The 71,641-nt window shown below is 45.3% G+C and overlaps 1 protein-coding gene across 1 annotated transcript; it reads right to left on the bottom strand.

Moving 5' to 3' along the window:
* Positions 1-10,924: 10,924 nt before the first annotated feature.
* Positions 10,925-38,389, bottom strand: TMEM233 (transmembrane protein 233; the record flags this gene model as incomplete). Its single annotated transcript, XM_080717903.1, has 2 exons — positions 10,925-11,065; positions 38,204-38,389. The coding sequence occupies 2 exons, from the start codon at positions 38,387-38,389 to the stop codon at positions 10,925-10,927; spliced, it is 327 nt and encodes a 108-aa protein (XP_080574029.1).
* Between the last annotated feature and the right edge of the window lie 33,252 nt (positions 38,390-71,641).

Raw genomic sequence — 71,641 nt, 5'->3', positions numbered from 1 at the left:
AACTGTGCAGTAAGTAGGCAGGCATTCTTATCTCCTTTTTCCAGATGAAGAAATTTGGGGCACAGGGAGGCAAGAAACTTAGCTAAACTTAGCTTGCATAGCTAGTTAGTGGGGGAAAAAGAAAAAGAAAAGAGAAAAGAAAAGAAATATTGAAACAGGTGTTTTGACTCTCAGCCTCTATCCATTCAGTTAGGGTAAGCTGCCTTTTTCTTATGAACACACACACTGTATTTGTAACATTCGTCTTTGAATGATCTCTGCCATATATTTATGTATCGCTTGTTATGTTAATTACCTGATAACAGTCTTCAAGCCCACTTACTTTTCTTAATTTATTTGAACAGAAACGATAACAGCACGTCCTTCTGTGCAAAGGCGCATGCAGAAGGTAATAAATAAAACAAATACCACGAAAACGGAACAAGGTCATGGAATTCTAATTAGACAAAAGACTGAACCTGAGACCGAGAGCAGCTGGGCGCGGTGGTGCACGCCGGTAACCCCAGTACTTAGGAGGCTGAGACAGGAGGATTGCAAGGTTCGAACACAGCCTCAGCAAGTCGTGAGGCTCTCAGCCACCTAGCAAGACCCTGTTTCCAAACAAGTAAAATAAGAAATAAAAAAGGGCTGGGGGTGCAGCTTGGAGGTAGAATGCTCCTGAGTTCAATTCTCAGCACCACAAAAGGAAAAAAAAAAAAAAAAAGAAAAAAAGACAGAGACATTGGGTCAGGAAAGTTTTAAAGGATCCAGTAACACAAAAAATGGAGACGTTTTCCTTGCTGTCATCAGAACTGAAAAATCATCGACTAGGGGAAGCTGTGTGTGATCCAGGGTTACTTAAGAGCGTGTCCATCGACTCGTAGACACTACTCTGCGTGCTCACGCCTGGCCTCTGGTGGACCCCGTGCAAGCTTGTTCTGGCAGACAGAAGAGCGGCCTCAGGAAAGCAGGTCCGTCCACGCCAAAGGGTTTGCATTTGACAGAAAAGAAACAGAAGGGGGTGCATTTGCAGGTGGCATCCAGGAAAATCAAAGGCGATGCCCAAGTCTTGCTTACAAAAAGGAGATGGAGAAAAAAGCACATTCCGGTTTATCCCCACATTTGGGGCGAAAAGGATGCTCACATGCCTAGAATTGCCCAGAATCCTCCGTGTCTTAATGCAGACAGCAGTGGAGGGCAGGTTGACCAGGGCAGGGGCCAGAGCGGGGGCTGCCGGGATACGTAAGCGCCAAGACAAAAGACCAGGACGTCGTCACATCTCTGATGAACGCATGGGTAGATCTGTGGGTACTGAAGGTTGAACTGAACCTACACCGTAAAGACCATGCGCGCCAAAAAGAGCAAACCCCCAAATTCGACTGTATTGGACAATTTCGAACATGCGGCAAAGGTTTGGACTTGACATTGTAAACACCAGCATCCGCTGCTCTTCCGGGAAACCTCTTACTCCCCCAAACCCAGACCCCACCCCACCCCAACGAGAAGCCATGAGGTTTCTGGAGAGCATCTCTAGAGAAGAGGAATGGACACAGAACGCCTCGCCCGGCTCAGATCGCGACTCCGCTTTTTCTTATTTTTCTAGATCAGTGACTTGGGCTGGTGCGGCCAGCTGCTTGGGTGTCCTAGGTTTTGGACTTTTGTTCATTTGCCAGGGACCTGCCTCTGGAGAGTCCTGGAGGGAATGGCTCACAGTCTAAAGGCCAGGATGCGTTCCTCAAAACTTCTTTGGGGTGATTGTGGGTGAGGTTCATCGCCCCTGCTCACGGCGACCGCGGACTCCTCAGGACCTGGGGACAGAGACAGCGCGTGGCAGTGGGTGAATCTCTGTGCAGGCTTCCCTGGTCTATTATTATTATCATTATTATTATTATTATTATTATTATTATTATTATTATTATTCTAGGGATTGGACTCAGGGATATTCTACCACTGAGCTACATTCCCAGACCTTTTTATTTTTATTTTTTTAACCCTTTTTTGCGGGTCTGGGGATGGAACCTAGGGGCATTTGACCTCTGAGTTACACCCCCTGCCTTATTATTATTATTATTATTATTATTATTATTATTATTATTATTTGGTGGTACTGGGGTTCCTGGAAGCCCGTCTACCTCCGGGCTACACTCCCAGACCTATTTTGTTTTTATTTGGAAACAGGGTCCCTAAGCCAGCGCGGCTGGCTTCGAACCTGCGCGATCCTCCTGTCTCCGCCTCCCAAGTGCAGGGATTACAAGTGTGCACCACCACGCCCGGCTTCCTGCTTTATTTTTTATTCTTTATTTTGATACAGGGTCTCACTAAGTTGCGGAGAGGCCTCACTAAGTAGTTGAGGCTGTCCGCGAACCGTGATTCTCTGGTCTTAGCCTTCCGAATGCTGGGATTACAAGCGTGTGCCACCACGCCCGACTTTTTATTTTTATTATTTTTATTTTTTTTTGCATTACTGGGGTTAGAACCCAGGGGCATTCTACCCTGAGCTACACCCCCAGCCCTATTCTTTATTCTTTATTTTGAAACGGGGTCCCAGCAAACTGTGATCCTCCAGTCTCAGCCTCCCGAATGCTGAGATTACAAGTGAGCGCCACCACACCTGGTAAGCCCTTTTTATTGTTATTTTGAAACAGGGTCCTGCTAAGGTGCTAAGCTGGCCTCAAACCTACGATTCTCCTGTCAAGGTCCGGGTCATAGGAGTGTGCCACCTGCCTTGTTTAATGCGATCACTCTGGGTAAACAAATGCTGAAGTGATTAGCAGGCCTGCAGGCTTTGGTGTTAAACTCAGGATTCCTCCTGAGAAATGTTTAGCATTTGGAAGGCATATTTTTTATTTGCGAGGTGGCACCTGGAGAACAGAGAATGGCAGCCATGCAGCCCCCTGCCTGGAGCATTTCTCATGGTTCCATCTTCTCTCCAGTAGCTGGTGCGCTTAGAAGTTTAGAGCTCACCACCCTCCAGGCATGTTTTCTGCATTTCAACCCATAAATACAGCCAGGTGTGGTGGCACACACCTGTAATCCCCATACTTGGGAGGCTGAGATAGGAAGATTGTAGGTTCGAGGCCAGCTTCAGCAACTTAGTGAGAACTTTTTTTCAAAATAAAACAAAATAAAGCTGGGGGTATAGCTCAGAGGTAGAACTCCCATGGGTTCAATTCCCAGTAACTAACACACACACACACTTCATAAATATGCACCTAGAAATTATTTACTCATTGTGTGTGTGTGTTACTTAATGGGATAATACGTACATAGTTGTCCCTAGGTATCCATTGGGCCTGTGGGTGGTTCCAGAACTTTTGATGCAATATCTGTAGATGCTCACACCCTTTATTTAAAATAAAGGCACAGCCGGGCGTGGTGGCGCACGCTTGTGATCCCCGCGCTTGGGAGGCTGAGACAGGAGGATCGCACAGGTTCGAAGCCAGCCTCAGCTACTGAGTGAGGCTCTCAGCAACTTAGTGAGACCCTGTTTCCAAATAAAATACAAAATAGGTCTTGGAGTGTAGCTCATAGGTAGCCTCTGGGTTCCATTCCCAGCACACACACACACACACACACACACACACACACACACACACACACACACTACAGGTACTAATGTACACTTTACGTTATCTCTAGGTGATCGCTAATACCTAATACAATATAAATGTAAGTAGTTATTATATACTGTATTGTTTAGCAAATAATAACAGTACAGATATAATTTGAAAAGAATTCACTCTGCAGTTGGTTGACTGCAGATCCTGTTTTTTGGGGTGGCTGATTCTCTACTGTTCTGCAATCTTCTCTTTTTTCTTTTATAATTTATGCATTCATTTATTCAGTAAATATTTACATGTTGGGCACTTTTTAGGTGCTGGTAACACTTGCAATATCCCAACAATGTGCCTGCCACTGTGGTTTATACAATTTGATATCCCCAGCTCAAGGAGATGGGTCCGTTATTCTCACCATTTTATTTTTTCTTTTTCTTTTCTTTTTTTCTTTTTTTATTTTTGTGGGTCTGGGGATGGAACCCAGAGGCATTCGACCTCCGAGCTACACCCCCTACCCAATTTTTTATTCTTTATTTTGAAACAGGGTCTCACTGAGTTGTGGAGGGCCTCACTAAGTAGCTGAGGCTGTCTGTGAACCGCGATCCTTCAGTCTCAGCCTCCCAAATGCTGGGATTACAAGCGTGCGCCACCACGCCTGGCTCTATTTTTTATTTTTTGGTACTGAGGATTGAATCCAGGGGCATTCTATCTCCCAGCTCCATCTCCAATCCCCCTTTTTTGTTTGTTTTGAAATAGTGTCTCTCTAGGTTTCTGAGAGTCTCACTACCTTGCTGAGGCTGGCCTTGAACCTGTGATCCTCCTGTCTCAGCCTCCTAAGTACTGTACAGGCATGTGCCATCATGCCTGGCTCCTCCTCAGTGTCTGTAGGAGAAAACTGAGGCGCAGATTGGTTAAAAGATGTGCCAAGGGCACACAGCTATTTAGAAACCGGATCCAGATTGAAACTCCAGCAGCCTAGCTTCAAAGCAGGCACCCTTAAGTGCTATACTCAATTATTATGGCCAACAGCAGTCATGGAAATGCTCCTGAAGTTTTTATCCCAGCAGGAGGAAACTGACCATAAATACATAATTTGTCAGGGAGTGGTAAGTGCCAGGAAGAAAGTAAAGTTGGATAAAGGGATAGCTTCTTTGCGAAGGTCATAGATGATCAAGCATCGGAGGGAGGGATGGAAGTAACTTGTGGTTTTGGAGGGAGAGAGCGCCAGCCCGGGGAGAGCAGGGGCAAAGGCCCGGTGCGGGGGAAGGAGCCTGCGGGCCTTGCTCAGGCCGGGAATGAGGCATGATGGGAGGCAGTGGAAGTGAAGCATGATGGGAGGCAGTGGAAGTGAGGCATGATGGGAGGCAGTGGAAGTGAGGCATGATGGGAGGCAGTGGAAGTGAGGCATGATGGGAGGCAGTGGAAGTGAGGCATGATGGGGGGGCGTGGCAGGAGACAGGGTCCAGAGGCAGTGACCCCGGCATGCAGGGCCTTGCAAATGGATAGTGGGAAGGATGTTTCCATGTTCAACTGCAGTATAGTATCCATCCCATCCTATGAAGAAACCACTGCGCACTTCATCTGCCTACGGATGGGCATTTAGTTGTTTTAAGGTTCCCTTTACCTCAAACAGAGCTGCCATGATATCATGGTCCACCGGAGGCTCAGAACGCTGGCCGCACACTAGAATCGCTTGGCGACCCCTGAACCTGCCAACGCCTGTCACCGGAGCGTCTAATGGAATGGGTCCGGGGTGGGCCGTGGCCATCGCTTTTTTATTCTTATTTTTTGGTACTGGGTATTGAACCCAGGGACATTCATTCTATCTCTGAGCTACATCCCCAGCCATTTTTTTTTTTTAAATTTCGAAACACAATCTCACTGAGTTGCTGAGGGCCTTGATAAATTGCTGAGGCTGCCCTCAAACCTGCAATCCTCCTGTCTCAGCCTTCCAAGTCCTGGAATTACAGGCTTTGTGCCATCATGCCTGGTTCATTCGTATTTTCTAAAGCTTCTAACAAGTGATTCTAATGTGTAGCTAGGGTGGAGAATTACTGTTTGACAGGCATTTTTGTGCATTTGTGTTCAGGATGGATGGATTTTAAACTTCCATGAATATGGTAATCTCTCAGTATCCAAGGGGTATTTTTTCTAGGTCCCCCCCTATACCAAAATCTGCAGAAGCTCAAGTCCCTTCTATAAAGCGGTATAGTATTTATATATAAACCTTGAGCATCCTCCTGTATACTTCAAATCATTTTTAGATTAGTTATAACAATTAATATAATACAATGTAAGCCGGGCATGGTGGCACATGCTTGTAATCCCTGCGCTTGGGAGGCTGAGACAGGTAGATCACACAGGTTCGAAGCCAGCCTCAGCTACTTAGTGAGGCTCTCAGCAACTTAGTGAGACCCTGTTTCCAAATAAAAATATAAAATAGGGTGGGAGTGTAGCCCAGAGGTAGAAGGCCTCTGGGTTCCACCCCCAGTACCACACACACACACACACTATATATATATATATTGCAATGCAAATAGTTGTATTGTTTAGGAACGAGGACAGAAAAGTCTGTACATGTTCAATACAGATGCATTTTCCTGAATATTTTTGGTTTGCGGTTGATCAAACCCACAGGTGCTGCACCTACAGATACAGAGGTCTGGCTGCAAGTGCGACCCGACGTTGCAGAAGATGGTCCCAATTTACTCCTCTACTGTCCAATTTCTTGCGCCCTGCCAGCCCCGCTATTATCCATCTTTTTAATTGCTTCAATCTGGCAGACAAAATAATAACAGTATTTCATTGTTGCTTTTAATTCAAGCTTCCCTGCTTAAGCCACAAGGTGGAACATCCTTTTCATGTCTATTATGATTTCTTTTTCTTTTCTTTTTCTTTCTGGGGCACTAAAGAGAGAACCCAGGGGCATTCTATCTCTGAGCTACACCTCCAGCCCTGTATTATTTTTTTTTTTTGAAACAGGGTCTTGCTAAGTTGCTGAGAGTGTCGCTACGTTTGCTGAGGCTGTCCTCAACCTGCGATCCTCCTGTCTCCGCCTCCCAGGTACTGGGATTGCAGGCATGCACCGCCATGCCCAGGTTTACTCTTTTCTTGATAAAGGTAAAGACTGTTTTAAAAGGTTTACTTTAGACAGTATTTTTAAAAAGGGAACTCACATATTCACGGCTTCTTGTCTTATCTCCAGCTTGGCCTTTTGATTTTGAGACAGGGTCTCACTAATTTGCCCAGGCTGGCCTCAGACTTGCGATCCTCCTGCCTCAGACCCCCAGGGCTGGGATTACAGGTGTGTGTACTATGCCCAGCACTCAGTCCAGGAGTCGGGCTTTCCCAGCCCATTCCATGGCAGTCCTTGGTGCTTTCCAGACGGGTACAACAGAGCCTCCTGCGGGCCCCCGCTGGGCGGTAACCTTATTCCCCCTTGGCGTTGGCTTAGACGCGACAAATTAGGGGATGAGTTTGCTGATGTAGATGAAAACTGACCCCCTGTGAAGAGCGACCTCAGTATGTTCTTCCTTTTAGATGGGGAGGGAGGAACTTTGCCAGGATTTGGCCAAGAGGATTCTGTTCACTGCCATAAAACGCAGACTCCTGGGACTCACGTCTGATTCAGGGAACTGAGCTGAAATATTTTTTATTTTTCCCCTTTTGGTACTGGGGATTGAACCCAGAGACTTTCTACCTCTGAGCTCCCCCCACCCAGCCCCATCCCTTTTTGAAAATTTTGAAACAGGGTTTCACTAAGTTGCTGAGGCTGGCCTCGAACATGAGATCCTCCTGTCTCAGTGTACTGGTATCGTAGGTGAGCCCCACCACGTCCATCTAACTGGACTCTTTTGAGGTGGGGCTTGGATGATAACTTCTTTTCAAACCTACCCGGGTAATTCTTCTGCAGCCCCGTGGAGGCCATTCCAGCACCTCCAGTAAGCAGGGCCGGGACGTTTTATTCACACTTGGCGAGAAATTGGCTATGTTATTTGTCTTAATGGAAGATAGAATTGATTTCATTCTCTGAGGGCTAGACTCTCCCTCCCTCTCTTCCTCTCTATCTGACTTTCTCTCTCTCCTTCCCTTCTGTCCTCTCTCTCTCTCTCTCTCTCTCTCTCTCTCTCTCTCCCTCCCTCCCTCCCTCCCTGCACTGTCTTCATTTCTCCTTCTTCAGTCTCTCTCGCTCTCTCTTGCACACACCTGACAAAGCCTTTATTCATTTATTTTTGGTAGTGGGGGTTATTTTCAGATTGGGTCTTGCTAAATTGCCGAGGCTGACTTTGAATCTGCAATCGCCCATCTCAGCCGCCCAACTACTGAACCACCATAGAGCCTTGACATTTGAGTCTCCACATGGGATTCTAATTCTGAATAATTCTTTTGCTTTCTTTGATAACGCGAAGGAAAAGTGCTTAATGTAATCTGATCTTAGAGATAAGGAGTTAATTAATTAATTATTTGCTGTACTGAAGATTGAACCCAGGGGTATACCCCCAGCCCTATTTTTTTTCTCTGAGCTATACCCCCAGCCCTAGTTTTTTCTTTACTTTGAAACAGGGTCCCACTAAGTTGTGGAGGGACTCATTAAATTGCTGAGGCTGGCTGCAAACCTGTGATCCTCCTGCCTCAGCCTCCCAAGTACTGGGATTACAAGCATGAGCCACCACGCCCGGCTTTCTATCTTTACTTTATAGAGAGGGTAATGGAGCCAGAGAGAATAACTAGCCCACGTGGCCTCTGTGTTAGAAGTAGGATTTGAATCCTGGGAAAACTGATGTGACAGTCCAGGCTCTAACCACTGTGAAGCACTGCCGCTTAGGGAGAAGGGAAGGACAGGTGACCCCTCTCGAACCTTTTATTCCTTCTAAGGGAGATGCAGTCACAAGCGTATATACATCAGTCCTTCCTCTCCAGACAGAAATATTTATATTAAGAATGGAGAAGTTGGGTGTGGTGGTGCACACCTGTAATCCCAGTACTTGGGAGGCTAAGACAGGAGGATTGCAGGTTTGAGGCAAGCCTTAGCAACTCAGAGGCCCTGTTTCAAAATAAAAAATAAAATCAGGCTGGGGGTGTATCTTGGAGGTAGAATGCTCTTGGATTTTATCCCCAGTACTATGAAAAAAAAAAATGTAGAAGCTGGGGGTGTTGGTACACACCTGTAATTCTACTACTTGGGAGGTTGAGACAGGAGGATGGCAGCTTTGAGGACAGCCTTAGCAATGTAGTGAGACTCTCAGTAACTTAGAGATACCCTGTTTAAAAAATGAAAAAAAAATGCTTGTAATCCCAGCATTTGGGAGGCTGAGACTGGAGGATCGCGGTTTGTGGACAGCCTTAGATACTTAGCGAGGCCCTCTGCAACTTAGTGAGACCCTGTTTCATGATAAAGAATAAAAATAAGGCTGCCGGGCGTGGTGGCGCACGCTCGTAATCCCCGTGCTTGGGAGACAGAGACAGGATCGCACAGTTTCGAAGCCAGCCTTGCTGGTTTAAGAGACCCTGTTTCCAAATTAAAAAATAAAAATATATATATATATATATATATGGTCTGGGAGTGTAGCCCATAAGGGCTGGGGGTGTAGCTCAGAGGTAGAAGACCCCTGGGTTTCATCCCAATATTGCAAAAAAATAAAAAAAAAATAAGAGAAGATAAAGTTTCAGTTTGGTGGCATCAGCATCCATATGATCAAAGCGAGAGGGCCTGTGCTTCCTTCCAGGGCTCCGGGTCCTCTGCCCGTCTCTGCGCGAAGCTGCTGCCTTCACCCTGTGTGGCTCCAGGGTGGCACCACGTCCTCCTCCTGCGGCCACTGAGTGCGGCTCGTCCCGGCTCGTGCCGTCCGTAGGAAGCCGGTCTACTGTGGCATCCACTGCCCTGCTTGGAGCTGGCTGGCTCGGCCAAATGCGCCTCTGCGGTCACCCAGAGCTCGCTCATGGGCGAGCACTTCGGTCCAGGGCTAGGAGTCCTGCTGCTCTGGAGGGAATCGAGAGAGTCCTCGGCATTTGCTTCTGTCAGAGACGGATTTAAACTGTTGTTTCCATGTCTGGCTGTCCATCACGTCTCCTGTTCTCTGTTCCACCTCCCATTGGAAATGTCATTATTATTTTTGTTTTTCTGGTACTGTGGGTTGAACCCAGGGGCATTCTATCTCCAAGATACATGCCCAGCTCTATTTATTTATTTATTTATTTATTTATTTATTTATTTATTTTTCATTCTGAAATAGGGTCTCGTTAAGTTGTGGAGGGTCTTGCTAAATTGCTGAGACTGGCATCTAATCTGCAATCCTCCTGTCTCAGCCTCCCAAGTACTGGGAGTACCACCACGCCCGGTGGCAGTGAGGCCTGCAGGATTCCTGTGATTGGGGTCAGAAAGAGGGTGTGTTTACGGATTAGGACAAAAGTGACTTCCTCTGGCTGGAATGTCCCTGGTCTGCCTGAAGATACTATCGAGGCATCAGCCCATCCCTGGAGCCAGGATCTGCTTGTCGAGCTCCATGTACCACTTGAGTGGTTCTGTCTATGTGTAGTTTGCTGGGAAACCATACTGGAAAAAACCCAGGGATTACTCTGAGGCAGTCATGGAGGCAAGGACTCAAGACGCCTGTGGTCTGTTAGGCTAAGTCTGTGCACCTCCTGTTCTAGACAGAACAGCAAGGCCTGGGACCCCAGATGACCATGTGGAGGAGAGGCCTCTTCACCTATGTGGCCCACATAATGTCAAGAAAACATAATTGTGTGTGTGTGTGTGTGTGTGTGTGTGTGTGTGTGTGTGACACTAGGGGTGGAAACCAGGGGTGTCCTAACTCTGGGTTATATCCCTAGCCCTATTTTATTCTCTTATTTTTATTTTTATTTATTTATCTATTTTTTGTGGTACTGGGGATGGAGCCCAGGGGCATTTTACCTCTGAACTACACCCCCCAGCCCTATTTTTGTGTGTGTGTGGTCCTAGGGATGGAACCCAGAGGCTTTATACCTCTGGGCTACACTCCCACCCTATTTTATATTTTATTTGGAAACAGGATCTCACTAAGTTGCTGAGAGCCTCACTAAGTAGCCGAGGCTGGCTTCGAACCCGTGCGATCCTCCTTTCTCAGCCTCCCAAGTGCGGGGATTACAAGCGTGCGCCACCACGCACGGCTTCTATTTTTTTATTTTTTATTTTGAAACAGGGTCTCACTGAGTTGCAATGGGCCTCACTAAGTGGTCGAGCCTGGCTTCAAATCTATGATTTTCCTGTCTCAGCCTCCCAAGTACTAGAATTATGAGTGTGTTCCACCACGCCCTGCAAAAACTTTTGAGTTGCTACTGGAGTGTATCAGAAGGATCAAACAAACAAACAAACAAACAAACAAAAACAGATAAAGGGCCAGGGCTACTTACTTCCTCGTGAAGTGCACCACGCAGGAGATGCCGATGATGACCAGGCCAATGATGATGGAGGCGACGGCCACCCACTTGGCGTTCCTCCCCAGCCGCCTGGCTCCCTCGATGTCGCCGTCGTTGTAGCTGTTCAGAGACTGGGGACACGGGAAGCAGGAGGGTTCTCAGGCCATCCTGATGGATGTCCCTGAGTGACCGCGACCTCACTGCCGGGCTGCTGGCGGGCTCCTCCGGGAGACTTTGCCCCACTGACCGCACTCAGCCTCACATCCCCACAGCTTATTAAAAGGATCGACTCGGTCCCTCCCGCGTGGGCAATGGGCACTGCTCACTCACTAGTACAGGGTGCTACGTCCAGTGCAGTACTTGTCCTGCAGGGTCTGCGTGGCACAAGGCCAGGCCGAGTGGGCAGCACGTCCGGTAACTGGTCAACTAGGCACACTCTGCACCGCGGGGTCGATGCAGCCCCTGCCTGGTTTGTAAGGTTTGGAACCTAGCCACACACATTTATTTACTCTTGTCTGTGTCTGCTCTTATATATTTTTGTGGTATTGGGAATCAAACCCAGGGGTGTTCTATCTCTAAGCTATACTCTCAGCCCTATTTTATTTTATTTTTTTGTTTTGAAGCAGGGTCTCGCTAGATTGCCGAGGGGCTCACTAAGTTGCTGAGGCTGGGCTCAAACCTGTGATCTTCCTATCTTGGGATTACAGGCTTTTGCCACCACACCCGGCTTACAGAATATTATTAAAGCTAACAAGAGTTAAATAGTTGGGACGGAGACTTTAATAGTTATAGGGCCTAAAATATTTGCTAGTTGGTCATTTACAGAAAAGTTCTCCCATTCCTGTGCTAGAAGGTCAGTGCATGAGGTCAGGGACTTTGCTAAATTGTTCATGTCTATGCCCAAGCTGATGCCATTTGATTGGTGCTTGCAGATTCGGCTTTCCCAGCTGTTAAAACGTTGCACTCTTTGGGTGTGGTGGCACGTGTCTGCGATCTTAGTACTTGGGATACTGAGACAAGAGGTCACAGCTTCTCAGCCAGCCTCAGCAACTTAGCAAGAGCCTCCACAATTCAGTGAGACCTTGTTTCAAATAAAAAATAAAATAGGGCTGGGGGTGTAGCCACCCATGCATTGCTGCGAGTGCAGGGGGCTGGCGGGCCCTGGACAGCAGCTGTCTGGTGCAGGGCAGGGGCCATGCTTGCCACCGGCGTGCGGCTGTGGATGCATCTGCCCTGCCCTTGTCTCTTGCTGCTGGCCTGGCCTCTCCTACGTGACTCCTTCTCTGCAAACGACCATCTTCCCAGGCCCATCAGGGAAGCCTTGAGTGAACCCTGGAACGGGGCTTGACCGCGCTGATGTGAAGCCTGTCAGTGTCAAGTGTGGGTGTGGCTGTCCTCTCCCTCCTGAGCCTTCCTGTGAATCTGTTTGCTCCTTGGTGCTTGGAGAGGGAGCTGTCCACAGGTAAATCGGATGGGTAAATGTAAGGCTGTGAGGCAGGGATCAAGGTGGGACCGTGCTGGGGGTGGGACTGGGCCTCCAGCGTGCTAGGCTGGTGCTCAGTTATTGCTCCACACCCTGCAGTTCTCAGCCCAGTCCTTTTCCTCTTCCAATTGAAATGGCATACAAAGGATCTCTTGGCAGATTTGGCTAACTAAAGTGGTATAAATGGAATTTAGAGAAATGCATGGCTTATAAATCTTTTTCTGAAAGAGTTCAGAACACAAAATATCCCATTTGGAGAGGAAGAACTAGAATGGCCTTAGATATTAAAAAATTTATATATTATTATTATTATTATTATTATTATTATTAATACTGGGGATTGACCTCAGAGCCACACTCCCAGCCCTATTTTATTTTTTTAGGTTTGAAACAGGGTCTTGTTAAATTGCTGAGTCTCCCAAAGTGGCCGGAGTGGGCCTAGAACTGAGATTCTCCTTGTCTCAGCCTCCCACGTACTGGGATTACAGGTGTGCGCCACCACGCCTGGCTTTACTTATTATTTTTAAAAATTACTAATGCAGTTTTTGAATGCAGAGAGCACTCGAGTGCTACAGAATCATAAAGTCAGTAGTGAAGCCCTTCCACTCATTTTATTTCCCAGTGTTAGCAGTCTGGCCAATTTGCCTTTTGGTGTTTTATTCCCATGGATTCTATGAAAAGAAGATTGCTGCTATCTCCTGCTTCCGTTACAACAACGCACGTCGTGTACCAGCAATTTACACCCCGGGATAAACCAAGAATAGCAGAGTCAGTCTACTCTTGACCCCTCGAAGATTTTTGTTCCCAAAACCAAACAGTATTCTACTAGGTTTATTTTGAAATGTCCTCCCACTTGGTGTAGGGTGGGCGACCTACCAAGCTCGTGCTTCTTCCCCCGTCTCAAGTCCTGTTTTCCTTCTCCGTTCATGATTTAAAACATTGAGTTGTGCCGGGCGTGGTGGCACACGCTTGTAATCCCAGCATTCGGGAGGCTGAGACCAGAGGATCGCAGTTTGCAGACAGCCTCAGGGACTACTTAGTGAGGCCCTTTGCAACTCAGTGAGACCCTGTTTCCAAATAAAGAATAAAAAATAGGGTTAGGGGTGTAGCTCAGAGGTAGAATGCCCCTGGGTTCCATCCCCAGTACTGAAAAAATAAAATAAAACAAAACACTGAGTTTAATTGATAGACTTCCTAACAAAAATCTTCACTTGTCATGATACAATCTTTTGTTTGTAACTGATTTGAAAATAACCTCAGACTTACAGAACCATCACAAATATATTTCTCTTACTTTTTGTGTGTGTACGTGTAAGTTGCTGGGGATTGAACCCAAGGCATTCTGTCTCTGAGTCACACCCCAGCCCTATTTTACTTTTTATTCTCAAACAGAGTCTCACTAAGTTGCAGAGGGCCTCGCTTAGTAGCTGAGGCTGGCTGCAGACCTGTGATCCTCCTGTCTCAGCCTTCCACATACAGGGATGACAGGTGTGCACCGTCACGCCTGGTGCACTAAAGGTGTTTAAGTGTGCCCTTTCCTCGCATCCTTGCCAGTATTGTACATTAACAACCAAATTTCTTCCATTCTGCTAGGTGAAAAAGAATCTCAAAATAATACCCCTTAGCTGGGCATGGTGGTGCATGACTTATTCTCAGCACTTTGGAGGCAAGTAGTGAGGACAACCCAGCAAGTAGTGAGACTCTCAGAAACCCAGTGAGGATCCTCTTGGGAAAAAAATAGGGCTGGGGGTGTAGCTCAAAGGTAGAACACTCCTGGGTTCAATCCCCCAGTAAAACACTTTCTCTCTCTCTCTCTTTCTCTCTCTCTCTGTCTGTCTCTCTGTCTGTCTGTCTGTCTCTCTCTCTCTCATCTTTCTTCCGCCTTCTTTATGGTGATGGTATGCCATCTTTCCATCCTTCAGATCTTGACTCCAATGTCACTTCATCAGAGTCCTTTTCAGCTGGACATGGTGGCGCCCGCTTGTAATCCCAGCATTTGAGAGGCTGAGACAGGAGGATTGCGGTTTGCGGACAGCTTTAGCTACTTAGCAAAGCCCTTTGAAACTCAGTGAGACCCTGTTTCAAATTAAAAAGACTATAAAAAAATAGGCCTGGGGATGTAGCTCGGCGATAGAATTCCCCTGGGTTCCATCCTCAGTACCCGCCCCCCAAATAGTCCTTTTCAGACCAATTAAATTAAAATTGGTCTTCTTTCTTTGGTGACAAATGTAGTACCCAGGACATAGGAGTTTAACAAGTTTTTGTTGAATCTGGGCGTGGTGGCGCACACGTGTAATCCCAGTACATGGGAGGTCGAGAAAGGAGGATTGCAGGTTCATGGCCAACCTCAGAAACTTATGAGGACCTTGCAACCCAGTGAGGCCCTGTTTCCAAATAAACAATAATGAAAAAAATAGGGCTTGGTGTAGCTTGGAGGTACAATGCTCCTGGGTTCAATTTCTAGCACCACACACACAAAAACTGTTGAATGATCCAGGCGTGGTGGCACACGCTTGTCATCCCAGCATTTGGGAGGCTGAGACAGGAGGATCGTGGTTCATGGTCAGCCTCGGCTACTTAGTGAGGCCCTCTGCAACTCAGTGAGACCCGGTTTCAAAAGAAAGAATAAAAAATAGGGCAGGGGGTGTAGCTTGGAGGTCGAATGCCCCTGGGTTCCATCCCCAGACCCGCAAAAAAAAAAAAAAAAAAAAAAAAGTCTGGGGGTATAGTTCGGAGGTAGAATGCCCCTGGGTTCCATCCCCAGTACCACAAAAAGAATTGTTTAATGAATAAATATGCATAAGAATAATAGCTTATTTGTAATATATTTATTAATAGTTTATTAGTAATACATTTCTTGTTGAATTTTATACTTATTACCTTGGTCTGGTTTTCTTTCTTTCTTTCTTTTTTTGCAGTACTGTGGATGGAATCCAGGGGCATTCTACATCTGAGCTATACCCCCAGTCCTATTTTTCATTCTTTATTTTGAAACAGGGTCTCACTGAACTTTAAAGGGCCTCACTAAGTAGCTGAGGCTGTCCTCGAACCTCGATCCTCCTGTGGGACCTTTTTGTGGATTACAGAGCAGCATTGTGCAATATAAATATAATGTGAACCACTTAAGTAATTTGAAAAATTTTAGTACCCATATTAAAAGAGCAGGTGGGTAGACTTCTCCTTAATATATATATATACATTTTAATCCGGTGTCCAAAACATTATCATTCAAAACCTATGTGACTAGTCATTTTTCAAGTACTCAATAATCACATATGGCTATTGGTGATTACGCTGAATAGCACAGCAGATAATATTCCTTAATGTGTTGTATAGTGGGCAAGTGTTTCTCCCGGTTTCTCCCGATCCATTGTCCTTTAAAAATATTGTCATTACAACTTTTATTTTGATACAGTTTCCAGCCCACAAGAAGTTGCTAAGCTAATGCCCCGAGTTCCTAGGTACTCTTTGCCCAGCGTGTCCTAATGATAACTCCTGTGACCCCAGCACTTTCAAAAGCAGGAACGCAATATCGGCACAATATTAGTAACTCGGGTGTAGACCTTATTCAGATTTCAACAGTGTTTATATGTATTTTTGAAAGAGATGTGGTTTTGCTAAATCACCCAGGATGACCTCTAACTCCTGGGTCCTCTGGCCTTAGTTTCCTGAATGGTAGAACTGTAGTTATGGGCTGCTGTACTTAGCCTATATTGTGGGGTGTGTGTGTGTGTGTGTGTGTGTGTGTGTGTGTGTGTGGTGCTGGGGATGGAACCCAGGGGTGTTCTACCTCCGATTATACCCCTAGGCCTATTTTTTATTCTTTATTTTGAAACAGGGCCTCACTGAGTTGCAAAAGGTCTCACTATGTAGCTGAGGCTGTCCACGAACCGCGATCCTCCTGTCTCGGCCTCCCAAATGCTGGGATTTCAAGCGTGTGCCACCACGCCCAACTTTACTCTTTATTTTTGAAACAAGGTCTCAGTAAGTTGCAGAAGGCCTCACTAAGGGCTGTATGCAAACCCAGATCCTCCTGTCTCGGCCTCCCAAGTACTGGGATTACAAGCGTGCGCCACCAAGTCCCACTGTATTCTGTTTCTGTATGTCTGTGGTTCTATGACAGTTTGTATTTGTTTTGTGGTACTGAGGATTGAACCCAGGGGAATTCTCTCTCTCAGGGCTACACCCAACCTTATTATTTCTTTTTAATTTTGGAGCAGGGTCTAAGTTGCAGAGGGCTTCACTAAGTAGCTGAGGCTGGCTGTGAACCTACAATCCTCCTGTCTCAGGCTCCCAAGTACTGGGATGACAAGTGTGTACCACCACGCCTGGCTTGTTCCCATTAATTTAATTTAACTTAATTTTCATTAATTCAATTTAGATTTGTGGTGTTTTAACATTGCCTGGAGTTTTTTCCCAAGTTATAGATCATGCGATCTTATAAACTAATCATTCTAGCCGGGCGTGGTGGCGCACGCTTGTAATTCCAGCACTCGGGAGGCTGAGACCGAAGGATCGCGGTTCACGGACAGGCTTAGCTACTTAGTGAGGCCCTCTGCAACTCAGTGAGACCCGGTTTCAAAATAAAGAATAAAAAATTGGGCAGGGGGTGTAGCTCGGAGGTCAAATGCCTCTGGGTTCCATCCCCAGACCCGCAAACAAAAAACAAAAACAAAAAAAACTAATCATATTTATATTAAAAGTGCTCAGTAGAGACTCGCTAGAGCTTCTCATCCTACAAGGCACATTAAAGAGAACTTTAAATTTCTTTCTAGTTTTTATTTCCCTCCGGGATGCAAACAACCCTTTATCAGAATATAGCGCAATTGGGTTCCCAGTCCCGCACTTGGTAAGGTCCCCGGGAACCCCTGCAGCGCCCCTTTTTTTTCCTCTGGGCTCTGGGCTCAGGTTGACCAAATACACCAACCCTGAGCACCCAGGTCTGGGTCGGGAGCTGAGGGAGGTCCCCCTTGAGAGAAGAGTGGGCAGCTCCTCTTTCTTGTAGGAAAGCTACTGATGCCATGCCTGTGGCATCCCGTTATTTTGAGCTGATTAGCACACCCCTGACCTGGACAGACACGCGATACCCAAGCACCCACGGAAGGAACGTGGTCAGGAGCCAGCCGAGGACAACTGTGTCTATGCCGAGCCTCGGGAGGCCGGGGCAGGGAGCAGAGATTCATTCTGTCTCCCATCAGGGAGCACAGGCAGCCACCTCGGGTAGAAGGAGAGGCCAGAAGAACCCCACAACGCTTGATAACCAGAGCGGAACACCAGCGGGTCGAATTGTTCTAGGAATTTGTGATACTTATGCCAAACAGTAAAGCTACCCAGAAAAATAGTGGAAAACGCTCCGACCTTTCCCTCTGCTCTTTAGTGGACTAGCCAACTACGTCCACATGACACCCAGGACGAGAGTGTCAGGCATTGGGTCGCTGCCGGGAAAGCTGGAGATGAAAGTCTCCCAGACTATCCTTTATATTACCCAGCTGGGGGAGCCAGGTGTGGTGGTGCATGCAGATAATCCCAGTACTTGGGCAGCTGAGGCAGAAGGATCACAGGTTCATGGTCAGTCTCAACAACTTAGTGAGACCTACCTTGTTTCAAAAAAAAAAATAAAATAAAAAACTGGGCATGGGGGTACACGCTTGTAATCTTAGTACTTGAGACAGAAGGATTGCAGGTTTGAGGATAGCCTCTGCAAATAGTGAGACTTTCATCAACCTAGCGAGACCCTACTTCTAAGTAAAAATAAAATGGGTTTGGGGGTATAGCTCGGAGGTTGAATGACCCATAACTTTTTTTTTTTTACACCCGCAAAAAAAAAAAAAAGTTATGTATTGGCTTGGGAGGCTCAGACATGAGGATTGCAAGTTTGAGACCAGCCTTAGCAACTTGGCACGACTCTCTTTCAAAATAAAGAATAAAATAGGGGATGTAACTCAGAAGTAGAATGCCCCTGGGTTCAGCCTTTAGTACTAAAAAACCAAAGCAAAGTCAAGCCAAACAAAGCTATGTGTTGAGTGGAACCCATGTGCCAGGCACTGTGTTCTGCCCTCGGGAGGCATACATTCTGGTGGACACTGAAAATAAATACGTAAGCATGTACATAAACATGTTGATTAAACATTTTATTTTGGTTCTAGAGATTGAACTCTAGCCTCTGTTTTATTTGGAGACAAGGTCTTGCTAAATTACCACACACTGGCCTTGAACCTGCTATCCTTCTGTCTCAGCCTCCCAAGTACTGGGATTCTAGGCATGCGCCGCGGTGCCTGGCTTACAGAATATTACTAGGGTAAGAAGAGTTTTTTGGGGGAGGAAGGAGAGGCAGATCTTAGCCTGGACCTGAGGCCTGAGAAGGAGCCAGCTCTGCAGAGAGCTGGGGAAGAGGGAGCCCAGCAGGAAAGGAACAAGCCAGAGGTGGAGGCAGAAAGAACTTTCTCGTTGAAGGTCTCCATGAAAACCAGTGTGGCTGAAATGTACGAGCAAAAGAGGGAGGGAGGAGCTGGGTGTGTTGGCGCACTCTTGTAACTGAGACAGGGATTGAGACAGGAGGATCTCAGGTTCATGGACAGCCTCAACTACTTAGTGAGGTCCTCTGCAACTTAGTGAGACTCTGTTTAAAAATAAAGAATAAAAAAATAGGGCAGGGGGTGTAGCTCAGAGGTAGAATGCCCCTGGGTTCAATCCCCAGCACCACACAATAAAATAAAAAATAAAAGAGGGAAGAAAGGAGGGAGAAAGGGGGCGGGGCTGGGAGGCTGGCAAGAAAGAAGCCAGGAACTCTATTAATAGTAATAATCAAGCTGGGTATGGTGGCACATGCTTGTAATCTCAGCATTCAGGAGGCTGAGACAGGAGGATCACAGTTTGAGGACAGCCTCAGCTACTTAGTGAGGCCCTTTGCAACTCAGGGAGACCTTCTTCAAAATAAAGAATAGAAGCCGGGCATGGTGGCCCACGCTTGTAAACCCTGTGCTTGGGAGGCGGAGACAGGAAGATCGTGCAGGTTCGAAGCCAGCCTTGCTGGCTTAAGAGACCCTGTTTCCAAATAAAAATATAAAAAATAGGTGTCTGGGAGCGTAGCCCGGAGGTAGAAGGGTTTCCAGGAACCCCAGTACCACCACCCAAAAAAAAAAAATAGAAAACAGGGCTGGGGGTGTTACTTGGAGGTAGAATGCCCCTGGGTTCTATCCCCAGACCAGCAAAATAAAAAAAGTAATAACCATATTAATATAGTAGTTAATATTTATCAAGGACCTATTCTGTGCCAGGTCCTGTACTAACAACTTTGCGTGCATCATAGATTGAATCTTTGCAATAACCCTCTTGAGTTTTTTTTTTAAGGGGTCCCTCTTACTTGGGTCCTTGTCAGATAATCCCCGGAGAGTGTAACCACTTGAGGGCCCTCCTTCCTTATGAGGATGTGGCCCAAGGCAGTCTGCTCTGAGGATATCAGCAGGATGGAGCTAAGTTACGCAGACAGTACTTTTAAGAATCATAAAAAGATGCAGGAAACTGGGTATGGTGGCACACGCCTGGAACCCCAGTACTCGAGAGGCTGAGACAGGAGGATCACAGGTTCAAAATCAGCCTCAGCAACTTAGTGAGACCCTGTTTCAAGTAAAAAAATAAAATAAAATAGGGCTGGGGGTGTAACTCAGAGGTAGAATGACCCTGGATTCAATCCCTAGCACCACAAAACCAACAACAACAACAACAACAAAAAAATAAAAATAAAAACAAACAAAAAACCCAATCCCCCCTAAAAAAACAAAATACCCACTGGGAACTCATTCTTTGCAGGTGATTGGAGTTAAAGAATTAGCTGCATCACCATGCTGGGCTGGATAAGAACATGTTTATCCCCCAGTTTGCAAATGAGAAAACTGGGAATCAGTGAGAAAGCAAATCATGTCGCTGTTTCCAAAGGCGACTTGCTCGGGGCTGCGCACAGAGCAAAAGACCATGAATCAGCAAAGTCCTTACAACAGCTGCCTCAGTGTGCTCTAAAAGCCTAACAGCCCGTGTGATGCGTTGTTTAAAAACTGGCACCAGACAGCTGACTCGATTGCAACTTAACACAATTACTGTTAAAAATTCATTTATTTTCTTTATTATTGCTGACTACCAAATTTGCATACTCGCCCTCAAAATTGGCCCCCAAACATTACTGATGGGAGATGTTATCAGTTACTGTTTGATGATAACTTTCTGGTCATTCTGGGCTAGGTGACTTGTAAGGTAAGCAGGATGTGGTGCCACACACCTGGAATCTCAGGACTTGGTGAGGCTGAGACAGGAAGGTCGCGGGTTCAAGCACAGCCTCAGCGATGTGGTGAGACTCGACAACCTACCCAGACCCTGTTTCCAAGTAAAAAATAATATAAAGAAAGATGGGGGTATAGCTTAGAGGTAGAATGCCCCTGGGTCCAATACCCCCAAAAGACCATGTAAAGTATTCCAGACATCCGGGCCTTCGCCCTTCCCTGTAATCCTCATTGACCTGGGAGAGGCATTCTCCCTCTCTCCCTCTCTCCCTCTCCTCCCTCTCTGCCCTCCCTTCCATTCGTAGTCCTGGGTATTGAACCCAGGGGCATTCGACCTCTGAGCTACATCCCCAGCCCTATTTTTATTTTTATTTATTTTTTGTGGGTCTGGGGGTGGAACCCAGGGGCATTCGACATCTGAGCTACAACCCCAGCCCTATTTTATTTTTATTTTGTTTGTTTATTTATTTTTTTGCGGGTCTGGGGATGGAACCCAGGGACATTCGACATCTGAGCTACACCCCCTGCCCTAATTTTTATTCTTTATTTTGAAACAGGGTCTCACTGAGTTGCAGAGGGCCTCACTAAGTAGCTGAGGCTGTCCACGAACCGGGATCCTCCTGGCTCAGTCTCCCGAATGCTGGGATTACAAGTGTGTGCCACCACGCCCAGCTTTTATTTTTATTTTTAAAACAGGGTCTCGCTAGGTTGACGAGAGTCTCACTACTTGCTGAGGCTAGCCTTGAACCTGCAATCCTCCTGTCTCAACCTCCCAAGTACCGGGATAACAAGTGTGTGTTACCACGCCCAGTTCCAGCCCTGTTTTTTTTTTATGGTCTTGCTTAATTGCTGAGGACATCACTAAATTGCTGAGGCTGGCCTTGAACCTGTGATCTTCCTGTCTCAGCCTCCCAAGTACTGGGATTGCAGGCAGGTGCCACCACACCCGGCTGGGACTCACATTCTTAATTATATCCTTCCTGGCTCTGTGTGGCCCTCTAGCCTCAGCAGGAACCTTCTTCCTTTTCACCATGGCCCTCTTCCCTGCCCCTGACTTGGTCCAAGTGGCTCCCTCTCGTCCCTCCCAGTCTGCAGGCCGGCCCTGCTCATTTCCCAGGCCCTCTGCCTTTCGCAGTCCACCGCATCTGAAGTGGGTCCCTGTGGTCAGCAGCCTCTGACTCAGCCCTGGTCTGTGTCCCTCACGGTTCTTGTTGCAGGTCACAGTTCTCCCATTTGGTCACCTTGTGGCTTCTGAGTGTCTGTTCTAACCATCATTTTATTTCTGGTGCCCAGGAGAGGGTCTGGCAGTATTTGTGTGTGTGTGTTTTATTTCCTTCCTTCCTTCCTTCCTTCCTTCCTTCCTTCCTTCCTTCCTTCCTTCCTTTCCTCCTCCTCCTCCTCCTCCTCCTCCTCCTCCTCCTCCTCCTCCTCCTCCTCCTCCTCCTCCTCTTCTTCTTCTTCTTCTTCTTCTTCTTCTTCTTCTTCTTCTTCTTCTTCTTCTCTTCCTCCTCCTCCTCTTCCTCCTCCTCTTCCTTCTCTCTCCCTCCCTCCTTCTCTTTCTTTCTTCTTGTACTGGGGATGGAACCCAGGGGCATTCTACCTCTGAGCTACATCCCCAGCCCTATTTTATTTTTTATTTTGAAACAGGGTCTCACTAAGTTGCTGAGGGTCTAAGTCGCTGAGGCTGGCTTCAAACCTGTGCTCCTCCTGTCTCAGCCTCCCAAGTACAAGGATTAAAGGCTTGTGCCACCATGCCTGGCAAAGCTCTGTTCCTATGATTATAAAGTGGTTAATTCTGTTAGTATCTGAAATGCCTTTTGTCCTATCAAAAATCAGCCCACCTACAGATCTAGAAGATTACATTTTTGGTCTCTATTTGATTTTGTGGTAGTTCTACAGACAAGCTTTAACCGGATCGTAGGCAATCCTCATTTGGATTCAAAGGCAAGACCTATTTCCTCCTCCTCCTCTTCCTTTTCTTCTTCTTCTTTGTGGAATTGAGAATTGAACCCAGGGGTATTCTACCTCTGAGCTACACCTCCAGCCCTACTTTATTTTATTTTGAAACAGGGTCTCACTGAGTTGTGAAGGTCCTCACTAAGTTGCGGAGGCTGAATTTGAACCTGTGATCTGTTTGAACCTGTCTCAGCCTCCTAAGTACTGGGATTATAAGCATGCACCACCACACCCGCAAATTCCAATTATTTTATTTTATTTTATTTTATTTTATTTTATGGTACTGGGGGTTGATCCCAGGGGCATTTTGCCTCTGATCTATATCCTCAGCTTTTTAAAAAATTGTTTGTTTGTTTGTTTGTTTTGGTGGTACTGGGGTTCCTGGAAGCCCTTCTACCTCTGGGCTACATTCCCAGACCTATTTTTACATTTTTATTTTGGAAACAGGGTCTCCTAAGCCAGCGTGCGCGGCTGGCTTTGAACTTGCGCGATCCTCCTGTCTCTGCCTCCCAAGTGCGGGGATTACAAGCGTGCGCCACCAAGCCCGGCTCTTTTATTTTTATTTATTTATTTTTTATTTATTTATTTTTTTGGTGGTACTGGGGTTCCTGGAAGCCCTTCTACCTCCGGGCTACACTCCCAGACCTATTTTTACATTTTTATTTTGGAAACAGGGTCTCCTAAGACAGCGCGCGCGGCTGGCTTCGAACCTGCGCGATCCTCCTGTCTCTGCCTCCCAAGCGCAGGGATTACAAGCGTGCGTCACCACGCCCGGCTTTTTAAAATTTTGAAATAGGGTATTGCTAAGTTGTTGAGGCTGGGTTTGAACATGTGATCCTCCTGTCTCAGCCTAAAAATACTAAAATTACAGGCATGTGTCACCACACCTGGCTCCAATTATTTATTAAGTGGAGAATCCTCTATGAGACTGCAATTTGGAGGCCAGAACCTATCACAGGCCTTGGAGATTGAGATTTTGTGTCGGGGACTAGAAGGGTACTATTCATGGAGACTGAGTGAGGGGCCTCCAAGCTAACCTGCCAGGACCCACCCCAGTGCTTCTGCCTAGGTGTGGAATCCTGTGTGCCTCTCTCTCTGCTTCTGTAAACGGGGTGATAATCAAAGCAGTAGCTGCTTCATGAGATTTGCTGGCAGGTGGAGTGAATAAACAGGCTGAAAGCTCTTAGCAGTTAGTGCCTGGCAAATTGCTAATATTGAAGAAACAGAAACGGCTGTCTATTTTCTGCCATAAGAAGGGAGACAGTAGATCTAGTGGGAATCTCCCAGACAACGGAGTCATTGCCAGCCACTTCCTTGGTTCATTTATTCATTTGTTAACATTTAACTAAGCCACTACTATCTACTAACTAGTGTTGTTGTGAAGACAGATGGTTGCCACTCAGACACGTCATTAAAATGGAAGCTGTGGCCGGGCGTGGTGGTGCACGCTCGTAATCCCCACGCTGGGGAGGCGGAGACAGGAGGATCGCGCAAGTTCGAAGCCAGCCGTGCTGGCTTAAGAGACCCTGTTTCCAAATAAAAATGTAAAAATAGGTCTGGGAGTATAGCCCAGAGGTAGAACGGCTTCCAGGAACCCCAGTACCACCACCAAAAAAAAAAAAGGGAAGTTGTGCGTGGTGGCACAGGCGTGTAGTTCCAGCTTCTCAGGAGGTTGAGGCAGGATGATAACTTGAGCCAAGGAGTTCAAGACTAACCTGGGTAACACAGTCAGACCCTATCTTAAAACAAAGTACAACAAAAAGCAACAACAACAACAACAACAACAAAACAACAACAACAACAACAACCCCTTTCAGGCAGGGAGAAGTTCTATGATAGAAACAAGACAGGGCCCTGTGTCTTGTTTGGTTTTCATTTTCAAGAGTATTTTTTATTGGTTTGTTTTGGTACTAGGGACTGAACTCAGGAGCATTCTACCTCTGAGCTGTATCCCCAGCCCTTTCTGTTTTTTTGTTTTGAAACAAAGGCTCACGAGGTTGATGAGAGTCTTGGTATGTTGCTGAGGCTGTCCTCAAACCCGTGGTCCTCCAGTCTCAGCCTCCCAAGTACTGGGATGACAGGTACGCACCACCACACCTGGCTACGTGGATACTTTTAATTGATAACTAATGCAGGATCTCGCTGCATACGCAATTTTGTATTTTGCTTTATTTTTTATTTGATTCCTTACCCTAAGCATTTCTCTGTGTCATAAAAGCTCTGAATTCAAAAGCATGATTCTAATAGTTATGTGATATTTCATGTTTTACATAGATGTTTTACAATTTATTTTGTCAGTCTTCTAGGTTAGGACCAATATTTACTCTGATCTCAAATTCTGCATATTTATACTGACAACAAATATTAATTAGGTAGTTACTCTGTGTTAGGCACTGTTTTCATATTTATTAACCTTATTTTTTATAAATATATATTTAAATATTATATATGTATGTGTGTGTGTGTATATATATATATATATATATATATATATATATTTTTTTTTTTTTTTTTTTGGTGGTATTGGGGCTCCTGGAAACCCTTCTACCTCCGGGCTACACTCCCAGACCTATTTTTTATATTTTATTTGGAAACAGGGTCTCTTAAGCCAGTGAGACTGGCTTCGAACCTGTGCGATCCTCCTGTCTCTGCCTCCCAAGCGCGGGGATTACAAGCGTGTGCCACCATGGTCGGCTATATATATTTTTTATAATTCACTTCATAACTAAAGTGGTGATGGATATGTCATATTATGCCTTTCCATTTAGTTTATGATTTTCAATTTTAATCTCTTGGTGAAGCCTTCTTTGTATCGATCTTGCATGAACCCTACATTTTGTTTTTTGGTATTTACATTTTTTTGGGTTATTGTGAATATGCCAGTATTCTGAGACCCTAATTTTAGAATGCTGTTCCCTTTTATTAAACCACCTCTTCTCTCAAAGCCACCCCATCTTCTTTACCCTTTTATTTCTAGAATGTTATTTGGCCAGTGGGAAGTCAGATTTTCTCTTTGTCCGTCTCTGTGTCTCTCCTTTTGTCTTTCTCTCTCTCCCTTCCTCTGCATATACTGTGGAATTACATCAGCGCCTGGACACAGTCAGAGCCTCTTGTCCAGATAAAAGGGCTCTCTTTACATATAGCACTGATTTTGACTTTTAAGTCCTAGACAGCAGGCTTCCATCAAGTACCTTGATGTAGCGGGCACTTAGCGCGTATTTTTGGTAACAACGCCTGTGTTTTCATATGCCTTTGGGATTTCTTGTTTACATTTTGCTTGCTTTTACGTTTCTGCATCTAAGGGTCTTGCTGGGAATTCCTCTCCGCTATCCTTAACTCATTCACGCCCGTCTGCCTCCTCCTTTGGCTTTGGTCTTTTTCTCCCCATAAATATTCTCCAAGGGCAGTGAGAGGTGTCCTTTTTTCCTGTCTGTCACTAAAGCCAGAAGTGAGGGAGGAATTCTGCCAGGCTTGATTGAGGGTATTATATGATGCTTTTTATATTGATGAGTAAATCTATTTAAAAGAGAAAGCTTTTAGAGCCCCCACGCTGTGTCCCTATCAAAGGGCAGGTCATGGCCACCTCACTATAATGTATGGAGCCAGTGGACTCTGAACGACCTGGGGCGGGGTCTGTCGTGTCTGATTTTGTCCACTAGGGTCTCTTTTCTCATGGGTGGGGATGCGGCTTTCTCACGGGTAATGGTGCCTTCTTGTGCACCTTGCTGGGATTTTGTGTGAAACGAGTTGAAAACTGTGTCAATATAAAAGTGCTTTAAAGACTATATATATATATATATATATATATATATATATATATATATATATATATAGTTTTTAACCTGCGCCATCCTCTTGTCTCCGCCTCCCAAGCACGGGGATTGCAAGCGTGCGCCACCATGGCCGGCTATATATATATTTTTATAAATATATATATCAACAGCACCAACATCAGCAACAGCACTAATGTAAGAAGCATCCAGAGCCAGGAACAAATAAAGTTATTCAAGAGGGAATTCAATTCAGTTTGATCAGTAGGAGTTATGATATAAAAGGGAAACAGCAAGACAAATTCCTGAATTTTATCTATAGAAAAAAAAATAATAAGGGAGCCAGTCGTGGTGGCGCCCATCTGTGATCCCAGTACTAGGGAGGCTGAGACAGGAGCATTACAGGTTCAAGGATACTCCCAGCTTACTGAGGCTCTCAGCAACCTCGCAAGATCCTGTTTCAAATTAAAAGATTAAATAAACTGGGCGTGGTGGCGCACACTTGCAATTCCAGTACTCGGGAGGCTGAGACAGGAGGATCGCGCGGGTTTGAAGCCAGCCTCAGCTACTTAGTGGGGCTCTCAGTAACCTAGTGAGACCTCGTCTCTAAATAAAATGTAAAATAGGTCTGGAAGTGTATCCTGGAGGTAGAAAGCCCCTGGGTTCCAGCCCCAGTACCACACACACACACACACACACACACTAAAAAAATTTAAAAAATGTTTATAAAAAACATTAAATAGAGCTGGGGTGTAGCTCAGAGGTAGAAAGCCCCTGGGCTCAATCCTCATTTAAACCCCCCAAAACAAGACAAAAAAGAACATGTTAACAGTTTTACTGGGAGCGAGGAGAGGTGAATTCACAACAGCAGAGTCTTGGTGGACGGAGCCCACTGGCCCCACGAGAGAGGTCGGCTGGCTCGTCCAAGTGATGATCAATGTACCATTCAAAGAAGGATTTCCCCGAGTGTGTTCAGGGGCATCTTAGCCTTGGGGTGGAAAGATTCCCAGGCAAACGCTTACAAAACGCCCCATGATCCACTGCTGAGCCGCAGGCACAGCGCTGACCAGGGTGTCTGTGAGGCGCTGGAGGAAAGGGGTAAGCCACGTTTGCCTAACAGAGCACCGGATGTTCCGTTTCACCCTCTCCTGTCCCGCCCCTGACATAAAATGTGGTAACATCAGGCAGAACCACTAGTCTAAGAAACCCGGGTTTGCCGTGTGCGTGTGTGTGTGTGTGTGTGTGTGTGTGTGTGTGTGTGTGTGTTTCCTGAGGATTGAACCCAGCAGCATTCTACCTCTGAGCTACACCCCAGCCCTACTTTATCCTTTATTTTGAAACAGGGTCCCACTAAGTTGCTGAGGCTGGCCTATGAGTCTCCGGTCTTAGCCTCCCAAGTCCTGGGAGTACAAGCATCCGCCACCACGTCCAGCTTTAGCTGTGATTTTGGAACAGAGTCTCACTAGGCTGTGCAGGTCCTCGACTGAGTGGCCGAGGCTGGCCGTGAATCCATGATCCTCCTGTCTTATCCTCCTGAGCACTGGGATTGCAGGCGCCCCGCTCTGGCTTGATTCTTGACCTTGCAGAACTGGGGGTTTGCAGCTAGATTCAGGTTCACGTGTTAAAGGCGTCACTTTTTAAAATAAGGGGCTTTGGCCTGCTGGGCGGGGTGGCGCATGCTTGTAATCCCCGCGCTTGGGAGGAGGAGACAGGAGGATGGCGCAGGTTCGAAGCCAGCCTCACTGGTTTAAGAGACCCTGTTTCCAAATAAAAAAATATAAAATAGGTCTGGAAGTGTAGCCTGGAGGTAGAAGGGCTTCCAGGAACCCCAGTACCCCCCCCCCCAAAAGGGTCTTTGGATTGACAAGCATCATGCCCCCAACTAGAATGAAGACCAGTTTTCAAATGTGTGCCCGTTGGCCCATAGTGGCCCATAGTGGGTATACACGGGCTCCAGAGAGGTGAGGAAATTATCCCTGGGAACCAAACCGTGGCCAGCCTCTCAGCGATCCTTGGCATTTGCCCAGGTCTCCTGGATATTTTCCAAAACAGTATTAGCAGAAGTGCCAAACACAACCAGAGTAGGGAAGGGAGTCTTTACACACAAAGGTAGGAGGAGAATTCGCCTTGGGTCCATGATATTCATGTATTCGCTCATCAAACATTTGTTATATGCTGACCATGTGCCTGGTATTGTGCTAGTTGCAGGGCTGCCCCTGGAACTTCAAGGAGCTCTCACACACAGATCAGTGCAAAGAGGTGAGGGCCGGCCAAGAAAAAATCTGTTCAGAGTGGGTCACAACTTGGGTGGAAAAGAGAGAGGGGAATCAGGGAAGGCGTCACAGGGGAGGTGATTTTTCCAACTTAGCCTTCAAAAAGGGACAGAATCTGTATTTTAATAAGATCCTCAGGTGATTAAGGTTTTGAGAAACATTGTTCTAGTATATGAATTGTACCTGCCCCCTTTAGTGATCATTCAAAGGTTTCCTCCACTAAAAATTGTTCCTTATAAGTCTACAATATTTTATCAACTAATGACAAGCCAGAGCCTGTTTTGATAACTCATTTAATAGTCTCTGTCTTGATATCTTCCTGGCTTTTCATGTGGAAGGGAGGTTTTGTTTAGATTACTTCTTTCCTTTACGTGAAATTTCAAAATATCCAAAAATTGACAGTGGAATATAATGATTTTACGTGTTTCTATCTATAACCCAGCCTCAAAGACCATATGTTAGTGGCCAATCTTGTTTGTCTTTTTTTTTAATATCCCCCCATAGTATGTTATAATGCCATTATAGCATGTCACCCATAAATTCAAATGGGATTTAAAATATATATTCTTTGGCCAGGCATAGTGGTCCATGCTTATGATTGTAGTACTTGGGAGGCTGAGATAGGAGAGTCACAGGTTCATGGTCAGCCTCTACAAGACTCTCAGAAACCTAGCAAGATTCTGTTTAAAAATAAATAAATAAATAAAAAGGGCTGGAGGTAGGCCGGACATGGTCGCGCACGCTTGTAATCTCCGCGCTTGGGAGGCGCAGACAGGAGGATTGCGCTGGTTCGGAGCCAGCCTTGCTGGCTAAAGAGACCCTATTTTCAAATAAAAAATATAAAATAGGTCTGGGAGTGTAGCCCAGAGGTAGAAGGGCTTCCAGGAACCCCAGTACCACACACACAAAAAATTATATTAAAAAATAAAGAAGGCTGGAGGTGTAGCTAGCTTGGAGGTAGAATGCCCCTGGGTTCAATCCCAAGTACCCAAATAAACAAATAGTATGTTCTTTGGTAGGAACATAGTTTAAGATCTTAAAATTGATGTAGTCTGTACCCCCCGCAATTTAGGACTAAAAGGGTTTCCGTAGCACTTTATTTATTTATTTATTTATTTATTAAAATTTTTTGGTGGTACTGGGGTTCCTGGAAGCCCTTCTACCTCCAGGCTACACTCCCAGACCTATTTTTTATTTTTGGAAACAGGGTCTCTTAAGCCAGCGCGTCTGGCTTCGAACCTGCGCGATCCTCCTGTCTCCACCTCCCAAGCGCGGGGATTACAAGCGTGCGCCACCACGCCCGGCCATTCCGTAGCACTTTAAATTCTAGGTCCCCAAACACCAAGTGTACGCGGCTGTCCTCTCCTACACAGTGGTGACACTTATGGAAATACCCAGGAAGGTGGGGCGGCTCGGGCCACAGGCATGTCTATACCACCTGTGGGTATCTCGAAGTGAGCTATCCAATGAGGACCAACTTCAGACAAGCTCTTGTTCATCTCGAACCATCTGGATGCTCTTCAGAGCTCCAAGCATAGAAAGGAAGAGGAAATGACTCACAAGGGTCCATTAATCTTAATTGGCCGTGGGGAAAGGACCAGAGAGGGCTGGGAGAAGTGTCCTGGGGAGACCTAACCAAGAATATTCAGCATGCAGACGTCCGGCTTACAGATGGCACCAAGCCCTGCCAGGCTGTTGCCTGGCTAAGACCTGATAGTCCCAAGTTTTTCCCTGGTCACCAATAAAAAGGGGAATCCCCTCCTCTCGCCCTAATTAAAGTCCACCTGACACACAGTTTTGATGGGCGAGCAGTCCCTGCTGGAGTCAGGGTCCGATGGAAAGAAAGAACACCCAGGTTGGTCTGTCTTTCATGCTCTGGGCACTTATTTTCTTTGTGACCACAAACCTGGTCTTCCAGAGCAGGTGCGGTTCGGCTCAGGGAAAAGATGTGGTTTATGGTGCCGGCTCATGGCCCGATGATGGACTGGGGCAATGGCTTTGGACCAACCATACATCGTCAACTGTATCTTCTGTGGGTTTATGAGACTGATTGCCGGGTTTTGAGGAGTTTGGGCTTTTTTCTGTGCAGGGTACTTTTTCTGGATCACATGTCTTCCTTCTTGATTTACTCCATTTATTTATTTATTTATTTATTCATTTATTTATTTATGGTGGTACTGGGGGTGGAACCCAGAGGCCTTCTACCTCTGGCCTATACTCCCAGACCTATTTTATATTTTTATTTGGAAACAGGGTCTTCACTTGAGAGCCTCACTAAGTAGCTGAGGCTGGCTTTGAACCCGTGCGATCCTCCTGTCTCAGCCTCCCAAGCGCGGGGATTACAAGCGTGCGCCACCACGCCCAGCTTCTTTTTTATTTTTTATTTTTATTTTTTTCAGTACTGGGGATTGAATCTAGGGGCATTCTACTTCTGAGCTATATTCCAGCCCTATTTTTTATCCTTTATTTTATTTTGTTGGTACTGGGGTTCCTGGAAACCCTTCTCCCTCCAGGCTACACTCCCAGACCTATTTTGTACTTTTTTATTTGGAAACGGTCTCTTAAGCCAGCGTGGCTGGCTTCAAACCTGCGCGATCCTCCTTGTCTCCGCTTCCCAAGCGCGGGGATTACAAGTGTGCGCCACCACGCCCGGCTGATTCACTCCCCCTTCTTGGGGAATATATCCTGCCATGCCTTTTTCAGAAAAGGTGTGTGGCAGACAAATCTTTTGAGATCTTAAATGTTTGAAATTGCCTTTATTTTTCTCCCTCCCTTGAATGATTATTTGGGTGGGTCCAGAGTCAAAGTTGGAAATAAATATCCTTCAGACTTTTGGGGTCATTTTTCATTACTGTTTAGATTTCAGCGTGGCTGATAATAATTCTGAAGCATTATGATCCCTGTGTTGTATTTTTTCTTCTCTTTGGAGGTTTGTATGATCATAGAGAAATTTTGTCCTTGGATAGGTAGAACTTCACCCCAGTGTGCCTTGGGGCACATTCCGTTATATTCATATAACAGATATTGGGCATCCTTATAATCTGGAAATCGACTTGAGAACTCTTTCTTTCTTTCTTTCTTTCTTTCTTTCTTTCTTTCTTTCTTTCTTTCTTTCTTTCTTTTCCTTCATTCTTTTATTCTTTGGATTGAGTCCAGGAGCATTCTACCTTGGAGCTATACCCCCAGACCTATTTTATTTTTTTTTCTTATTTTGAAACAGGGTCTTAATGCAATCCTGCATAATAATATAATTTATACTATGTGAAAAATAAGACAGGACTTATTGCTAGAAACCACAAAGACCAAACATCATTAATTTTTTATTGTGTTTTATAAAAAACACTTAAACGTGTACAGCTATTTTTTATGTTGAAAAGACCTTTTTAAAACATCATAGTAAATAATATTAAAATTTTCTGTTCACACTGACATACTGTGTATAAAAATGTCTTAATTATTAATAAGCCAATATGTTATGATACCAATATCTAGTTAAAAAATTAAAACAATCATGGCTCTGGCATGATAAAATCATGGAATTAAAAAAGATGTTTACATGCATGTAGAATATTGTTGAAACATACTCCATACTACTTTTAAAACTTGAAGATGTTTTTAGCAGCTCTGATTTTTTTTTGCCAGGATATTCATGTCATGTATGTATGTGTTATTTCTATATAAAAAAGGTGGATGTGTATTTGTATAAGTGTTTAACTGGAAATGTCCATGGACTTGGCTAATTTATACATTCACTTTTTATTGAATATATTTCTTTCTTTTTTTTTTTTTTTGCAGTACTGGGAATGGAACCCAGGAGCATGCTACCTCTGAGCTATACCCCCAGTCCTTTTTTTTATTCTTTATTTTGAAATAGGTTCTCACTAAGTTACAGAGCCTCACTAAGTAGCCAAGGCTGGCCGTGAACCTGTGATCCTCCTGTCTCAGCCTCCTAAGTACTGAGATTACTAGCATGTGCCACCATGCCTGGCTATTGTATGTATTTCTAATATTTTCATTTCTGTATCACTTAAACTTCTTTCATTTGAGTACATTGACTAAATAATTCTAAAAAAATTAAAAAGATAAAAAGGGCTGGGGGTATAGCTCAGAGATAGAGTGTCTCAGGTTCAATCCCTAGTACCCCCCCCATGCAAATAAGTAAATAAAATAAATTAACTTACTATCATTTTAAGTGGTTTCAGAAGGCAGCGAAGAGTAAACAGGTATGCTCAACATTACATGCTTAACCCCAGTTCCAATCCTTGCTTATTCATGTGCATTTCCAATTAGCATTAATATTTGCCTTTAGGCTGCAACACATATTTATCCCAACAACATGTCTATTGGTCACTGATTTTATTCCTGGTAAGTTTGCTATACAAATGGCCAATGGCCTGTGTCCCTCGAGTACACACCTCATCCCTGTTACCACCACCACCATGGTCGCCAGTGACTGATGACTCAATATCTAGTGAGTTCTAGTTGTGTTCTAGGTAGTGAGCTGAAAATTGTGCCTTTTATTTTATTTTTTGGTATTGGAGATTGAATCCAAGGGATTCTACCTCTGAGCTACACCCCCATCCCTATTTTGATTTTTTATTTTGAAACAAGGTCTTGTTAAATTGCTGAGGCTGGGTGTAAACCTGTAATCCTCCTGTCTCGGCCTCTCAAGTACTGGGCTTATTATAGGTGTGAACCAACACGTAACGCCTTTTATCACTTAATCTCCAAAGTTGCACTTGGATAAGTACGATCACAGTCCTGATCTTACAGGGTGGAAACACCAAATATCTGAGAGACTGGAACCACAGAATATGTTAGTTGGGCCGGTTGTGCTATCTTCACACAGTGACATACGTTTTTTGAAACGTTTACTTCCTCAGTCCCCCTTTCTCCCCTCCCCCTTCCCCCCTAGCCCCTTTTTACTCTTCCACTGGTCTCCTTATCTATCTCAAGTCCCTGTTGCTCCCTATTTTCTCTTTAGCTTTCACATATAAAACATACAATCTTTGACTTTTAGAAGCTGGTTGATTTCACTTAGCATAATGTTTTCTAGTTCCATTCATTTTTCTACAAATTACATAATTTTATTCTTTATGGCCAAGTAAAATTTCATTATATATATGTATATATATGTGTATATATATGTATATATATCACATTTTCTTTATCCATTCATCTGTTGATGGGTACCTAAGTTGGTCCCATAATTTGGCTATTGTGAATTGCGCTGCAACATGGGTATGCATGTATCACTATAATATCTATCTATCTATCTATCTATCTATCTATCTATCTATCTATTTTGGTGCTGGGGATTGAACCCAGGGGTATTATAATTCTGAGATACATCCCTACATCCCTACCTTCTGTTTTATTTTTTATTTTGAAACAGGGTCTCACTAAGTTGCAAAGGGCCTTACTAAGTTGCTGTGACTGACTTTGAACCTGCGATCCTCTTGTCTCAGCCTCCCAAGTACACGGATTACCACCACACCAGGCTCACTAAAGCATTTGAAATTTCTCTTCAAAAGATACCCAAGAAGCTGATTATGGTGGCGCACGCTGGTGATCCCAGCATTCAGGAGGCTGAGACCGGAGGTTCGCGGTTCGTGGAGTCTCAGCTACTTAGTGAGGCCCTCCGCAACTCAGTGAGACCCTGTTTCAAAATAAAGAATAAAAAATAGGGTAGTAGGTATAGCTCGGAGGTCGAATGCCCATGGGTTTCATCCCCAACCTCCCCCCCCCACACACACACAAAAGATACCCAAGAAAACAATCAAGAGTTTAAACGGAGAACCTATAGACTGGAAGATCTTTACCAGGAACTCTTCTGATAGAAGACTAACATCTAGAATATATAAAGAACTCAGAAAATAAAACTCTACAAAAACAAATAACCCAATAAAAAGTGGCCAACTGAATGCAATAGAACCTTCTCAAAAGAAGAAATATAAATGGCCAACAAATATTTGAAAAATGTTCAGCATCATTAGCAATTAGGAAAATGCACATCGAAACTACACTGAGATTCTGACTCCGGTTAGAACGGCAATGATTGAGAACAGAAACAATAAGTGCTGGTGAGAGTGTTGGGGAAACAGGAACTCTCACACATTGTTGAGGTGGTAAGTTAGTCCAACCGCTATGAAGATCGGCCTGGAGGTCCCCAAAAGACCCGGAATGGACCCGCCATATGACCCAGCTCTGCCACTCCCAGATGGTGGAATCTTTACCAGGAAACCCGTCAAGTCCAGATCGGTGGCGTTTCAGTGGGGAGATACTTCCAGTGTTTCGGTAAAATAGGGTGGGTGTAGGTGGCACCGGGAAGCATTCAGCTCCTCCTTGTTTGATATTCTGCTTGTTTTCCTATGTGACATCTGATTTTTCCAGATTCCAAATCTACCCATCTGCCTGACAATTATTGCACGTGCCCAGCACTGTGCTGGTGGCTTGACATTTTGTCTCATCCTTACCACACTTTTGCTCCATGGAAAACAATGTTCACACTCCCATTTTATAGACAAAGAAACCAAGATTTATTTAATTGTTTGTTTATTTATATATTTGGTGGTACTGGGGTTCCTGGAAGCCCTTCTACCTCCGGGCTACCCCCCCAGACCTATTTTTTATATTTTTATTTGGAAACAGGGTCTCTTAAGCCAGCGAGGCTGGCTTCGAAACTGTGCGATCTTCCTGTCTCCGCCTCCCAAGTGCGGGGATTACAAGCGTGCGCCACCACGCCCGGCTAGAAACCAAGGTTTAAAAAAGTATAAAATGGGTGTAGTGGTGCACACCTATAATCCTGGTACTTGGGAGGTTGAGACAGGAGGTCTGGAGGTTTGAGGCCAGACTCAGCAATTTTGCAAGACCCTGTTTTAGCCTGGTGGCACACACTTGTAATCCCAGTACTTGGGAGGCTCTGACAGGAGGACTGCAGGTTCGAGGCTAGCCATAGCAACTCAGTGAGGCCATCTACAATTAGTAAGACCCTGTTTTTAAATATAAAGGAATAAAATAGGTCTGAGCGTATAGCTCAGAGGTAAAACGCCCCTGGGTTCCATCCCCAGTACGACACACACAAAAAATCCAGTTTTTTGTTTTTTTTTTTTTGTTGCAGGTCTGGGATGGAACCCAGGGGCATTCGACCTCCAAGCTCCACCCCCTGCCCTATTTTTTATTCTTTCTTTTGAAATCGGGTTTCACTGAGTTGCAAAGAGCCTCACTAAGTAGCTGAGGCTGTCCGCGAACCGCGATCCTCCGGGTTTCAGCCTCCCGAATGCTGGGATTACAAGTGTACGCCACCACGCCCGGCTAAAAGATCCAGTTTTAAAATTAAAAAAAAAATAATAATAATAAAAGGGCTTGGAGATAGAATGCCTCTAAATTCAATCCTCATACCCCAAACAAAACAAAAACAAACAACACCCCCCATGAAGCATTTCCATTGTTAGTTTTTTGTTTCAACATCTGTGTCATGGCAACAGGATGGTCTCTTGCTATTGAGAAAGGCTTGGGGGAGGGATGAGAACGAAGGGGTTAGGAAAAGGGGAGTCAAAGCAGGTACAGACCTCACCCTGCCCAGGGCACACCTGCAGCATCGCCAGGCTCCGACCTTAGCTCATTTTGGACCAAGGAGGGAAAACGCCTTTGGCAGGACGTTTGTTAAGTGACCCTGGGAAAGGGGCGAGTTGCCTTTTTCATGAATAAATCAGGATGGAGTGAGGCGCCAGATCCAGCCAGAGTCTGCTGCTGTTGAGGGACTTTGGCTGCCACATCCTCTTCTAAAAAACAGAGTCAAGAGCAGATTTGGAGGAAGAAGTTGGCTGCTTGTCCCAAGGAGCCTTGGTGATGGCTTCCAGGTTTCCAGGACTCCAGTATGGGGGGAAAGACAGGAGCCAAGCAGGCGGAGGATCTGTTGACACCCCGCCTTCAAGCATGCTTTCATTTCAAAATGTTTAGTGAGCTCCACCCCGGCCACATTCTCTCTGAGGTGCTGAGGAAACCGCCACAAGCAAAACCACACACATCCTTGGCCTTATAATGCTTATATTCTAAAATGAGTGGACCCAGCCGGGCGTGGTGGCGCAAGCTTGTAATCCCCGCGCTTGGGAGGCTGAGACAGGAGGATCGCGCAGGTTCGAAGCCAGCCTCAGCTATTTAATGAGGTTCTCAGCAACTTAGTGACACCCTGTTTCCAAATAAAGTATAAAATAGGTCTGGGAGTGTAGCCCGGAGGTAGAGGGGTTTCCAGGAAGCCCAGTACTACCAAAATAAACAAATAAATAATAAAAAATAATAAAGTGACCAGGTCTCAGGAAGTGGCATTTGAATAAATATCTACCACGAACACTAAAAATACCATGTTCTGAGTATTTTACAATGATCTCATAAACGCTCACAAGGATCCCAGGAAGTATGACCATGAGGATTCCCATTTTGCAAAGAAACGAGATACCGCGGCTGCTGCGGACTTAGAATTTGAACCCGAGGAGTTGGAACTTGAGCGGCCACGCCTGAGTGTCGGGCAGCTTACCAGCCGGATTTGAGAAGGGGCAATTTACGGGCGTAAAGGCAACTCCTGTGGGTTCCCGAGAGGCAAATAGGATGCTACCCAGGGGCGAGCTTGGGCGGCTTCTGGGGGGGGGGGGCAGGAGGGGCCGAGGCGGCGGGGAGGGGGCGCGGAGCCAGGGTTGTCCCGGGACAGTGCAGGGCCCCGAGCGCTGCGCCCCGAGTTTTCCGTGGGTTGCAGGGGCCGCGGAGCTGAGCTCTGCAGAGGCGGGCTGGAGGCCGCCCTGGCCTCTCAGTCGAGGCTCGCAGCCTCCTCCCAGGCGGAGTCTCCCCGCGCATTCCGGGGTCCTGGAGGGGCGCCTGGGGCGCGCCAGGGAGAGGGTCGGGGTGCGCCCCAGCAGCTGGAGAAACCACGACGCGCTGGGTGCACAGCAGGCTGCGAGCGAGCTCGCGCTGCGGAAGGTTGCGCTCGGGCGCGGGGGGCGCAGCGGGTTGAGTTAGCCGGGAAAGGGGGTGCCCGAGAGAGGAGGGGAACCGTGCCCGGCGCGGGAAGAAGAAAGGAGGAATCCTGTGTTGCCTGGGAGTGTGCGGCGCCCACGCGAGGGGTCCGGGGCCCTGGGGCCTTCGGGAGTCGCCAGGAGACCCCCCCAAGAGTGGCGGAGAGGGTGTCGCGGCGCCCCAAAGACAGAAAGGAATACATGCTGAGGCTGGTGCGCCGGGGAGCCCGAGCAGGGGCTCCGAGCTGCGCCCCGGGACTCCAGCGGGCGCCTAGGGGCGTAGAGGAGGCAGGGAGACCCCGCAAAGCCCAAGAAGAACTTCCCGGCGCTGCAAAGACGCAGAAAGTTAGCTTGGGGCAGCTGCGCCTGGGCTCTGAGCACCCCCCGAGGCGGCGGAGGTGCTGGGGGCTCAGTCTCAGAGCCCAAGGAAGGGCGAGAGGACCGGGGCGAGGAGGAGGGGAGCGGGAGGCAGCCGCAGGGCGCTCGGGGGTCTCGGGCGCACTCACCATGATGGAGAAGACCAGGGCCACGATGTTGACGGGGTACGCGGGGCAGAAGCACGACGCGATGGTGAGCCACAGGTAGTTCTTGGGCATGGGCATGTCCTCCTCGGTCTTGTCATCTTCGGTGTTGGCCTCGGGGCTGCTGTCCAGAGCCTCCTTCAAGTCCGAGCTGGGGGCGTACCGGGACATGGGCGCAGGCGGCGGCGCGTACCCGGTCCCGGGCTCCGGCTGCCGGCTCATGGCGCGGCTCTGAGGGGCCAGGCTCGGGGCGCAGGGAGCTGTGAGCTCAGCCCTGCGCGTCCTCCCGCCTGCATCCGCGGGGGATTAGGGACCTGGGCCTAGAGCCTCCCCAGGAGCAGGGAGGGGGGAGGAGGGAGGAGGGAGGGAGGGGGAGGAGGGAGGAGGGAGCCTGGCAGCCCGAGAAGCCAGGAGGCCGGGAAGACAGCGCTGGGGTCACACCAAGACCGCAGCAGGGGGCGCACGCTCGCTCTAAGTTAGGAGGAAATGGAGAGTCAAAGCGGGGGGGGGGGGGCAGCAGAGCCCCTTTAAACCCCAAGCTGGTCCCCCTCCTCCGCCCTCGCTGAGAAGGACCTCTTCATTTTTTTTTTTTTATTTTTAAAGCTGCTGAATTTGAAAACATTCAGGGTACCAGAGCCACCTCGTGCAGCTGACCGACTTCTAACCTTCCCACACTCCACGGGGGGACCCAGGGACCAGAGCCAGGGCTTGGCCTGGGGCCTTCCACTTTTCCCCCAATAAGGGAAACAAGGAATTCTACTCTCCACTCTGGGACCCCTGGGTAGAAATGCAGGGGCTCTGGTTGGTGTAGACAAAACAGGAGAATAATTGGGACGGGAGAGGAGAGGCCACCCACCCTGGGACGCGGGGCTAAGTTAGACAGCCCTAGGGTCAGTATTCCAGCCAATCTTAAGGGACCAGAATAGAGAATCTGAGCCCAGACAAAGCTAAGATATTGTCACACCAGGGAGAGATGCTGTCAGAAAAGTCATTCTACCTTCCGGCTCTTTATCTGAAAAAGGGGTATAATAATGGTCCTGGTCTCGCAGGGGTGTTGTGAAGCTCAATGAAATTGTATGTTAAGTTAGATAAAAACAAAAACAAAACAAAACAAAAACCCCCAAATCTATGTGCTCAGCACATCTCAGTTAATATTACAGTTTCTCTCAAATCCCGTCGACTATACAGCATCTCAGACCTGATACTTATTCCTGCAAATAGTTTAAGTGAAACTCGGATATTCTGAGCTGGCAGGACCATTAGAAAATGAAAATAGTCTAGTCAGGCGTGGTGGCACACTCTTACAACCTCAGCATTTGGGAGGCGGAGGCAGGAGGATCGGTGTTCGTGGGTAGGCTCAGCTACTTAGTGAGGCCCTTTACAACTTAGTGAGACCCTGTTTCAAAATAAATAATAATAATAATAATAATAATAATAATAATAATAATAATAATAATAATAATAAATAGGGCTGCGGGTGTAGTTCAGAGGTAGAGTACCCCCCTGGGTTCCATTCCCAGTAAAGAAAACAATCTTAGAATTCATAGTCTTAAAACCATGTCACACTATCCTACCCAAGAGCATTAATCATGTGCATGGCTTTCTCAAGAACATGGACCGATAGGTGAGATGGTCTCACTTGTCCCGTGGGGACATACTTTTTTTGGCCTGTCTTCCTCATTGGAGGGCTAACTCCCTGAGAGAGGAACATCTTACTCCTGATTGGATCAGAGCGGGGCCCGGGGCCTGGGTCAAGGTGCGTGCTTTGAATAGCATTGGTTGGTTAACCCAATGGGAATAAACCCAAAGACTAGGTTGAGACTTTTCCTCCTGATGACCACGCGGCATCTCCCTTCCTTTCGCTCAGCTGTCAGTTCAAATGTCTCTTTCTTTCTTTCTTTCTTTCTTTCTTTCTTTCTTTCTTTCTTTCTTTCTGTTTGTTTTTTTTGCAGGTCTGGGGATGGAACCCAGGGGCATTCGACCTCCGAGCTACACACGCCCCCTGCCCTATTTTTTATTCTTTATTCTGAAACCAGGTGTCACTGTGTTGCAAAGAACCTCACTAAATAGCCGAGGCTGTCTGCGAACCGTGATCCTCCGGTCTCAGCCTCCCGAATGCTGGGATTACAAGCGTGCGCCACCCGGCATCAATGTCACTTTCTTAAAGAGAGCTTTCTGGATTTATCCCTTGTAGTTCCTGTAACTATTCTGTATTTTACTAGCTTGGGTGTGTGTGTGTGTGTGTGTGTGTGTGTGTGTGTGTGTGTGTGTGTGTGGCATGTATCAAAGTTGCAACTTATCCATTTATGCGTCCACTGTCTGTTCTTTAGAGTCTCTAGACTGTCAGTTCTCTGACCTGTTCAGAGTGGTATCTCTAGCACTTAGAATTGTCCAGTGTAGAGTAGGAGTGCAAGAAATATTTCTTGAATGAATGGACCAGAATTATCCGAGAATATTGAAAAAAATGACTTGGCCAATTTCTTTCTTTCTTTTTTTCTTTCTTTCTTTCTTTCTTTCTTTCTTTCTTTCTTTCTTTCTTTCTTTCTTTCTTTCTATCTTGGGTCTGGGGATGGAAACCAGGGGCATTCTACCTCCGAGCTACACCCCCTGCCCTAGTTTTGATTCTTTATTTTGCAACCGGGTCTCACTGAGCTGCAGAGGGCCTCACTAAGTAGCCGAGGCTGTCCGCGAACCGCGATCCTCCGGTCCCAGCCTCCCGAGTGCTGGGATGACAAGCGTGCGCCACCACGCCCGGCTCCAATTTCTACTTTAGTCAAAATGTTAAAATTTTCCAGGAAGGTCGGGTGTGGAGGTGCACACCCATAATCTCATTTGGGAAGCTGAAAACAGGAGGATAGCAGATTTGAGGGCAGCCTCGGCCACTTTGTGAGACTCTCAGCAATTTTTTAAATAATTTCAAAATAAGAAATAAAATGGGGCTGAGGATATAGGTCAGAGGTAGAATGCCCCTGAGTTCAATCTCCAGCACCACCAAAATAAAAATAAAAATAAAACAACAACAAAAAAAGAATTTCTGAGGAAGGCACCCTAGAAATCTCTCTATATATTTTTTGTGGTGCTGGGGATGGAGCCCAGGGGCATTCTACCTCCGAGCTACGCCTCCAGCCCTATTTTTTCTTCTTTATTTTGAAACAGGGTCTCACTGAGTTGCAAAGGGCCTCACTAAGTAGTAGCTGAGGCTGTCCGTAGATGGCAATCTTCCTGTTTCAGCTTCCCAAATGCTGGGATTACAAGCGTGCACCACCATACCTAGCCTGAAATCTGTATTTTTTTAAAATATTTTTTTCTTTCTTTCTTCTTTTTTTTAGGTGAAGCTATCATACATTTATTTATTTATTTTTCAGAAAAAAATCTATCCTAATATGGAATATGGACTCTAGATACCCAAAACGATCTCGAAAAAGAACAAAGCTAGAAGATGTATATTTTCTGATTTCAAACCTTATAAAGCTACAATAATCGAAACAGGGTGGTACTGTTATAGAGGCAGATATATAAACCATTGGAGTTAAATAAAAGCCTAGAGATAAATTCTTCCATATATTGTCAAGTTATAAAATCTGTATTTTTAATACCTGAGAAACTTCTATTTCTAGAGCTACCCCTCTCTAGTAATTCTAATGCAACCGGGCAATTTCTTCAATCCTAACACCACCTCTAGTTCTTAGAATGCAGTCCTGGATCTTTAGTTTGGAGATCTCCTTAAGCCCCTCAAATGGTACCTGCCGAAGGTGCACTCCTTTCTTCCCTAAAGACCGTGTCTCAATACCCTTGGCTAACTGGTCGCTTCCTCCAACCTCCTCTTCTGCCAGTTCTTTCTTCTTCTGGATGCTGGCCACAGGGGCTTCTCTACCCCAGCCCTTCCTCACCCGCCTTTTCCCACCCAAGGCTTCCTTCTGGACCTGCTTCTCCTTCTCCTGGAGTGCTCCCCCTCCTATCTTCGGGCCCCTTTCCGTGGCTCAGGACCCATCACCTCACATCACCCGCTGCCAGAGGCCTTCTCTGGCCATCCTACCTCAAGCATACCCCGCCTCTTGTTCTCCAATCCATTACCTGATTTATCTCCTGTGTCTCAGAGGACAGTCAGAACTTTTCTTGCTTATTTATTTGTTGATTGCTTCCTTCACTAGAAAGGAATAGCTGCAGTTAGTATGCATCCTTCACTAGAAAGGAAGCTCCAGAGAGTTTTTATTTCGTTTCCCTGTGGTCTCCCTTGCACTCAGAGCAGTGCCACCTGGTGCTTGGTAGGTGCCCGGTAGACACTTCATTGATTGAATAAGCCGTTCTTGGTCATCCACGCCTGGCATTGGCTTCTGCAGGGACTGTTCAGCAACCCCCATTGAATTCCATCTCAAATACCACTCTTCACTCTGTCTTTTTTTTTTTTTTTTTTTTTGCCATTCCCATGGCCAGTGTTCCAATTCCAGCTCTTCTCAACAGTGAAAAGGCTCAGTGGGTGCTCCCTGGACCATATTTATGATCGGAGCCTGATTCATTTTGCTGGCGTGACTGAGCCCAAGTCTGGGCAGGTATCAAGTGGAATTGTGGTCTGCAAGGTCATGAACACCGACTCTAACAGTGTCATCTGGGAGACCACAAAAGAAGGGGTCACTGATTCGGTATAGACTATTTCCCATGCCAGGAAGACAGGCGTTCAACTCTCCATCGTTTAGTAAGCCCTTACTGAATACACTCAGTGCAGCTCATTCCTGAATCGGCTCATACATTCCCCACAGCAAATGTCCTGATCTGGGTGACAAGGTTTCCTTTTTTTTTTTTTTTTTTTTTTTTTAACAAATGAGGAAACCTAAGATCAGACAGGTAAAGAGACTTGTGTAAAGTCTTATGGCCAAGTAGCAGTACCCGGGTTTGAACTAGGTCTACGAAATCTTGTTTAACTAGCAGGTCCAGGGAGGAGCATTCGATAGGCATCTCTGAAGTTTGCTGGAGTTTTTATATTCTACTCAGGCAAGATGGATTAATAGCTTTTGGGCCCGTCTAAGATGTCACAGTGAAATTGCAATCACTTGAAACATTTAAAATTAAATTGAAAAGAAAGTGCCCACACTAGAAAGTGTAATGTATATGGCGCTGATTCTTGAGGGACACATTAGATCTCTTGGTTGGGTTTTCCAGGTCTAATTTCCTGAGCTTCACTCATTTTCTCTTGAGGGGTCAGCTTATTGTTCTTGGACGAACCCTACTGGCTGATTGCTTAATAGTGTGGCAATATCTTTCCTTTTTAAATGGCAGAAGAGAGCAACTGCCTAAGACTCAGTGTAGGAGAAGGGAAAGGCTTACTGTAGCTTTCTGCATCAAAATGTAGCCAATTGTCTTTTAGATCTTCGCAAACATTTTTATTTCCAAATATGAAACTAATATATGTTCATTTTGGGGGGCACTGAGGATGGAACCCAGGGGCATTCTACCTACAAGCTATACTCCCAGCCCTATTTTGTTTTTTTAATTAGGAAACAAGGTCTTGCTAGGTTGCTGAGGGTCTTACTAAATTGCCGAGGCTGGCGGTGAATCTGCAATTCTCCTGTCTCAGCCTCCCAAGCACTGGGATTACAACCGGTACAAACACAAGGACTTATTTCCTGCTCCTACTCTTTATATTTTCTTTTCTTTTTTTTTTTTTTTTTGGTGGTACTGGGGGTGGAACCCAGGGGCTTTCTACCTCCGGGCTATACTCCCAGACCTATTTTATATTTGGAAACAGGGTCTCACTAAGTTGCTGAGAGCCTCTCTAAGTAGCTGAGGCTGGCTTTGAACCTGTGCGATCCTCCTGTCTCAGCCTCCCAAAGCGCAGGGATTACAAGCGTGCGCCACCACGCCCAGCTTTACTCTTTATATTTTCTTAACCCAAACAAAATTATATAGCTTTGTTTACTTTCTTGTTCTCAGTGTTCTATGCTAATTAGCATTCTTTGCAAATTTTGTAGCACACATGATTGACCATTGAGATTGCTATGTATTTCCCCATGCCCCGATCACTAGGATTTAGTTTTTTTTTTTTTAGCATTTTTGTAGAAATTATGAAACATGTTGCCATGAACATCTTGTATATCCAAATGTCTTCACCTGTGATAATTTCTTTGTGGCTCATGATTTTATAGGGTGAATGTCAGTTGTAGAAGGGGCAGAAAGAACTCAGATCGGCCAACTGGGAAGTCATAAGACACGCACGGACATGGTTGGCGGCCAGCCTCAGCTACTTAGGGAGGCCCTTTGCAACTCAGTGAGACCTTGTTTCAAAATAAAGAATAAAAAAGCCGGGCGTGGTGGCACACGCTTGTAATCCCTGCGCTTGGGAGGCTGAGACAGGAGGATCGTACGGGTTCGAAGCCAGCCTCAGCTACTTAGTGAGGCTCTCAGCAACTTAGTGAGACCCTGTTTCCAAATAAAATATATATAAAAAAGGTCTGGGAGTATAGCCCGGAGGTAGAAAGCCTCTGGGTTCCACCCCCAGTACCACCAAAATAAATAATAAAAAATAGGGCTGGGGGTGTAGCTTGGAGATAGAATATTCCTGTACCAAAAAAAAAAAAAAATTGAGTCAAGGGAATGATCACAGATTTAATGGGCTACAGAAGAGAGGTGCTTCAAATGAGATGAAATGAAATTGATTCAACGAAGCACTTTCGGTCAGGTGTGGTGGTGCTGCCTGTAATCCCAGTACTTGGGAGGCTGAGACAGGAGGATCGCAGGCCAGCCTCAGCACTTAGCAAGGCTCTCAGCAACCTAGCGAGACCCTGCTTCCAAATAAAAAATAAAAGGGGTTGAGGGTATAGCTTTGGAGGTAGAATCACCTTGGGTCCCGTCCCCAGTACCACACACACACACACACACACACACATGAACTTCTTACTGCCAAATGGACCCTCAAATCTATATAATGGCCAGTGGTGCCATGTTGAATCTGTGATTGTGTCCTGGAAATATATGCTTTTTAGATCTTAGCTGTGTCTAGGATTCCAAAATGAAAGGAGAGAGAGAGAGAGAGAGAGAGAGAGAGAGAGAGAGAGAGAGAGTCAGCCAGCCAATGAATCTGCTGATCTGTGAAATACAAGAGAGTCCAGATCTTTAGGAAGTGGTAAGAGGTCGAATACATTTGCTGCCAAATTTCACATTAGTCTCAAGTGCCCGTCTCTAGTAGTCATAAAGTAGCGGCTGAGGTCTCAGGGGCTTGCTGCAAAAGAGCAGTGTCTTTTTGGCTAATATTATTAGAAGACCATTTATGTTTCCAGTTTCCAATAACTTTGGTCCTTTCACAAGTTAAAAACTTGGAGGAAAGGGATGTGAAGGGAAAACAGATTTCTGTATTGTTCATTTATTAATGTATGGATCTTAATGGAACCAGCTCAGGACAGGGGAGCATGGGAAACAAATTCTACCTAACTTAAAGTCAGCCCGTTTCCCTACTAGTCGTTCGTTGGATCAGATGATAAGGTAGTGTCCATCCGCTGTTCTTCTTGCAGATTAGATGATATAAAATGCTCAGCAGCTCGTGGATGAGCCAGTCATAATAACCAGTAGTACAATATAAGATTGGTGCTGACCTGTCCAACTGGTCAACGTTAGTGTGGTGTTCCAGGATCGCCATTTAATGAGCACCTACTGTGTGCATTCAATGCATCCCCTACACGCGCCATCTCACTTAATTTTCACAGCAACTTTTGTAAGCTAGGTGGCAAAATTTCTGTGTGTGTGTGTGTGTTACTGGCGGTTGAACCCAGGGGCATTCTACCTCTGAGCTACACCACCAACTCCACTTTTAATTTTTTTTTTTTATTGAGGCCCTATTTTTTCTTTTTTTTTAATTTTTATTTTTTATTGGTGCACTGTATTCATACATCATAGTAGGATACATACTTTTGTAGACATACATGCACACTTTCCCCAGTCAGCCCCCACCCAATCCCCACCCCATTCTCTCCCTATCCCTCCCTCCCATGCTTGGCTTAGTAGTTGACATCTAGTATTATGGCAATTTATCTAAAATTAAAAATGATAATCTCACATAACAGTTTCATTTGTCTGATACCAAGCTTTTGATGACTTAAAGATAACATTTCAATATTTCTTTTTGCTTTCTTTCTTACCAGAGAATATTTTTTTTCTATTTTTTAGGTGAAACTATCATATATTTATATATTTATTTTTCAGAAAAAAATCTATCCTAATATGGAATATGGAGTCTAGGTACCCAAAACGATCTTGAAAAAGAACAAAGCTAGAAGATATATATTTTCTGATTTCAAACCATATAAAGCTACAATAATTGAAACAGTGTAGTACTATTCTAAAGGCAGATATATAAACCATTGGAGTTAAATAAAAGCCTAGAGCTAAATTCTTCCCTATATTGTCAAGTTATTTTTGACAGGGTTTCCACGAACATTTGGTGGTGGAAATGATAATCTTTTAACTAAATATTGTTAAAAAATAATAATTACATGGAAAAGAATAAAATTGGACCCTTACCTAATCCCATATACAAATATTAACTCAAAATAGATAATAGACCTAAATATAAATCTTAAGACTATAAACTTTTAGGAGAAAATCTGGGTCATTAAACCTCACAACATTGAAATTGGCAGTGATTTCTTGGTTATGATTTCAATGGCACAGGCAACAGAGGAGTATACAGACTCCCTAAAAAATAAAAAAAAATTGTATATCCAAAGACAATGTAAACAGAGTTAACAGTTACTAATAGAATGGGATAATATATTTCCAATTGCTATATCTGAAGGTATATTAATATTCCAACTAGAAATCCTAAAAATTAACAACAATAAAGGCAAACAATACCATTTAGAGATAGGTAAAAGACTAACATAAATAATGAATCTCCAAAGATAACCAATCTTAATTGTCTGTTGGATGGAAACTCTTGTTTCTCTGGTTCTGGTGTGTGTTACCTATTTCTTCTTTGTAGTTAATCTCTTTGAGTATTTTCTCTAGTGCTGGTTTTGAAGACATAAATTCCTTCAGTTTCTGTTTGTCATGGAAGCTTCTTATTTTTCCATCTAATTTGATAGAAAGTTTTGCTGGGTAGGAAATTTTTGGCTGAAAGTTGTTTTCTTTCAGAGTTTGGAATATGTTACTCCAAGCCCTTCTGTCTCTCATGACTTGGTTTGGGAAGTCTGGAGTGATTCTAATTGGTTTGTCTCTGAATGTCACTTGGCCCTTTGCTTTTGTTGCCTTTAAGATTCTCTGCTTGGCTTCCACATTGGTCATTTTGACAATTATGTGGCGTGGGGATCCTCTTCTCCGATCCTGTCTAAAGGGAGTTCTATAAGTTTCCTGGACCTGTGTATCAACCTCTTGCTCTATGTCTGGAGAATTTTCTGCTATTACTTCCTTGAAGAGATTGTTGATCCCTTTGGTTTCACTTTCTTTTCCCTCCTCTATTCCAATTATTCTTAGGTTAGCTCTCTTAAAATGGGCCCATATTTCTTCAATATCAGATTCCTGTTGTCGGATATTTTTTTCTAGATTAGAAACTATGAGTTCATTTTTGGATTGCTCATCTTCTAAGAGCGAGATTCTGTTCTCCATGTGTTCTAATCGGTTGTTTGTGCTTTGAATTGAGGCCTTTACTTCATTAATTGCATCCTTTATCTCTTTTTGGCTCTCTCTGAGTTCTTTTCGAAGCACCTCTATTATTTCTACAGTTATTTTCCTGATTTGATCTTCTAGAAATCTCTGATTTTCTGTTTTATCGGGTTCTGATGTTGTGGGGTTGTGGGCATTAATTGCTCCAGTATTATTCCTCTTTCCCATGATTTCCGATGTTTGTGCCTTCTCTGGTTTCTTCCCTTGGGTCAGTATGACTTCCCTTAAGGTGTTCTGGATCTCGAGTCAGTAGTATCTCGGACCCCACTACTCCTTTACTGGGTTTTATCACAGAATCTCCGACCCAGAGAGTCGATAGAGACTGCTTTAGACTGTGGGGGGTGCCAGGTTGCACGTTCTCCTATGGTGTGATATCACTGCCACCGCCCCTCCCCCACTGGGTCAAGTCCCAGGGAGTACAGTACTGGGATTTCTCCTCTGTGGCCCGCAATTTGACTCACTGTTCTTGAGTACGCAGATGTAGCTGTACTGGCCTCGCTGAATTCGCTGCTGCCGCCGCCGGTGGCAGTATGGCGCCGCTGCTACGCCCTCGGCTATGGGGCTGGCGTTTTTCTTCTTGTTTTTGATTTCTACTCTGAATCCCTGCAGCGTGTGCTGAGCTCGGCCACTGGGAGCTTTAGATGCTCTCTGCGCGGAGAAATCCTGCCTGGCTGTTCCGCAGTGGCTCACCTCGGCTTGTTGTAGCCGTCCCGTGAATTCGCCGGTGCCTCCAGCAGTATGGCGCTGCTGCTGCGTCTGCCGCGTCCTCGGTTGTGAGGCCGGTGTATCTCCTCTGTGGCTCTGAGCTCTGTTCTCAGTCCGCTTTCTCTCTGGAGCCTGGTGATTTTTTGTTTCACTGGTGATGGTGTTTTCTGGATATGAAAGGCGCTGATTTTGTGGTAATGGAGATTTGTTGTTAGCGGGGCTCTTAAGCCCCGCTTTTCTCGGTCGCCATCTTCCCGGAAGTCTTAATTTTTTTTTTGAAGCAAGTTCTTTTTAGTTTGTCGAGATTACGATAAATTAGTTTTAATTTATCGAGAGTCTCGATAAATTGCTGAGGCTGGCCTTGAACCTGTGATCCTCCTGTCTCAGCCTCCCAAGTACTGGGATTATAGGTGAGTGCCACCATGTCCGGCTAATGGGTTTCTTTTTACAAATGAGGAAACCTAGGCTAGGATCAGTAAAAGGACTTGTATAAGGTCTTTTAGCTAAGTTAGAGGTGTCATGATTTGAACATTGTTCAGCTAGCAGCCCCAGGCAAGAGAATTAGATGGCCATTTCTGAAGTTTGATTATAAAGAAATCGTCCGCTGGGCGTGGTGGCTCACGCTTGTAATCCCCGTGCCTGGAAGGCAGAGACAGGAGGATCGCGCAGGTTCGAAGTCAGCCACACTGGCTTCAGAGACCCTGTTTCCAAATAGAAATATAAAAAATAGGTGTCTGGGAGTGTAACCCAGAGGTAGAAGGGTTTCCAGGAACCAAAAAGAAAAAAAAAAAAGAAAAAATTCATCCATTCCTCCAATATCCCAGCCTCTGACATTTTTCGAGTTCTACCCAGTTTTTGAACCAGGTACAACTTTCGCATACTTGTAATAAAAGTATAAGCACAATTTTCTGTCTTGATTTTTTAAAACCTAATGTTTTATATCAAACTTGTCTCATAATTCTTTACTTAATCTTTGTGTGTGTGTGTGTGTGTGTGTGTGTGTGTGTGTGTGTGTGTGTAGTGCTGAGCTAACCCCCCAACCATATTCTATTTTATTTTTAAATTTTGAAACAGGGTCTCACTACATTGTGGAGGGCCTTGCTAAGTTCATGAGGCTGGTCTCAAAACTATGATTCTACTGTCTCAGCCTCCCAAGTACAGGGAGTACAGGCATAATCCCACATACCTGGCTGCTTAATTATTTTAGAAGACTTTAAACTGGGCGTGGTGGTGCACACCTGTAATCCCAGCGCTGGCGAGGCTGAGACAGGAGGATCGCAAAGGTTCGAAGCCAGCCTCAGCTATTTAGTGAGGCTCTCAGCAACCTAGTGAGACCCTGTTTCCAAATAAAATATAAAATAGGGCTGGGAGTGTAGCTCAGAGGTAGAAGACCCTTGGGTTCCATCCTGCATACCACTAGAAAAAAAAAAAAAGAATACTTGAACATTAGTTAAATTGTTTTGCTCATGTTGGGGACCAGTCAACGCTTGAGTCGATGCAGGTAGGTGGAGAGTTTCCTACGTGCTATTGTCTTATTTCTTCCCTTACCACTGTGCCCAGAAAAATGTCACTTCATTGGGGTGAAATGGTGACAGGAAAAGCAGGTTTTCTCTAGCTGACTGCCCTGGGAGGATGGTGGAGAGGACTCGTGAATCAGAATGATTTCCAAAGAATCTATACTCTAAACCACTTAGGGCCTAGAAGCTAATGTTGCTGTAGAGAGCTGCAACCTGCAGGAATGGACAGTGGAGGTGCTGGGGGCGGAGGGTGGTCAGGCTGGGTGTGGAAAGGGTGTTTAGAGAAAGAATGGAGCCGACAAGAACCGCACTTAAGTGTAGCCTCGAGCTGAGTTTGTATGCTTGGAGCGTATTTGCTTGGTGCACCCAAGTCAAGGAGACCAGAGTCTGGGTTTTTGTCAACCTGTGTCATATTAGTTATGTTTTAGCATTCATTCAAATATATTTATTTATCAGGTGTGGTTACTGTGGTCATCCCAGTACTCGGGGGGCAGAGACAGGAGAATTGCATGTTCGAAGCCAGCCTCAACAATTTAGTGAGACTTTCAGGAATCTAGCAAGCCTCTGTTTCCAAATAAAAAATAAAACAGGGCTGGAGGCGTAGATTGGAGGTAGACTGTCCCTGGGTCCAATCCAAAGAACTATTCCCAAGCCGGGCGTGGTGGCACACACTCGTAATCCCAGTACTTGGGAGGCTGAGACAGGAGGATCGCAGGTTCTCGGCCAGCCACAGCTACTTAGTGAGGCCCTCTGCTATTTAGTGAGACCCTGTTTTAAAATAAAGGATAAAAAAAATAGGGCTGGGGGTTGTGGCTCAGAGGTAGAATGCCCCTGGGTTTAATCCTCAGTACCACAAAACAAAACAAACCCCCAAAGAAATATATCATCTAGCTAGCTAGAGGGCAGAAATGCATCTCCTCTCAAGATATATCTGCGTGGCAAGGATGAAAGGATTCTCCATCTCTCTGGAACAAAGTGGGAGTTGGGGGACCTCAGCCCTGATTGGGGGAGAGATGGTCCATGGAACCACGAGGGTAGGAAGCAGGGTGCCACACGGCAGCGGGAGAGGAAAGCTCACCAGCTGCGAGAGTGGAATCCTGTGTTAGATTTCTGTTACTATCTGGGTGTGGTGGTACAGGCCTTTCATCCCAGCATTTGGGAGGCTGAGACAAGAGACAAGAGTATTGCAGGCTCAAGGACAGACTCAGCCACGTAGTGAGATTCTCAGCAACCTAGGGAGACCCTCTTTCAAAACAAAAATAATAATAAGAAGAATTGGGGTGGGGTGTAGCTCAGAGGTAGAGTGCCTCTGGGTTCAATTCCTAGTACAAAAAAGAAAAAAAAAAAGATTTCTGATTTCTGTTACCATAGAAAATATCTGAGACAATCAACTTGCAAAGAGAAAAGGTCTTTTTTGGCCCAAAGCTGTAAAAGTTTTTGGTCCACAACTGGTTTGCCTGTTGCTTTGGGCCTGTGACAGCACATCATGATAGAAGGTGTGTGTTGGAACAAAACTGCTCACTCTGGGTTTCTGGGACGTGAAAGAAAGGGAGAGGAAGAGGAAGGCACTCAGGTCCCGCCATCCCCATGGAGGGCACACCCCTAAGGATCTAAAGACCTTCCTCTTAGTCCCACCTCTTAAAGGCTCCACCACCTCCTCACAGTGCCACACTGGGGACATGGGCCTTTCGAGGACACTTCAGACCCAAACTATGGCAAGTACTTTAGATGGAGTTTCTGGGGAAGGGATGCTGGACATATCTATTTTACCATAGGGTCACTCTCCACCTAGCTTTTCCCCACGCTCTGCCCCAGCAGGCCATCACGGGGATTCTACATCAAGGGCCAGTCAACTACGACCCACTGCCTGCTTTTGTAAATAAAGTTTTATTAGAACACAACCTCATTTATTTATATAGCGTCTATAGATTTTTCCCAAGCCACAGGGGCAGAGTTGAGTAGCTGCAACAGAGACTGCATGACTCCAAAGCAGAATCTTTACTAGAAAAAAAAATGTGCCAAGTCCTGGTCTATATCAACAGGCTTCCTGGGCTCCTGATTTCAGATGTGTTTGGCCAACAGAGAGTCCTGGTGGGAGAATGGAGGGAGGGAAGAGAGCGATAGAGTATTTTCCCGGACTCCAGTCTCTCTGAGTCCCCAGAGCTGGGCGAATCACTGGGTTGGACATCACAGATACGGTAAGCCAGTTCTCTCCATGCAAGCCAACCCTGGAATCCCAGAATGCCCTGACCTCTTCCCGTTAGGCCTAAGAACGACAATAATGCAATAGTCTCCGCTCCTCCACGGCTTCTGGGCTATTGCACTGTCCCTGTTGGTTCCCTGCATTGGGACCAACAGGTCCACCGTCTAAAGTTTCTAATGTGACTGTGCCATTGAGGCCTGCTGGGCTCGTGACTGGTAACAGTTGAGCAGAGATCTGATGACCAGAGAGAAGCCAGACACTTGAAGAGCCAAGGTAAGAACAATTCCAGGCAATGGGGATGTCATGTGTAAAGGTCCTACGGTGGAAGGGAACTCAGAGTGCTCGAGAAACAGAGAGAAGGCGATGGGGGGAGGAGAGAAGGTAGGACGGGCAAGAGAGGACCATGTAGGTCCTTTCCAGCACTGTTTTAAAGTCAGGATTTTATTCTAAGAGCATCAGGAACTCATCAAAGTATTTAAAAGCATAATTGAATGTGAGCCGATGAATGCTTTCTGCTGTTGATGAGAGTTGATTAATCAGCGGTCAGATGTGGGGAGTGATTACAGCTGATCTGAGAAAATTTATTAGAAGGAAGAAACTTATTCTATGAGGTCCCAGAAGACTTAAGCACTCAGGCCTCAGAAGAGGCAGGAACCAGGTAGATCTGGGAACCTTATCATAGGAGTCTTTTGTTGACTGGTTCCCAGTGCCCAGCCTGTGTTTATGGACCAAATCCAAACTCTTGGGAGAGAGAATGTGGCTTAATTCAGGGCCAGTAGGTACTTAGCGTGGTGAAGTAAAGAGTCACCCATTCCTTGATTTGCCCACAAACGCTGTACACACCCAGACTTTGAACAATCCCAGGTACGAGGATGAGCTAAATCCCAGGCATACGAGGACGAGCTAAGTCATTTCCTTGTCTGTGGTTTCAGGGAGCTTAAGTTTTAGGGACAAGATCCTCTCTTAAGAAAAAAGCAAAGACAAAAATTAAGTTATTTCAAAATGCACAAACAAGTCGTTTCAAAATTCTGCTTAAGAGCAGGGCTTTTGTTTGCTCATACTTGAATGTCCAGAGACCAGACAGTGCCTGGCACATGGTAGGTCTTCAGTAAGGATTCATGGATCGATGGAATAATAGAAACAATGGATTTATGGAGATAAATAGGGTCAAGGAGAGCCTCTCTGAGACGTTAACATACAGACCAAGACCCGGAGCAGGAGCAGGAGAAAGGGATGAGCCTTGTGAAGAGCAGGGAATGAGCAGTCCTGGAAACGAGGAAGGCTTGGCCATGCATGAGGCACACACATCTAGGGCTTGGAGAAAGGGCAGTGACGTGGACTGGACATACCCCTCCTAAAGGATATAATTCGACAGGCATTTCAGGATATGTCTGTGACATGCTTTCATTCAGGACCCCGAGTAGCCTAACGGTGAAGTGTTCAAGTTGACTTGCAATGGCCGAATTGCAGTAACCTGAAGAATGAGACTTTCAGAGCCTATTTTAGCGCTTCAGAGTTGAAGAAGTTGGGACATCTTTTTTTCCCCACACCTATTTTTTTTGTTGTTGATTCTGAAATATTTTAAAGCAAAAGCACCCAAACGAGGGGGCTACATGGGTCCCAGGAGCCCGTGGGCCGGATCCCTGCCACCTGTGACCACAGTGAGGGCGTGCTCTTCTGTCCTCTCTGGCTGGTTTTGTTCTTTGGTTCTTAGGTCCTTGCTGGCTGTTGGCTGGGGACAAGAGTTCCTTGCCACGCGGACCTCTCCATCTCCCAGAAATGGCAGCTTATTTTTCCAGAACAATGACAGAAAGAGAGAGAGAGAGAGAGAGAGAGAGAGAGAGAGAGAGAGAGAGAGAAAAGAAGAAGAAGAAGAAGAAGAAGAAGAAGAAGAAGAAGAAGAAGAAGAAGAAGAAGAAGAAGACAACCTAATTGCAGAAGCAACATGCATTATTTATTTATTTTTTTCTTTGGTGGTTCTTAGGGTGGAACCCAGAGGCTTTCTACCTCCAGGTTATACTCCCAGGCCTATTTTATGTTTGGAAACAGGGTCTCACTAAGTTGCTGAGAGCCTTACTAAGTAGCTGAGGCTGGCTTAAAACCTGTGCGATCCTCCTGTCTCAGCCTCCCAAGCGCGGGTGCGCCACCACGCCCGGCTTATTTTTTATTTTTTAATTTTTTGGTGGTACTGGGGTTCCTGGAAACCCTTCTACCTCTGAGTTACACTCCCAGACCTATTTTATATTTTTATTTGGAAACAGGGTCTCTTTAGCCAGTGAGGCTGGCTTCGAACCAGCGCGAGCCTCCTGTCTCTGTCTTCCAAGTGCAGGGAATTACAAGTGTGCGCCACCACGCCCGGCTAACATGCATTATTTTTGCTGTATTCTATTGGTTACACCCAGGTCACATACTCAAGGGTGCCACGGGGTGGTACAAGGGCAGGAACGGCTGAAGGTAGGAAATAGTTTGGTGCTGTCTCAGAGGCCACCTGCCACATTGCCCTAGGCCCTGACACTAACTCCCAGTGGTGAACCAGAGCTTAGGAAGGTCGATTGAGTTTCCAATCAAGGGCCAAGACCCAAATAAATTTGTTCCTAAAGCTTCCCCACCCAGTCTCTACACCTTAGTCTTCCAAAGCATAGATGGATCCCACTGGTATGATGTAAGGCCATTCAAGATGGTCCAGAAAGTCTCAGGCTGCTGCTATCATGCATCTAACCCCCTCACCCTCGCTGATAAACTATTCCACCAAGAGAGGGCTGGCCTCAGGATCAAAGTCTTGAGAAACCTGTATAATGCTCTCTGGCTAGAATTTAATACCATTGTTTTCTTTTAAACATTGTTTTTCTAATTTTGGCCATTAGGGGGGCTTTAATGGAAGTGATATAAAATATATTTTACATATAAAATATGTTAATTAAAATAAATGACAGCAAAGACAGCACTACGATATGGCAAACGTAGTAAAGGCACCCTGTAAAGTACCAAAGTGTGGGAAGCACTGCCTACATGTAACACATCTATCCTGAAAGGAACCCCAGAGATGGCAGTACTGGGGATTAAACCCAGTAGCACCCTTATCTCTCAGCTAGACCCACAGCCCTATTTTTAAAAAATTCAGAACAGAAGCCGGCATGGTGGTACACGCTTGTAATCCCCGCGCTTGGGAGGCGGACACAGGAGGATTGCACAGGTTCGAAGCTAGCCTCCCTGGCTTAAGAGATTCTGTTTCCAAATAAAAAAGTATTAAAAAAAAGTAGGTCTGGGAGTGTAGCCCAGAGGTAGAAGGGTTTCCAGGAACCCCATTAACACACACATACACACACACACACACACACACACACAATCGAAACAGAGTTTTGCTCTTGTGAGCTGGCCTTGAACCTGTGATGCTCCTAGCTCAGCCTACCAGGCACTGGGATTGAAGTGTGTACCTCTCGCTTAGTAATTCCATTTTTTGGGCTCAATTTTACTTCTGTCCTCCTTGGATAGATGTATCAATGAAGTCGGTAGAGAAAAGTCACTTCCTCAAGGGCACCTGGTCCCCGTAACCAAGGCCCTCGCTTCTCCCGCATGAACGCACGACACCCCACACTCTCCTGTTTTCTTTCCCTCCCTCTTCTACCCCATCATTTACCAGCTTGGAAACAATTTCCTCTTTGCTCTGTACTCCCCCCTCCTACTTCCAATCCATTCCCTCCTAATCAGGGTTTCCAGTCTTCGCACTGTTGACCTTTGGGGCAGGAGAGGTCTCTGTTTCGGGGGCTGCCATGTGTCCTGTAGGATGTTGAACAGCCTCCCTGGATTCTCCCCTCCACCTGCCAGTGGCATCCCTGCCTGAGTCCTGACAGCTAAACCTGTCCCAGATGTCGCCAAATGTCCCCTGGGGTGGGGGTGAAATCACCCTGTTGGACATTCTTTGCATATCTACAAGCTCTCCGGTACTGCTGGTCTAAGAACCAGACATTGAATAACCCCACTTGAAGCCACCAAGCCTACTAAAGTAACCATCTTCCTCCCATTGATGAAGACTTTATATCACGGTTGCCATGCAAGAATAACGCTCTAGTGCAACGCCTGCCATGAATTAAATCAGGTCTCCTCTGTGGGCGACGGGATTCCAGCATTAAACTCTCAGAAGCAAATTGTTCCTGAGGGGCGGGGCCCACACGTACTGTAGTTTTCCTTCCTACTTTTGGCAAGTTAGAAGAAACCAACTGGATAAATGAAAAGGACCTACTCATCAAAAACAATCGCTTCATTATTTGTGTTATTTAAAAAAAATTAATGAGCCTCACCTACACTTTTAACAAGTGAGCCTTGAGAAGTTTGCAGGATGGGCACACTTAAAGCAAGTCCTGAATGTGACGCTGCAATCCATAACGGAGGCTGGGGTGAGCGCAGACTCAGAATTAACTGTTTTTAATTGCTTAAGAGAGCTTCCTGAGAGAGAGAGAGAGAGAGAGAGAGAGAGCTTCACATTAGCAAGGCTTTGGAGGCGGGGCTGCATATAAGCAGGAAGGGCTATAATGCTATCCTCGATGTCTTCAATTATACATGAAGAAGTGGGTTTTCTATCACAATCCGGCGAGAAAGCTCTTCTGGGGCTCCTAGGGAATTTTTGTGCATTAAGGGTGAAAACTTTCTTGTATCTTTTTCGACCACTGAAGGCATGCCATGCCCTTGCTAAGGGGAGAGTCTCCATATTGTCCTTTTGAGTTGCATCCAATGTGGGCTTTTCAGAGTCAAAGCCACAGTCAGCAGAGCCCATGTTTGATTTCTTCTCGTTCTTCTTTCACTCCGTCCCTCCGTTTCCTCTTGTCCTCACTCTCTTCCTCTGATCTTTCTGCAAAGGGGACATGCTGAGGCCCATGCTGCTCCTCTCCTCTCTCATCGTGTGCCTCCAGAGGCACTCTGCTTGCTTGCTGTCCTTACCAAAACCCAAACAAGGTGTCTTGGTCCCAGGTAGGGTGTGGAATGATCACTATCAGAATTTACAGCCCCACGGCTTTAGATGGCTTCTGTTTCTCCAAAGCAGCTGAAATTTGGGAAAAGCAGAGTTCAGGGGAAAAAAAGAAAAGAAAAAAGAAAGTGGTTCCCAACTCTCAGCATCGGACCTTGAGTTGCTCGGTTCCTGGCCTCTGGCAGTCTCCTTTCTGCATGCTGGGAGTCAGGAGCCAGCCCTTGACTAGCTGCTCCCTGGAATCAACATGGGGAGTTTTCCCACAGAGGAAAGAAGCAGGTGTATTCTTAGCCTTGAGTTCAAATCCTGACATCTCTGCTTATCAAACTTTCTCTGAAGACTGGGAGGGAGCTAACCCTTATCTGATCCCAGATGGCTTTGGGAGAATAGTAAGGCACCTTAGCAGGGCCTGAGAATCCCTTGAGATCCTCCATGATTTTAGAAAGGGGTTTAGGTCACAAGTGTGTCATGGGAGGGTAATGGCAGCCTACACAGGGCAGCTGGAGATGGCAGAGCCCATGCTGGGATGAGCAAATCCTTTTTTTCCCATTTCTTGCGTGGGTGACGTTGGACAAATCACCCATTTTCCGAGAGCCTTAGTTTTGTTGTCTGAAAAATGGGGCCCAGAAGTGCCAACCCTACTGGGGTTGTCATAATGACAAAGGGAGATAAAGTGTGAAAGTGCTTAGCAGGGTGCCTGGCACATGGCAAGTGCCCAGTGTTAAGTACCGAGGGCGTGGAGAGGACAAAGCTACATTTATCCAGAGGATCTGAACGGCATGGCATAACCTAGAACCATCAGGGTACCTCAAGGTAGAGGATGGATGCTTGGAAGGACCAAAGTCTAAACTCATGAGAGGTATAATGGGGATGATGCTTGCTTACAGGAATGACTATCCCTTTCCCCATTTCCACTCAGGAGAGTTCATCTTAAGCCATTAGAGAGGACGCATCATTCTGGATGAATATTAAACTTTTATTTTATTTTTGTAGGTCTGGGGATGGAACCCAGGGGCTTATTCTTTATTTTGAAACAGGGTCTCACTGAGTTGCAGAGCGCCTCACTAAATAGCTGAGGCTGTCCACAAATCGCGATCCTCCAGTCTCAGCCTCCCGAATGCTGGGATTACAAGCATGTGCCACCACGCCCGGCAGAATATTGAACTTTTGATGCCGGGAGCCACCCTAGCCCTTAAAAAATATATTTTTTTGTTCTTCTGAATACTTTTGTTCCAACCCCAAGGGATATATATAGTTTCCTCCCTCTGGGATTCTACGCCTTTGTTCACAGGGTCCCTTTGACACTCAGCCCTCAGCTCACATGTGACCTCCCCAGATGAACTCATGGAGCCCTGAGTCAGGAACACAGCATCCTCTCCCCTCTGCCCTCAACCGTACATCACCAGCCAACATTGGTTTTCATGACTTAGAATCTGTCTTTCTCATGAACAAGTAAGCTCAGTGGAGGTCTCTGGTACTTTGTTACAGCAGCCCTGGAAAATGAGCACACCTCCCCATGCCAGTCTTTGAGGGGTAGAGAGAGGTAGAGAAGCCCTCACGCACAGCAATAAGGAGGACATAGGTTAGTGTTTCTTTGAATTCAGATGCAATCACTTTTCCAGTATCAGCCAGCATCCCTGGCCTTCATCTGCTCACCTGTTGCCTCCTCGCCCAACAGGAATCCTCTGGGCCCGTGTGGCAGACCCTTGCTTCAGCATCACTCTGTGGGTGCTGGCGGCCTCTCCTGGAGCCAGCTGAGAATATCTCAGTATTATGTATGGGGAAGGGATGGGGTGAGGTGCAGTCCAAGGGGACACTCACCAAGTGTTGTCTGCACGTATGTCCCAATCATGCTGAACTTTTTATGTTGTATGATTACAATGTACCAATACAAGTATATAACAAGAGGAGAATATCTCACTGCTGTTGGTGTCCACTGGGGAACCCCAATTTCTATGCCAAAGATGTGATGTCTGAATCCTGCTGACAGCGGGAATGCTATAGGGGTGTCCTCTGCTTGGTGGAGTGGGCAAAATGTTTTCTGCTCTCAACTGTAAATCCAAGTCTCTGTGAAAACGGGGCTTTTAGTTTCTGGGGGTGAGAGGATTAAAGACTCTTTTTGTTTTCCTTCTGTGTGAGAATCTAGTTAATCTAGCACCATTATGAATACACCATCAGTCGAGTGTCTGAAGGTAACGAGTCTGGTCTATTTGTCGATCTATTTGTGTTTCCTGGAAGTGCCACACTGTCTGAAGTATGTAATGTATTATCATCTTCTGTCTCAAGAATCTCCTTTATGTTTCTGCTAGTGTATGTGGGTTTCTTGAAATGGATTCTTTGGGCTTTTGCTTGTCTGATGAATATGTGTGTCTTCACCTTCATTGTTTCTAAATAATTTATTTTGAAATCTTGATACCACACTGCCATCTAAACTACAGATCCTGTTCACATTTTGCTGCCTGTCCCAGTAGGTGGTCCGTAATCCCAGCTAGGAACATGCGGGTCCTTTTGGTTTCCTTCAACCTGGAGACCTTCAACACGTTCTCAGTTTCTTTTCTCTTTTCTTTTTTTGTGATGCTAGGGATTGAACCCAAGGGCATCCTGCCTCTGAGCCACATTCCAAAATCTATTTTTTTTTTTAATTTAGAAATAGGGTCTGGCTAAGTTGCTGAGGCTGTTCTCCAGCTGGTGATCCTCCTGTCTCAGTCTCCTAGTTCCTAGGATTATAGACATGCACCTCCATACTCTGCTTGTCAGTGTATTTCAGGTCCTTTAGGTTTTTTTTATGACTTTAAATCTTACATTTTTGTTGAGATTTTATGGACCAGGATATAGTCTATCTTGGCAAATATTTCATGGGCGTTAGAGAAAAAAGTATGTCTTACTATTGTTGGGTGGACTTCTCAGTACATAAGCTAAATCCTACTGGTTGACTATGTTACTCAGATCTGTATCTTTGCTGATATATTTTGTCTACCCGGTGAATTTGATCCTTTTATCATTATACAATATCTCTAGTAATTTTCTTTTCACTGAACTCTTTATCTGAATTTAATGTGGTCACGTCTAACTAAAAATAATACTTTTTATTTTAGTTTTAATATTTCTTTTTGTTTTTTCCTTTAAAATTTTTTTATTGGTGCATTATATTCAAACATCATATTGGGGTAAAAATCTTGTGTGTACAAACATGTACACATCGCTGATTTAACCCCTACCCAATTCCCACCCCATTCCCTCCCCGTCCCTCCTTCCCTTGCTTGGCTTAGTGATTGACTTCAATATGTTTAAGTACATTGTGTGTTTTAGTGATTTTCCTCTTCCCCCCTCCTTTCTCCTCCTTTAGGTTGTCTTGTTTGCTCCTCTATAGGATTTCCTTTTTCAAGAGTTCCTCCTATGACCCATTTCTCCCTAACTCTCACATATTAGGGAAAGCATCTGATTTCTTATTTTTTGTGACTGACTAATCTCACTTAGCATAATGTCCTCCAGTTCCATCCATTTCCCTGAAAATGATGTAACGGAGTTGTTTTTGATGGCTGAGTAAAATTCCATTGTGTACATATCCCACAGTTTTGTAATCCATTCATGTGTTGATGGACATCTTGGCTGGTTCCATAGTTTGGCTATGGTGAATTGTGCAGCTATGAACATAGATACACATGCATTAGTTTGGTAGTTTGGTTTCTTTTCTTTTGGGTAGATACCCAGAAGTGGTATTGCTGGATCAAATGGTAGATTTGTTCCCATTCTTCTGAGGATTCTCCATACTGTTTTCCAAAGTGGTTGCACTAATTTTCAACCCCACCAACAATGTCTTAGAGTTCCCACTTCTCCACATCCTTGCCAACATCTGTTGTTGTTTGTGTTTTGAATGATTGCCATTCTAGTTGGAGTTAGGTGAAATCTCAGGGTAGTTTTGATTTGCATCTCTCTGATTGCCAGTGATACTGAGCATTTTTTCATGCATTTATTGGCCATTTGAATTTCTTCTTTTGTGAAGTGTCTATTTAGTTCATTTGCCCATTTTGTTATTGGATGCTTTGTTTTTTTAGTGTTGAGTTTCTTGAGTTCTCTGTATATTCTAGATACTAGTCCTCTATCGGTGGTGTAGGTGGCAAAAATCTTCTCTCATCCTGTTGGCTCTCGATTGAGGTTCTTGATAGTTTCCTTTGCTGAACAGAAGCTCTTCAGTTTCATGCAATCCCATGTATTGATTGTCCTTTTAGTTTGTTGTGCCTTTGGGGTCTTGTTGAGGAAATGTTTATCTGTGCCTATGTGTTGCAGTGTTGGACCTATGCCCTCTTCAAGGAGCTTCAAGGTCTCTGGTTTAATTTTCAAGTCTTTGATCCATTGTGAGTTGACTTTTGTACAGGGTGAAAAAGTGGGATTAATTTCCAGTTTTCTGCATATGGTTAACCAGTTTTGCCAACACCATTTGTTTAAGAGGCTATCTTTTTTCCAGTGTATGTTTTCGGCCCCTTTTTCAAAAATCAATTGGTTGAAAGTGTGTGGACTTGTTTCTGGGTCTTCTATTCTGCTCCATTGCCAGTACCATGCTGTTTTTATTACAATGGTTTTGTAGTATAGTTTAAAGTCAGGTATTGTGATTCCTCCTGTGTGGTTTTTGTTGCTGAGAACTACCTTGGCTATTCTGGGCTTTTTGTTAGTCCAGATAAATTTAAGGACTGATTTTTCTATGTCTGTGAGGAATGATCTTGGTAGTTTAATGGGCATTGCGTTAAATCTGTAGATCACTTTTGGGAGGATGGCCATTTTAATGATATTTATTCTGCCAATCCATGAACAGGGAAGGTCCTTCCATCTTCTAAGATCTTCTTCGATTTCTTTTTTCAGTGTTTTATAATTTTCTTTGTAGAGATCTTTTACCTCCTTGGTCAAGTTTATTCCTAGGTATTTTATTTTTTTGTGGGAGATCCTGAGTGGAAGTGTTTTCTGAATTTCTTTTTCAGTGGATTTATGGTTGGTGTACAGGAAAGCTTCTGATTTTTTAAGATTGATTTTGTATCCAGATACTTTGCTGAATTTGTTGATCAGTTCTATAAGCCTTTGGTTGAGTTTGTTGGGTTTCTAAATATAGTATCATGTCATTGGCAAATAGTGAGTTTGAGTTCTTTTCCTATTTGTACTCCTTTGATTTCCTTTTCTTGCCTTATTGCTCTGGCTAGAGTCTCTAGTACTATATTGAAGAGAAGTGGTGATAGTGGACATCCTTGTCTCATTCCAGTTTTTAGGGGGAATTCTTGAAGTTTTTCCCCATTTAGTTTTAATATTTTAATAATAGTTTTACCTATGTCATTAAGTTTGAGTGAGCTTCTTGTAGGCAGCATATAGTTGAATTTTTCTTTGTTATCTACTTTGCCAATGTACTAATCTCTGTATTTTAATAAATGTATTTGGACCATTTACATTTAAAGTAATTATTGATATGCTAGAGTTTAAGCCTGCTATTTCAAAATTTGTTTTCTGTGTTCCTTTTTTCTTGCCTTCCAGTAGGTTACTTAAATGCTTTTAAATATTCCATACTGAATATTTAAAATATTCCATATTGAATACCAGAAATATTCAATTTCTAGTGCTTCAGATATATATTTTCAGTATAGCTGTACTAGTGGTTGCTTTGAAAAATATATATATATATATTCCTTGATTTAAGATGGGATTATGCTATGAAAAACCCATAGTGTGATGGACGGGTGCTGTGGTTTGCTGCTTGCTGTAGTTCCTCGCATGAACAGACCTGGGTCCAAGATTACAGTTTTAATATTTACTATTTAAGATTGGCTGGGGAGGAGGTAGCTTGACCATTCTCTTGCCCTCCTACAGCCAGTATTTCTTTTATCGAATTTTTAAACAAGGCATGGTAGAAGTTAATCAAACACAGATCTAGCAATTGTCATGGGTTATGATAAGGAAAATCAGTGAGGCAGACATGTGACAATATAGAGAAAGGAAGGGTTAAACATTACTAGATGGAGAAGTCATCAAAGATCACACTCTATTGATTACATCAGGTTGCCATATACTGTGTATACAGCTTGAGTCTGCCCAAGATGTTAATTTCAGGATACAGTTCTAAGATAGCTCTCAACACAATAGTAGATTAAAAAATATCATAAGTTGATCCAGGCGTGGTGGCGCACGCTTGTAATCCCCACACTTGGGAGGCGGAGACAGGAGGATCGCGCAGGTTCAAAGCCAGCCGCGCTGGCTTAAGAGACCCTGTTTCCAAATAAAAATAATATAAAATAGGTCTGGGAGTGTAGCCCAGATATAGAAGGGCTTCCAGGAACCCCAGTACCACACACACACACACAAAAAAAATATCATAAGTTGAAAATTCATTTAATACTCTAAAAACCTATGGAAACTTGAAATGTCTTAAGTTGAACCACTCTAAGTCAGGACCACACACATATTACAAAAAATACATATATGTTTGTTATAAAATTTCTGGTATGTAGAATGTGTAACATTCAGTTTATAAAAATAAAAATATAAAATGTTCTTTATTATAAATTCAAAATATCAATTTCTCACAGATTATTTTATTGATTTTTGCCAGAGTTGTATTCTTAGCTAATCTAAGGTGTTGGGTCCTATTAAATATTTTTTTGTGCATCTATTGACATGATTATATATCCCTTTAATCTGATATAGTGGCAATTTATATTAAAGGATAAAGATTAAGTTAATCTTGAATTAACTGTCATCTGTAAGGAGGGAGCTCAGCGGAGACCTAGGAGGAAGGCGGTGGCGGCAGCGGCGGCTGCAGGGGTGGTGGAGGCTAGTATTTGGGAGAGGCAGAGATCTGATCCAACCCACCCTGATCTTCTGAAGAAGTTGCTCCAAAGGTGGAATGCTACCATCACACATGCTCAGGAATACTGGACAACATGCAGTGTGGGAAAAGAGTTTGGGAAAGAATTGAGATGGTGGAGCCAGCGGCAATGGCAGCGGCCATTACTCAGGAGAGGCAGAGATCTGATGCAACATACCTGGATCTTTTGAAGAAATAGCCCCAGAGGTAGAATGCTACCACCGCGCATGCTCGGGAACTTGGGACAACATGCTGTGTGAAGAGGGTGTCCGGAAGAGAGCCGAGATGGCTGTGACAGTGGCAGCGGTGGTTAGCATTTGGTAGAGGCAGAGATTCAATGCAATCCACATCATAATTTTAAAGAAATATCCTCAAAGGTATACTGCTAATGCCGCACATGCTTGGGAACTCTGGAAAACAAACTGCGTGGGAAGGGTGTTTGGGAGAGAACCGAGATGGCAGTGGCAGCAGCGGCTGTGGTGGTGAACAGAATTTGGAGGGGCAATCAGATCCAGTTCAGTCTACCGTGAACTTCTGAGGAAATCTCCCCAAAAGTAGACTCCTCCTCCCACACATGATCGGGATTTCTGGACAACATGTTAAGTGCTAAAAGGGCTTGGGGGGTTTCAGAGGAAGCCCCGCATGGTCGGGGTGGGCCACCACACTGCGGGTTCTGGGAGTCATCAGCCCTCATGGCCACCACACTCCTCTGTGCAGAGTGGGAGGCCAGGGTATATATGGAATAGCAGAGCCTGCTCTCTGGAGTGAAGCTGTGGACCTCTGCCTTTGGAAGGAGGACAAAATTTTATTGTCACTGGGTATTTGGGGTCCCAGCTTCCTCAAAAGACATGTACTGCTCCCTCATATTAAAAAAAATTGAAGAACTCTGGGCATGGTGGCACATGCTTTTAATCCCTGCACTTGGGAGGTGGAGACAGGAGGATTGAGCAGGCTCAAGGCCAGCCTTGCTGGCTTGAGAGACCCTATTTTCAAATAAAAAAATATATATACTAAAAAAAAAAAAGTGGGTCCCTGGGAGTAAAGTCTGGAGGTAGAAGGATTTCCAGGAACTCCAGTACCACCAAAAAAAAAAAAAAAAGGTGGCGGGGGGGAGACAAAAGGGAACATCTGTAGACGACCTGCTCATAGTGGCAGAGAACAGAGCCCGATGCACAGCAAGACAGCAAGGCTGGAGGTGGAGCCTCGGAGGCCAGGATAGGAGCCTGCTGGGTGGCTAGGCCAGTGCTGGGGCCAGTGAGACTGGGATCGGAGCCTGCCATGAGACAAGGCCTGTGTTGGGGCCTCTGAGGCCAGGATCAGAGCCTTCCAAGGGGTGAGGCCAGTGCTGGGGCCTCCGAGGCCAGGATTGAAGCCTGCCAAGGGGTGAGGCCAGTGCCGGGGTCAGCGAGGCCGAGATCAGGGCCTGTCATGAGGCAAGGCCAGTATAGGGGCCTCCGAGGCTGGGATTGGAGCCTGCCAAGGAGTGAGGCCAGTGTCGGGACCAATGAAGCCGGTATTGGAGCCTACTGTGAGGCAAGGCTGGTGCCGGGCCCAGCAAGGCCAGGATTGGAGACTGTGGTGAGGCAAGGCCGGTGCTGGGGCCTCCAAGGCCAGGATCAGAGCCTGCTGAGGGGTGAGGCCGGTGTCGGGACCAACGACACTGGGATCGGAGCCTACTGTGAAGCAAGGCTGGTGCTGGGGCCAGCGAGGCCGGGATTGGAGCCTGCCGTGAGGCAAGGCTGGTGCTGGGGCCTCTGAGGATGGAATCAGAGCCTGCCGAGGGGTGAGGCTGGTGTTGGGGCCAGCGAGGCCAGTGCTGGGGCCAGAGAGGCCAGGATAGGGGCCTACCGTGAGGCAAGGCTGGTGCAGCGGCCTCCGAGACCGGGATCGGAGCCTGCCAAGGGGTGAGGACAGTGTTCTGGCCAGCAAGGCTGAGAACAGAGCCTGCCGTGAGGCAGGATCAATGCTGCGGCCTCAGAGGCAGAGATCGGAGGCTGCCGAGGGGTGAGGTTGGTGCCGGGGTCAGCAAGGCAGGGATTGGTGCCTGCCATTTGGTGAGGCTGTATCTGGAGCCAGCAAGGCTGAGATAGGAGCTAGCCTGAAGACAAGGCCAGTGCTGGGACCCCCGAGGCTGGGATCAGAGCCTGCCACATGACAAGGCCGATACTGGAGCCAGTGAGGCCAGGAGGAGAGTCTACCGGGTGGCCAGGCCAGTGCCGGGGCCTTCAAGAGTGGAATTGGAACTTGCAAAGCGGCATACACAAAGAAATACCACAGGGAAAAAAAAAATCAGATGCTCTCCCTAATAGCAAAACTAGGAAGAGATGGGTAATAGGAGGGAATCTAATGGAAGAAGGGGCCCTACGGAGGAGCAATTAAGGTGAACAATCAGAGGGGATGGGATGTGGGAAGATGGAATCTCTTTAAGGTACATGATGTATGTAAATAAATATATCAATGTTAAACACTAAATCAAGCATGGGATTGAGGGAGGGGGAGGGAATGGGATGGGGATTGGATAAAGGCTGATTGGACGATGTGTACTTGGATATCCTAACAAGTCTTGTTTTCCATTATGATGTTTGACTACAATGCACCAATAAAAATATATTTTAAAAAAAGGTAGAATATCCCTGGATTCAGTCCCCAGCACCACACACACAAAGAAAGTGTGCATATTTATAATGTACATGTATTTTGAAATATTTTTACATTGTGGAATGGCTAATTGAGCAAATTAATTAAATTACACTTAAAATCCATTTTTCTTAGCAATTTTCAAGAATACAATACATTGCTATTAACTATAGTCAATATCATGTACAACAGCTCTCTTGATAATATAATTTTATTTTGTAATATTTTAAGTCTATTTTTATACTCTACAAATAAGGTATTATTATTATGTTTTTAAAATAGAATTTGTTTATATTTGCCTGTTTATCAATGTATTTGATATTATTCTTACAGTTTAAATTTTCTTTATGGGATCATTTTTCTTCTCTTTGAAATATATATTTTAGAAGTTTTATTAGAAGGGTCTGTTGGTAATAAATGGTTCTAGTTTTTGCTTTTTTGAAAATGTCTTTATATAGCCCATATTTTTAAAGGATGGTTTTTCTGAGTACACGGTACTAGTTATGACAGTTATTTTTGCTCCATATATTATAAATACTATTTCATTCTCAGCTGGCTTTCAATGTTACTGGTAAATGTGTGCTGTTTCTTTACTGGCTATTTCTTTATAAAATAATATGTCTTTCCCTCTGGCTGCCTTAAAGTCTTTGTTTTGTTATTTATAATTTTTTTATGATGTACACAGTACAATTTTTTTATTTCTTCTGCTTGGGAATTTTGGGGCTTCTTAATTGATAGATCCATGTGTTTTTTTTTTTTAAATGAATTTGGTGGTACTGATGATTGAACCCAGAGTCATCTACCTCCAAGCTACACCCCCAGCCCTATTCTATTTTTTATTCTGGAACAGGGTCTGGCTAGGTTGCTGAGAGTTTCTCTGATACTGAGGCTGACCTTGAACCTGTGATCCTCCTGCTATAGCCTTCCAAGTACCGGGATTGCAGGTGTGTGGCGCTGTGCCTGGCTAGGTGAGTGGCTTTTTACCATGTTTCTGGCACTGTGATAGTATAGCACAGAAAACACATTTAGCTTGAAGACTTGGGGGTATAACATACACAAAAATAACTAATCAGCTGGGCGTGGTGGCGCACGCTTGTAATCCCAGCATTCGGGAGGCTGAGACCTGGAGGATCGCGGTTCGCGGACAGCCTCAGCTACTTAGTGAGGCCCTCTGCAACTCAGTGAGACCCGGTTTCAAAATAAAGAATAAAAAACAGGGCAGGGGGTGTAACTTGGAGGTCAAATGCCCCTGGGTTCCATCCCCAGACCTGCAAAAAACAAAACAAAAAACAAAAATAACTAATCAAAGTAATGCCCACTGTTCCAAAGCAGAAGTTTACAGGTCTGTGGTGAGGGCTTGACTTCCTCCTAGAGGAAGACCATGATAGGTAGCTGAGCTCACACTCCCTCTTGGATGGAAAGCATCTCATGCTGCTCTGTTAATAGGCTTCCGGAGAGGTAACCTTTTAGGTGTTCGGTTTTCAGAAATCCACACATTCTTTCTAAGCACTTAGCAGCCTTTGGGACTGGGGCTTGCCAAAATCTTCAAAGGTCCCCAAAGACCTCTTACTCTGGCAAATGGCTTCCCATCAATAAACAGGGCAGTGCCGCCTGCCCAGATGCCTGTTAAATTTGCCTCCTTCCCCAACAGCGAGTCACTCCTGGCCAAATACTGCCTTGTTGGGCATGATGCTCTGCGGACTTAAAGCTACCTGGTTTCCCGTGACCCCAAGCTAATTATAATTAGCCAACTTGTGACTTGAAGATGGGTGGTCACTGGGGGCAAAGGGACGCATGGTGGTACAGAGTCAGGAGACCGGACAGGATGCTGGCGGTTTCAGAGACAGTTTTGGAAAGTCCTTTTAAGATGGTTTTATAAAGTGGCAGTACTGGACCCAGTGATCTCTTCTTGTGTGGCATTTGGTGAACTTGAGAAGAGGTAGTCAGGGCAGTTGTTTTAACACCTTTTTCAAACCACACACAGTGAAAGATGCTCGCAAGGGTGGTTCTATTCATAGCTATGCTTAATTCTTAAAAAATTAGCTGCAATGCCCCTCCCTCTTTCCCACTCAAGGAAGTTCATCAGAAAGCCACGTTGTATGTGTAATATTTGTTATAGTGTAGTATACTACCTTAGCACTTGTTCAAAACCATATGTTATGCCAGGCGTGGTGGCGCACGCTTGTAATCCCTGCGCTTGGGAGGCAGAGACAGGAGGATCTCGCAGGTTCGAAGCCAGCCGCGCGCGCTGGCTTAGGAGACCCTGTTTCCAAATAAAAATATAAAATAGGTCTGGGAGTGTAGCCCGGAGGTAGAAGGGCTTCCAGGAACCCCAGTACCACCAAAAAAAAAAAAAACCCCAACAACAACAACAACAACAACAAAACAAAACCATAGGTTATTTTCAATTATTGTTATTTATATTTTAGGCTTAGCCTTCAACCAGGTGTAACCACAGGACACTCTACAGCCCAAATCTAGCTTGCTACCTGTTTTTATATGACCTGTGAATTAAGAATGGTTTTTGCATTTTTAAGTAGTGGAGAGAAAAAAATAATATTCTGTGTCACGTGATAAGTATACAAAACTCAAATTTTATACCTATAAACAAATCTTTATTTGAATACACAATATCTATTTGCTTATGTATTGTCTGGAATTTCTTTTGCACTATAATGGCAGAGTTGAGTAGTTGCAACAGAGACCATATAACCCACAAAGCCTCAAATATTTATCTGGTTCTTAATAGAAAAAGTTTACTAACTCTTACTAGGCGGTCACGTCTACTGAAACCTTCAAGTACATCCTTGTTCAGTATTTGTTGTATTTGTGAGGTTCAGGAACATGTCGGTCTTCCTCTGGATTATTTTTCTGGTTCTGGGTATAGAATTGATATTTAGTCAATTGAGTATTCAGTCAGTTCAGTTAATTCTGTTTCTCTCCTGGGATTCTTCGGCTGTCATGGGTCATCTTCTATTAATGATTGTATTACCACTGTGTTGAGCTCCTTCCGAGTTGATCTGGTGTATTGTAGTCTTGTACCAGGCTTCTCCCGCTGGTGTTCCTGGGGTCCCTGAGGAATGCTTCCACGTTCCCTCCCTCTGTCCTAAGGGGGTTCCTCTGTGTTCCATCTCCTAAACTCTCTGCTCTACCTCCCCCATTGCCTTGGCCCCAAGCGTTTCACTGGATGCCTGGAGGTGAAATCAGAAAATATGTCACCGGAAGAAAAACCTGCACCCTGAATCCTGGACTTCGCAGATCCCAGAGCTTGTACGTCCTGCTCATGGGCATCCACGCTGGTGAGCTTTCCTCTCCCGCTGCCGTGTGGCGCCCTGCTTCCTACCCTCGTGGTTCCATGGACCATCTCTCCCCCAATCAGGGCTGAGGCCCCCCAACTCCCACTTTGTTCCAGAGAGATGGAGAATCTTTTCATCCTTGTCATGAAGATATATCTTTAGAGGAGATGCATCTCTGCCCTCCATGAAGGCTTTTCCAGACGAGGACTTTGCTTCTGCTCTATTTCAACCCAAGGCCTCCGTCTTAGTCAGCATTCTCACGGCTCTGTACAAAACAACTGACCCCACAACTTAAGGAAAGAAGAGAGGGAACAAGCAAGCGAGGAGATTCAAGACGCAGCACAGTCCTCAGGGGCTGGGAAGTGTGCGTGGCTGTAAGGCTGTGCTTGCCCCCACTTTGAACCTTCAAGGTGGTATAAACTGTCAAGGTCCAGTTTCATAGCAAAATGAAAATAAATGATTGAAAGTACTCTCTCTCTCTATATATATACACTCACATGTGTATATGGTAAAATAGAAGAAGTTATATAATTTTATATAGCGTCTATGTAGTATATAAATATATATATTTTTCTTGATGTGGCACCATCAGAGAGTAAAGTATATTTACCATATATAATAAATACATAGTACTATGGAATATTAAATTATTTTAAAATGTTGGCACTTTATTGTTAATGGCCCAAGTCTGTGACTTAGCTTATTTGGACTCAGGCCCGTAGGTGGTTAGGCGTCGGTTCAGAAATGTGAGACTTAAGACTTAGGTGCTAAAGTCTGAAACTGCCGAGGACTCTCTGAGTAGGTGACTTGGCTTCCTGACTTTCCATGCCCACAGTCTGGCAGCCTCCTCCAGGGTTAGCTAGCTCTGCTCTCCATAGTCCCCACAATAGGGGGCCAGGGAGGTGAGCGGTGAGGACAGGACAAACCTGGGCAGTGATGGCTGTCCTCCTCTTCCTGGGTGGTTCCTGTGTGCCCTGTGGTGGAAGGTTATCCTGGGATCCTGAGTCTACGGGAGGTGATGATGTCACCATCTGTGCTTAGCGGGCTGGAGGGAGGATGTGGGCACCCAGGGAGCTGGAGGAAGGGGAGAGAGGCAGTGGGTGGTTTTACAGGATGGGGAAAACTCTTGGATGATGTACTGGTGTGTCTGGTGTTGGCCTCTGGCCTTGAGGTCCTTCTGGGAGCAACGGCCCTGGACAAAGAACCATCGGTTTTGGTAGAAGCCGTGGTTATGTTACTGGTGGCAACAAGAATAATGTTGGCAGATATCTGTCTTTTCTCCTTTATTTCTCTCTCTCCTCTTTCTTTCTCTTTTTTTCTTCCTTTCCTTCTTTCTTCTTTCTCTCTTTTCTTCTTTCTTTCTCTTCCTCTGTTTCTATCTCTTGTTTCCACCTCTCTCCCTCCCTCTCTCTCTCTCTCTCTCTCTCTCTCTCTCTTTCCTGGAGATTGAACTCAGGAGCATTCTACCTCCGAGTTACACTCCAGCTCTTTTTTGTTTGTTTTGAAACACGGTATCACTAGGTTGCTGAGGATGTCCTGGAACCTGCGATCTTTCTGTCTCAGCCTCTTAAGTACTGAGATTACAGGTGTGCGCCACCATGTCTGGCTCTAGA

The sequence above is a fragment of the Muscardinus avellanarius genome (assembly GCF_963383645.1).
Source record: "Muscardinus avellanarius genome assembly, chromosome: 21".
Taxonomy (NCBI): Eukaryota; Metazoa; Chordata; class Mammalia; order Rodentia; family Gliridae; genus Muscardinus; species Muscardinus avellanarius.
The sequence above is the reverse complement of the archived record's forward strand: the minus strand, read 5'-3'. Positions and strand labels throughout refer to the sequence as shown.